Here is a 72,089-nt window from a genome sequence, read left to right on the forward strand (position 1 = left end):
CAGCAGCAACAGGTTAGAGGTAGATGATGGCTGAATATCAGAGCCATCATCTGCCAGGAAAGATGCTCGGTTTGCGAGCCCACATCAAAGTCAGGCAGCCGGCATATGATGAAACTATACATCATATATTGGTAAGGGGTTAATGTAAATCGGTCCATGTTTTTGTGTACAAAATCACTGATGTCAGAATGAGATCAAACCTGTATAAAACATACAAGGGTCAGTTTTTTGTCGTTGACTCAGCACAGGAGACTATGATGGCTAAGTAGACGGCTACTTACTTTCACCACTACTAACCTGCAGTACGGTGGCTCAGTGGTTAGCACTGTTGCTTTGCAGCGCTGGTAGTCCTGCCTTCAATTCCCACCAAGGGCAACATCTGTAAGGCGTTTGCATGGGTTTCCTCCCACACTGTAAAAAACATACTGATAGGGAATCTAGATTGTGAGCCCCAATGGGGGCAGTGATGATGATATCTGTAAAGCACTGTGGAATTAATGGCGCTATATAAGTGAGTAAATAGGGCTAGTATTGTGCAGGGAGCTCACTATGACATCTATATTTGATGAAAAAGCTTTTTTTTATTCATTGTTTATTGACAAAGTCTAAAATTTGAGAAATATTTAATACTTAAAAAAAAAACACACACAACACAGACCGTAAAATTCATCATTTATTTTTGTAACTATCTTAAAAAAAAAATTCCAGTTGCAGTAACAAACATTATTGCTTTGAACTTGCAATACAGCATTGTACTCATAGTACATTTCCCCTGTTCAGAATTAACTCTTTATGCACACTCACACAATCTTTGCAGGAAGCGACAACCAACAATTTGGAATGCAATGTTTTTATTTCCTGCTTTTAGGAATGTACCAACATTTTAAGTGTTTGGAGACACCTGAAGTAACTACGATTTTACGCTCCTGTAAATATAGCCGGTATAGATAAATATTCGACTCTGCCTGAATTATGTGGCTCAATCAACGTGTGATAGATCGGCAGCGCAATCATTTCTGTGTTTTCTTCTATCCTGCCATCTTGCTAGGTCATACTAATAAGATCCTCAGCAATGATAAGATGTGTGGCACGGAAAGAGTTAATTTGCACCGAGGATAATGCTGGGGGTGCTCAGCGTTCTCCTGCACTGAAAACACCCCAGTTTTTTCCAGTGGACAGAACTCAGTTGTAGTAATAAAAAGTTTATAAAAAAAAAAAAAAAAAAACTGTCAATCCTTCCAGGCTTTGGGAAAATATTGCTAAAGTACGGACCCAAACTGGCAAAGGAGAAACCTGGACCAGAAAAGACCTGGAGGTGGCAGAACGATCAGTCTGCAATATTTACATATTTTACAGAGAAAAAAAAATTCAACCCAGTTTTGAGAAAATTAAAATAATTTCTGTTCTACAAATAGTTTCTCATTTAGCAAAATATACATTATTTCTTGTTCTTGTGCATTGTCCACTCCATGTCATAAAAGCCGAAATTTACATAAAAAATATTTTTTTTTTTTTTGTTAAAAATAAACAAAACACATTCCCAGACAGCCGGACTTAAAATACCTTTCCCTCCCTTCAGCGTATGGTACCAGAATTTCCCTGCATCCCACCAGAACAAAGCTATCTATAGTCATGAGAAATGTTTTCCCGACATCTATCATGAAAACACAAAGCTAACAAAAAGAAGAAAAAACAAGACAGACATAAAATAAGAGAGAGAAAAAAAATAAAATAAATAAAAACGTCCTGGGGAGAAGGGAAAGTTAGGCAGGAGGCACCAGTTACTCTGCTTGAACACAAGGTGGCGTGTGGCCGTCTGACAATCTCAGAAGAGAGGGACAGAGTCACGGACATGAATCGCTTCCAGACTGGAACCTTCAAACACAATGACAATCCATTAGTTATTTGCACAATTATCATTATTTCTCAGGGTCTATATTGTATATAAATCGGCTCTATGAGGACAGTGTAGCCAGACTGGTAGATCCTCTGTGACCAATGAGAACCAGCACTGTAGAAAATTGTACTATATTAATAAAGGGCACGTTACAAACACAAGGTAAGGCCTCATTCAGACGTACAATTTTTGAAAACGAGTTATCCGTGATTTTCACAGATAGCCCTTGTACATGTGTCCCTTGTATATGTGTCTATGAGGCCATTCACATGTCCGTGATTTTTTTGCAGACAGTGCAGTCTTCGGAAAATCAGGGAAACATGTCCAATTTTGACCTGAGGGTCAGATTAAATACAAATCTATGGGTCTGTGAAAAAATCGTACGGAACTTGGATGACGTCTGAGGGCGGTCCGTTTTCACGGACAGTCAGAATGGAGAAACTGGAGAAAGTTTTTTTTTTCTGCACGTATGAAAAAAACTGATGACACTTGGACCACACTCTGATCAAGTGTAATCCCAACAAAAATTGGTCCGTGTTTCTCATACGTGGAAAAATTGGACGTCTGAATGAGCCCTAATAAAGATAATAGACTAAGGCCGGGGCCAGACTAGCGTCTAAAAAATCGTTCCTATTCTCATCCAAGAGAGTGGGACAATTTTTTCTCACTTGTTATCCATGTTCAGTCAGTTTTTTTTTACTCCGCAGCCATTAATCTTTTACAGGACCATTTATAGTTTTCCATCTTACCTTACAGAATTGCAATGTATCCATAAGAATCAGGTATTGTACTGATGGTCTGTGTTGCATCAGATTTTTTTCTCACACCCACCAGATTTTGAAGTCAAATCGATTTTTTACTCACGCAGAGAAATATATGCAGATCTGAATGGCCTCATTGAATAACCTTGGTCCGAGTGCAATACCTTTTTGTATCGGATAGCACTCGTCTGATTTATTCGCTAGTGTGAGCGAGCCCTAAGGCTGTAATTGAGATGGCATGCAATGTTCTAAAACAGACTGCCTTGATTTTGCCTCCGTTCACAAATCACAGGGTTTTCTCAAGGACAACATGCTTCCTTACATTGCACTGCATCCTGAAACAATTATAAGGCCACAGCCCCACTATCAGTATTTAGTCAGTATTTTTTCTCAGGAGTGGGAGCCAAAATCAGGTGAGGAACAATCAGAGAAAAGGTAGAATAGAAACAAGTCACCAATTCTGCATTTATCACCCACTCCTGGTTTTGGGTCCCACTCCTGAAAAAAAATACTGACCAAATACTGATAGTGAGGCCGTGGCCTAAGAGTTCCTGCCCCCATAGACTTTTTTGGGACCTTATTGCACCTCTCCATGTTCCTAACTTTATGAAAATGGTTTCATATGAATCCAGCAAAAAAAAAAAGTTAATTTGTGTTTCAACCGATAGCACATAGTGTTGAGCGAGTATGTTCTATTAACCCTTTCGCCGAGTATGCTCGGGCCGAGCTCCGAGTAGTTACAGCTGCTCGGTGATATGGTTAAATCGCTCCCGTGTGCATGATTTGCAACTGTTTGACAGCTTTATTACATGGGAGGAATGTCTATTTCTTACACATTCCTCACATGTAATAAAACTGTCAAACAGTTGCAAATCATGCACACGGGAGCGATTCAACCATATCACCGAGCAGCTATAAATACTCGGAGCTTGGCCCGAGCATACTCGGACAGAACATACTCGCTCAAACCTAATAGCACATTATTCAGAATTTACTTTATATCTCAATTTTAACATATGATCCGCAAAGCTCTGCACAGAGATGCACAACCATTTATCTTCTCTCTCAACCAATCTTCCCATGCTCTTACATTCTGCCAAAGATTTTATATGAAAGGGATCCTGTCACCCGATTCAACCAGCCTAAGCTACAGGCAGCATAAACCAGAGCCTGGCTGCACGATTGTAGCCAGGTATATTTTTCTCTGAAACTTTCTTGAAATCATAGCTTGAGGACCCGGAGACCATAGGCAGAGATGGACTAGTCTGGCGCAGCTCCTGAACAGCTTCTCTATTCGATTGGCAGGTGCCTCCCTATGTACACTCATGGGAGAAACCTGTAATCACACCAGAACGTTTCAGTGTAAAACATACAGGTGCTTTTCACTAAATTAGAATATCATCAAAAAGTTAATTTATTTCAGTTCTTGAATACAAAAAGTGAAACTCATATATTATATAGAGTCATTACAAACAGAGTGATCTATTTCAAGTGGTTATTTCTGTTAATGTTGATGATTATGGCTTACAGCCAATGAAAACACAAAAGTCATTATCTCAGTAAATTAGAATACTTTATAACAACAGCTTGAAAATTGATTTTTAAATCCGAAATCGGGACTCCTTTTGCATCAATTACTGCATCAATGCGGTGTGGCATGGAGGTGATCAGCCTGTGTCAATGCTGAGGTGTTATGGAAGCCCAGGTTGCTTTGATAGCAGCCTTAAGCTCATCTGCATTGTTGGGTCTGGTGTCTCTCATCTTCCTCTTGACAATAACCCATAGATTCTCTGTGGGGTTAAGGTCAGGCGAGTTTGCTGGCCAATCAAGAACAGTAATACTGTTGTTTTTAAACCAGGTATTTGTACTTTTGGCAGTGTGGACAGGTGCCAAGTCCTGCTGGAGAATGAAATTTCCGTCTCCAAAAAGCTTGTCGGCAGAGGGAAGCATGAAGTGCTCTAAAATGTCCTGGTAGACGGCTGCGCTGACTTTGGTCTTGATAAAACACAGCGGACCTACACCAGCAGATGACATGGCTCCCCAAACCATCACTGATTGTGGAAACTTCACACTAGACCTCAAGCAGCTTGGATTGTGGCCTCTCCACTCTTCCTCCAGACCATATCTGGGACCTTGATTTCCAAATGAAAATTGGAACTCTGGGACCTTGTGGAATGTGTCAATGACTGCCTTCTGGACATCTGTCAAGTCAGCAGTCTTACCCATGATTGTGGAACCTACTGAAACAGACTAAGGGACCTTTTTAAACGCTTAGGAAGCTTTTACAGGTGTTTTTTGTTAATTATTCTAATTTACTGAGATAATGGCTTTTGTGTTTTCATTGGTTGTAAGCCATAATAATCAACATTAACAGAAATAAACACTTGAAATAGATCACTCTGTTTGTAATTACTCTATATAATATATGAGTTTCACTTTATGTATTAAAGAACTGAAATAAATGAACTTTTTGATGATATTCTAATTTAGTGAGATGCACCTTTATCTGGCTGCAGTCATGCAGCCAGGCTGATTCATGCTGTCTGTGGTTTGGGCACCATGAATAGACTGGCAGGTTCCTTTAAATAACCTCCATAATTCACACCTCACACTTCCATCTCCTACAGTTCTTGTGCTGCACCAGTCCTCTGGAATGAGCTACCCTAGACAATCAAATTATTAACCTAACATCCACAATTCCACACATGCTCTAAAAACAGGTCTGTCACATTTTATAAATTAACCTTTGTCCCTTTTATTGCCATTAATTCTGAGGACAATGTCTTTTCACTTAACAGTTTCCCTGACTGCTGGTGACTGGTTCATGCTGCTTTATGTGTACGGACTTCATTTGTATAAAGTGCACTGGTCCATTGGACAAACAGAACACTTTTACTCTTTGAATACCCCTATTTCCTTATAGATTACTAGCTATTGTAGGCAGTGCCTCCATTCCTAATGATGGAATTGGTTCTTAGTTTCTTACTCTGGAATGAATTATTTTGAAGGTACATGAACCCTATGATTTGTAAAGTTTTGGAAATTATGTCGCCACTATGTTTATTGCACTATTTGGCTTATTTTTACTACTACTATTATTATTATTATGCAGTGGAACATAAGGTGCCTACAGAACTCCAGGGCTCAGTGATTCTTATCTCATAAATTGTAAAATGAGAAAAGCTTCATTTACTGCTGTAAGGCTTTATTTATTCCTTTACCTGGACTTATAGGAAGTATTTCCTTATGTATACCTATGGTGGAAGGCCGCAATGTAACACTTGTCATCCAGGCACATTTTTACTTTATACTTCAGTATAGAAACTGCAGTAGACTATGCTTTTCTATATAGTACAAAAAAGGTAAAAAGCCATCATATAGCGGCCCAGTATATCCCAGGAGGGCACATCTGTCATCCATCGAGTGAACAGAGCCCTAGGGATACATTTGGCGCGTGCACCAAGAGCTTTCTTGGCAGATGCTATGCTGATTTGTTCAGTTTGCAGCTTCTAGTAATAGAGAAACTAAGTACTTTGTTCCATTTTGTGTATGGCACTAAATTGGTACAGTTGCCCTCACCAACTATGTCACGTACTAATGTTCTACAGAAGTAACTGAAGTCTGAAATTAAATCTCCCAAACTTTCCTTCTAGGTCAGTCAGCAGTGTGAGTGAATTTCATAGAAGGTGTTTACGACAAGTATATTAAAGTGTTGTCCAGTGAAAAAAAAGTTATTATTTATTGCCACAGCGCCATTTATTCCATGACGCTTTTACGTGTGGAGTTATAAGTGATAACGTGGCTGATGGGTGCGTGACCCTCCGCTTGGACATGCAGATGGGGGAATTCTTATTCCTAATGGAGAACTTTTATCGCCGTTACAAAACAGTCCGGCAGGTTGGACGCCCGACCAACGCTCCATCTATTCTCTATGGTTCTGCTGGAAAAAGCAGAGCGCAGCGCAGGGCTCAGCAGATCCCTTAGGAATAAATGGTGGAGAGGTTGAGAATTGCGCAGTGCCATTCCATTACAATGGGGATAAAAGTTACCTGTTCTGCCAATGGGTGCAGGCCTCTACGGCCGGATCTCCACCACTCAACAGGTCATCACCTATTCTGTGGATAGTTTTCACCGGACAACCACTTTAAGCAGTAGCATAAGAAGAAGTAGTAGTCATCTGATTTTCATATGTAAAGTGGGGAAGAAATTTGTTCCCTAATATGGGGCAATAAGTAGCTGGCGTGGGGTATTTCTTTTCTCTGGATGAACATATAAGTTTATACATTGAACGCGATGTGTCTTCTTACAGCCTTAAAATTCTGGAACTATCAAACTATAAGAACCTGTTTTCATATTATAATCAAGTTCCTCTACTAACCTCCACTGTGACCTGTGAATTCAGTGGTATCCATTAGTGAAAGCCGTGGCAATCAGAGGACCCTGAGGAAAATTAACAAAATATTAAAAAAACAATACAGCCATAGATTTTGGCAGACAAGGACAAGAACCATCCTAAGAAGTCACTCTAAATAAAATGCAACTACTATTTGCTTCCATTTTTATGCAAGTGACTATGAGCCCGACCATGTACACAGACAAATCAAATGGTGACAACTAGTATGAGGTTGTCAGAGCCTCATCAGAGAATAGTAATAACACAGCTTTATATAGATCACTTTAGGCTTCATTTTCACGGGTAGAACACGTACTCATTATAATCTATAGAGCTGTTTATGTGTTGGCGTTTAACGTGAGTCTGTAAAAAAATCACGGAGTTATGTCATATGTCGTGTCACTGACTTTGATGCAGGTTCTGGCGCTGAGCCCGCATCTTTCCCTGCACATGACAGCTGATTAAATCCACCCGCGTCAGTTAACCAATCAAATCTCCCACTGTCAATCTCTGACAGTGAGATTTAACACGCACCAGGTGGAAGAACGTCACAAATCTTCTGCAGATCCCTGTCATGACACCCATCGGCGCCCACGATCATATGACAGGGACGCCGATTGGTTGTCATGACAGCCATGGGATCAGCAGAAGACCTCTGTGCCTGTCATTATGACACTCCTGTGAACACCGGCTCGTGGCCGGCGTTCATAGGTGATCGTAATTTCTCCTATATATAGCAGTGTTGAAGCCCTGCTATGTTTAGCACAGGCGATTGGTCGATCGCAGCTTCAAGTCTCCTAAGGAGACTATTAAATAAAGTAAAAAAAAAAAAGTTTTTAAAAATATGAAAAAAATCAAAACACAAAAGTTTAAATCAACCCCCTTTTGTCCCATTGAAAATAAAAAAAACAAAAAAATGCACATATTTGGTATAGCTGCGTTCCGTTCAGAAATGTCCGATCTATCAAAATATAAAGTAAATTAATCCGATTGATAAACAATGTAACGAGAAGAAGAACAGAAAGGCCAGAATTGCGTTTCTTTGGCACCTGCAACAATGCAATAAAGCGATCAAAACATCATAGATACCCCATAATGGTATCAATAAAAAAGTCAGCTCAGGGTGCAAGAAACAAGCCCTCAAACAGTCCCATATCCCAAAAAAATGGAAATGCTACGGGTCTTGGAAAATGTTGACAAAAGCAAAAACTTTTTTTCATACAAATTTCGGAATTTTTTTTCACTACTTAAATAAAAAATAAACTATACATGTTTGGTATCTGCATACTCGTAAAAACAACTGTGGAATTGTACTTTTTTTGCAATTTCACCGCATTTTCCAGTACAGTATATGGTAAAATCAATGGTGCCATTGAAAATGTCAACGTGTCTCGCAAAAAGCAAGCCCTCATGGGCTATATTGACGGAAATATTAAAAAGTTATGGCACTTGGAAAAAGGGATAGAAAAAAAGAAAACAAAAAATGGCCAAGGCGTGAATGGGTTAAAAACCTTTTCTTTTACTTACCCCAAGGCTGTGTCCAAAGCCAGTGCTTGGTGCTGGACTCGCTGCACTGATGTAGCTGCTGACTGCGGATTCTTGATTGGCTGCTCCGTATAGTTCTGCCATTGGCCCTGGGCTGCTGGTTCCCAGAAAACCCCCTGTGTGAGTTGGAGTGGAGCCTTGTTTACAAAGTAAGAAAGCAGATCTTACAGGCAGCCCCCTATCCTGTCCCCCGCTCTGTCCGCTCCGCCTGGGAATCTATACACCACCCGCAACCAGCTAGACATGTTTTGTTTCCCTCACACTTCACCCCATTTATAAATGCGCTTCTTCCCCACCGGAGACAGTATTTTCAGCCTATATCACTAATAGCACTTCATACAACCTGTCATTTCTATAATGTAACTGTTCTAAATATGTGGATAATAACCTGGTTACCTCTCACCACTGCTGCAGCTGCTGCCGCTACTGGTCCGTATGCAGTCAATGGGATTGCTGAAAAACACAAGACAGCTCCACTTAGCGCCGAGTAGGAGTAGCGCCACCATCAGGACATATGATATAGATTTCTTCTTCACAGCATGCATGAAAGTATGATTACCACCAAACTAATGAGCACAGTACATAGTCATGGAACATGCAGCACAACTCACAACACAGACCTACACTACGCAGATTCCAGCTCCGGGGGCTGACGTACTGGCCATGGGGATGTGTAAAGTGCAAAAGGTACAAGTATGTGGTAACAAATAACATGTTACAAAGAACTTCAAAGGATTATACTAGCTAAAATAAAAGAAATCTGCTTTTTTATGTAGCTTTTGCAGCCTATAGAGGGGGCCACCATTGGATTGTTCTGGTGGGCCATACTTTCCTGTCTTGGCGTCCCATTGGCTTACCCTCTGTACTTGCAGCAGAAATGAGTGTTATGTCTCAGCCCCATTCAAAGGAGCTAGTGCAAACATTGAGACTGAGTAGAGAAAGATAGATAAAGCCGAATTTCTAGTTTCAGGGCATTTTTAACACTATAAGCAATAGAATTTAATCACAATATATAAGTAGTTTTCCCACTAAATACATAGATTTCCTATCCACAGGAATGTATGATCCCTGGGGTCCTGGAAGCTCATCTGATCCTGTAATGAGGGTCCCAAATGTGAATGCAGCAGTAGTGCGCATGTGTGACCTCCACTCTATTCGCCTCTATGGGACTGACTGAGTGATTTTCTATGCCAGTCCCATAGAAGTGAATGGGTGGGTGGTAAAGCACACACACTACTGCTTCATGGGTCAAATCTCCAGCAATCATAGTGGGAAAACTACAGTAAATGTGACCCAGAAACAATAAAGTATACACAGGATTACGTAGGAATTGTAGTATTTGAGATTGTTCTTCACATAACAAGCACAAGAAATGTTTTGCTATATTGTAGCAGGCGACACCTGCAAATATGTGCACACTTCAGCCCCTGCCGGAGGAGAGGTGACCACAGGCTGACACAAGGTCACAATGAGGACTTGCAAAGTCTCCTTGTTCAGAAGGAATTAAGAGGAAAAATCTGCTTCGCATCTCTCCCCACATCTATAGATGGGAAGTGGTACAGTATGTAAATGGTACTGAGCCACAAAACGAATTCACCCAACAACGAGAATACCTATATGTTACATGGAACATCTAATATGAAATGTCCTGGACAAGGTGACACAATGCCTTCAGTGAAGTGCCAGATGCAGTCCACATTACCCACAGAGCAGGGCCACTCTGATTACGCTGTTCTCCTCGTTTGTGAGGTTTAGGAAGTTAATGGGACTGACCTGTTAGTTCTGGGAGGACGGGGGTGCCCGGGAGAGGGGTTCTCTCTACACGAAATTCTAAAACGAAACGTGAAACAGCTTAGGAACGTCTAGAAGCCCAGCCCACAGAGGTGACTGCCATTGAGTATGGAATAGTTCACCAAAGCCAACCAGTGCCAATGAAAAACCAGTAAATGTAAATTATTGATGACACTCGCAATCCTTGAAATATGAACTGACAAAAGAGTGAACACCAATCCGCCACCATTAGTCCACACAAGTCCTTAGCAGGGAAACAACATCAGCAAAGAATAAACTCTATATAATGATGCATTTGACTTACCTGGAAACTGGTAGGTATACCCTGGTGCAATGCCCGTGTAGCTGCGACTGGCATAAGTAGCTGCTTGGAAACCAGGATATCCTAAAAAAACAAGCAAAATAGAAAAATAGTGGAATCTTCTAGAAGTCATGGTGAAGTCACCAGCCTTGTGATTTAGCTTTATTACAGCAGTTTTATAGTAGTTCACTACTTGGACAACTCTTAAATGCCTGATTCCCTCAAGTAAATAAGCTTATACTCACCTCCCGCACAGGCACTGCTCCAGAGAAGTCAACGCCAGGCATGCTGGTGCTAGAGTGACAGTTATGTCATGGGAGCACTGCAGCCAATCATCGGCCATTAACCAGCCACAGGCTTTACTACTTTGTCAGAACGGACGTCCGATCTGATGGAATATTGATGAGCAGCAACCAATCAGCGGCTGATAATTGACTGCAACGATCTCCTTGACATGAAGTCATGCGAGTGCTGAGATACCTGGTGTTGATATCCCTCAGAAGGCGAAGGAGCGATAGGTGACTTATAGCTTTTCTTATTTACTTAATTTTTAAAGTAATAAATTAAGCACAATGAAGTCATATCAGCAGCACGGTGGCTCAGTGGTTAGCACTGCAGCCTTGCAACACTGCGGTCCTGGGTTCAAATCCCACCAAGGACAACATCTGCAAGGAGTTTGTGTGTTCTCCCCGTGTTTGCGTGGGTTTCCTCCGGGTTTTCTGGTTTCCTCCCACACTCCAAAGACATACTGATAGGGAATCTAGATTGTGAGGCCCAATGAGGACAGAGCCAATATTGTCTGTAAAGCACTGTGAAATTAATGGCACTATATAGGTGAGTAAAATAAATAATTTAGTAAAATGTTATTTGTGCAACCAGAATTCTGTCGATACAGACAAGACTGGCGTGGTCACCTGGCTCTAAAGTTGGTGCTTCAGCTTTTCTATTTTTTAAGGATAGAATTTTTGCTGTTTTAAATTGGTTGTTAAACATTTTTTAAAACTTGCCAGAACGCAGGGGATGCATTAAGAAACAAAAAATAACTTGTACCCACCTGATAAATCCTCTGCCACCAAAATGCCACTGTTGGGGTTGTTCCAACGGTCTTTGTAACTTTTACCGCAGTGATGGTGCCAACTACCCTCATCTGACCAGTGCTTCCAATCACTGGCCTTGGCGGTAATAGCTGCATAATCAGCATGTGACTACCGAGTCCAGTGATTGGCTGCAGCGGTCCCATGTGGGTATGTTATCACAAAAGAACAGCAAGCAAAGATTGGTGGGACCATTGGGTGGCCTCTCAGTAGTGGTGGTAATTTATAAAATTAGTTATTTTATTATTTCAATGCATCCCCTGATTTGCGACCAGGTTTAAAAGATTTTGGACAACAACTCCTGTACACAATTCAGCTTTCTGCCTCAATCTAACAAAGTTATATTTACAACTTTGTATGTATTATTTAATCATATCTGAAGAATTATCAGTTTATAACTATTCTTTTAGGTTTGTAGCCCTCATTTTCTGAAGATTTATAATTTTACATATTTAGGGTACATCAGACCATTGACCTTGTGTTTAACAAAATTCAAGTACAGCTTATTGTGACAGGATAACTTTATAGGGATGATATGTTTTTAATTGTTTGCTAATGATGGCATAAGCAGAAACTTAGAAGCTTATTATAAACTATTTCTGAACAAACAACATAAATATGAATATCTTGCAGAACGAGCAGCCAAACTTTTCAGTTCTTGAGGTGTAGTAACCATTTGTGATCAGTAGAGGGAAACTTTGGTCATCAGCTACATAGCTCAATCTCCTCCAGTCTCTACAATTACCTAGCATGCCGATTCCCAGCATGAAGGCGTCCATTCCATATGGCATCACTCGAGATCGTCCCCGTACAGAGCCTGTTGGTGACATCACCTCCTTCGGCTGCGCCTTCTTACATTCAACCTTAAAATGAAATTGGTAATATAGCTTTACAAATTATATAAAACAGAAATACAGGCCATTGAGATTGCCTCTTGAGTGAATTTTCTTTATATATTATTCAGCCATTTTTCAGTTAAAGCGATTTCTGGGCAACCAGAGTGACAATCAAATGGCTATCATTATTAGAGTTGTCACCCAGCTTTTCCAGAACCCTGAATGAAGGGTTTGACTATTGTAACCCACCTTAAAAAAAGGACTAAATAAACGCTAAAAAGAATGAACATATGCATTTCTATATAAAAACAACTTGCTGAGCATAATGTTCAGTCTTTTAAGCTTCTTTGAACCTATGTTTATATGATGCCTCAAATTAAACTTCTTTGAAAATTAATACAAATGTTATTAGTACCTCCACAAGTTATATGTAATTGGATTGGCTATTGTTACTATGTTCAAATATTTGTTCATCTAATTATGCTGGTTTTGCAGAGCCAAGATGAATAAATAACTCATGTTTAATGCTTCTTAAGGTTGGGGGATGGAGAACTGTGTTTCTCCAATGTTTGTCAGGTTGTTGTTGTTTTTTGTTTTTTTACCTTTGTGAAAATCTTTATAAAAATGAATAAAAAACATTTGATTTAAAAAAAAAAAAAAAAAAGCTTCTTTGAACCGCTTCCTAAGATGAGAAGGGGTGAAAATAAGTGACTTGACCATCCTTCAGGCTCCTAAAGACGCCAAGCGGATAAAAGAAGTGACCTGCTCATTCTTCACCAAGTCGCTCACTGGTTTACAAAAAAAAAAAAGTGAAAAAGGATGTCACAAAAAAACAGGAAAAGATGTCAAAAAAATGCACTTCAGGAAAAAGACGCTGGCCTGTCCTAAAGTCTCTTCGTCTCAAAAACTCTCCAAAAAAACTAAAAAGAAGTCGTGTACACATACCCTAAGTGATGAATCCTAATTTCTGCATAATCTGAAAATATAATAATATAATATATAATAATTATAAGGATCTATAATGATATAAGAGAGTTCCACTCACCATTTTATTGTTAATCTCATGAAAGTGAATCTCACAAACTTTCTCAACAATATCTTCCCCTTCAAAGGTCACAAACCCAAATCCTGCAAGCAAAATCACACATCAGACTGTGTAGCCTTCGTTGAAAGAGACAGAAATAAATTAGTAAGAAAAAACACAGTTGATAGTAAAATACAATAGCAAAACAAGTGGAATATAGAAGAAACACATTACAATAGAAAGTGGAGCCCTGCGTTACTGATTCCGTGGCCTCTATTATCCTTCCAAAACTGAGCTTTATTTTCCTGCTTTTGTTGAAGTTGGGGTATTTTTACATTCACAGCTCATGAAGTAGCTTTTACAGCGATTTTCTGCACAATCATTGTAAAACATCAGGGTCTTGTGAAAATGACACTGACACCAGTGTCATCCATAACTCAATATCTCCAGACGTGTGGATACAGAATAGATCCTCCACGTCAGGATAAAGGCCGTCAAGCAATGAACAATGGAGGAATTACACGTGAAAGGAAATCCAAGATGTGATTAAACTACGTTAACTAAGACCTGGAATACGGCAGGTTATAGAATATAGATTTATATACAATGACATATTAGGTCAAAGTGTCACAATGAAAGCAGAATTACACTTTTAGCAACAGTTCACAGGTGAATCTACAAATGCAGACGTCACGTAACTCTGAAAATCTTTGGCCTAGGCTTGGAACTGATATTCAGGGACGGCAAGCTGGGCAATTTCTCATGGACCCCATTTCTTAACTACTTCACTAAGACCACAAGGGTGGAAATAAATTCACGGCATTCTTCAATATGCTGCAACCTTTTTTTTTCCACAGTTAGGGCTCATTCACACATTTGATTTTTCTACGTACGGAAAAAACAGACTGATTATTCTGATCAGAGTGTGGTCTGGGGGTCATCTTCGTAGAGAAATAAAAAAAAAAGTTTCTTCAGAGTCCATAAAAATCGGACCGCACTCCGATCCGCACTTTGATCCAACCTGCGGATCAATATTGGACATGTCGCCGAAATTTTCCGTGGACCAATCAGTCCGAGGAAAAATATCGGACACGTGCACAGCCCACTAAAATATCGTAGGTGCAAAAAAAAACAAAACTATCTGTGAAAACTATTGATAGCACTTGTACGTAAAAAACAGAAGTGTGAATGAGCCCTAATAAAGAACCCAGAATGGGTGAAATCTATCATGATGTTTTGGCCACTGTCTACTCCTGCACATATTTTTTTATATTTGATATTTGTAGAACACGTCCTCTGACCGAGCACTCCTCCCACCAGCCTAAGTCGTTTTTAAATACAGCTTAATCCTATCTGCTCATATAATTGTAGGCTTTTAGCCCAGGAGAGGCATCATGTTAGGTTTAGGGTCCCAACAAAGGGGTACACCTTGTGGCTGGCTATTGGGCTCACATGAATTGCCTAATTTCTGCGCTAAGTACCTTAATTTCTAACCTGTTTTCTACAGCAGTAATGCAATTCTAATTTCATATATTCAATATTTACATATTATAGCGTTTCAGAGTACAGCTTTAATTTGTTACTCCTGCACATATAGCTGACACAACCTGACTCTGAAAAGCTCACATGAACAAAACATATTGGATTACTTGTGTTCGAACTTTGAGGGCAGCAGTGAGGGTTACATTTAGGCCATGTTCACACGTTCAGTATTTGATCTGTATTTTACATCAGTATTTGTAAGCCAAAACCAGGAGTGGGTGATAAATACAGAAGTGGTGACGTGTTTTTATTGTACTTTTCCTGATTGTTCCACTCCTGGTTTTGGCTTACAAATACTGACCAAATACTGAACATGGCCATAAAGTCTCGTCACCATTTAACTAACAATGTGTGCATTCAGCCAGCTGCATTAACTTTGCCCTAATCTATATCCAACACAGGCTGCAGTTTACTAAATGATTAATGAAACACTGAGCACTATATACTCATCACACATTTTTAATGCATAAGTAATAAAGGTTTAATTTTATCTATTTAATTGTGGGCACCATTACCCAGTGAGAAATATATCAGTAGGATCCATTTGTGCCATTGTCTAGTGGCTGAAGGACAATCACAATGTCAGTGGCATAAACAAGCGATGTTGCAGTCCTCCTGGACTCATCACATAACCCATAAAAGGGTTTTCCCAAAATACATTCTTATCTGATCTATGTGACTGATTGCAGGGACCACCACTGAACTAGCTGCTCCACCTCTGGACTGTTGGAGACATCCAAAGGCGTCAGCGCCGGTCAGAGCACATGTCCTACAGCCTCTATATTCATACCTTTTGTTTTCGTTCTACTGATATTTGGAGGGTCCTATAGGTGGGTTCCCCAGAGAGCAGACATTTATCACCTGTCCTTGACAAATGTTCATTTTGGGAAAACCCTTTTGAGGCCATGTACTCAGGTAGCGTAAATACTGCATTTTTTTAATGCAGAAAATCTGCTGTGTTTAACTGTTCAAGCAAAGTTTCATAAAAACTCCTGAGCTGTTAAAACGTGCGGGGAACCTGAAAAAATGCATGTAAAAATGCAGTTGTGATTTTAAGGGCAGAATCACAACTTTACTGCACTAAAAAAGCATTAAAAATGCTGCTTCAAATCTGCACCAAAAATTATCACATTAAAGGCAGAACCCAGAAAAAAAATAGCAAAAATGCAATTATCAGTATTTTTATTGAGAAAAAAAACAGTATTTACGCTACATGTGAACACAGCCTTTCAGCATAGGAAGCAGTGTGTAATAATCCACAGGGAAATTAACCCCCTAACTACACTTGGTCAACAGAGATTTAACTAATATAGCAGTAATATATCCAAACAACATTTAAATCCCTAGTGATCGAAGTAGTGAAAGGGGTTAATTCCGTCATGGATCAGCGTCTTTACTGCACAGCAACTTGTGCTGCATTGCACACTGCTTTCTACTGGGTGCGGTTACAGAGGTTCCCCACAAGGAACATTTATCACCTATGTATGAATGTATTATGTAGACATGGTATGGTGGTATTATTTGGGCACTGAACAGCTGTATTATGTGAGCCGTAGAAAAATATCTTACAGATTTTACTCTACAGAGAGTTCTAACTTAACAGATGTTCAGAATCACACTCAAGATTCCATATTTCACCCTCAATTTTTCCGATACACCTTGACTAATGTCTACAATATGAGCTCCATGGACAATCCAGAAGCACAAGTATCATATATGATCAGTTGTAGCCATGCAGATTGGTCATTGTGACAAGCGCTCAGCATATGGGACAGTGTCAGAACCTTCTGCTGGGGGAAACAATGGCACTATTATACGCTTTAGTGGAGACACAACTCTCACTGAATTCAGAGCAGAGCCCAGTGCTCAGGTCCAGGGCTGAATATTTTATCTTGGAACATTTTATACATTCCTACATCCGAAAGAGGATTTCAAACTTTTCAACTATTTGCTACCTCAACATGAGACATGGCTCACAAACACAATTCACTAGTCAACTCTCGGTACTGGCAGGCTCCCAATCCCAGGCTTTAGCAGTCCTGTTTTATAAACCACTACATCTCTGTGAATGAATGTAGTCCAATCATTGATACATTGCATGCAGCAAACACGTAATGTCAACAGCAAACCATGAAGAAATGGCGGTTTCACATCATTACACCTCTTCATCAGGTTGTGACAGTGTTAAGGCTTCCATACACATTGGGTGGCTGTTGGTTGAACAATGCTTGAGCCCATCGTTTGGCTGACAGCCATCTCGGCCGTCTTTCCCATAAACATGAGCACTTGGTCAGCCGATCGCTCCTGTGTTCATTATGAGAAAGCTGCCACAGACATATCTGCTGGCGACATGACCGATCGACATCTTCTCCGACAATCAGTTGGCCGGTGCCTCATATACATTAGTGTTGGATGAACCCATCAAGATCAGCGGGTGTTGTAGACATGAGTCTAATGTGTATGGGTGACTTTAGTATGACCAGGTCAGCCATAAGATTGACAAGTGAGGCAAATAACAGTAGCGACAAAGGATACATTAGGCAGTAAGATCAGTTCTAACTTGATGTGTAGGAACTAGTAAAAATAGGAAAAATAAGTATCTGAATGACTTTGACAAGACCAATTGAGTTGGCTGGATGACAATGTCAGACATGTTCCGAAGTGGCAAGCCTTGTGGGGGTCTTCTCAGTGTGTAATGGATTGGACCACAATAAGTAGTCAAAGCAAAAACAACTAGTGAACAGGGTCAAAGTCGCCATAGCCTCATGGATGTGCCTAGGAATTTAAGGCTAACCCATCTGGTCCAATCCCACAGAAAAGCTACAGTTGCACAAATTTACAATGCTAATACTGGGCACCGTCAGGGGTCTTGTGAAGTCCATGCCTTGAGGGACCAGAGCCATTTTGGTGGCACAAAGTTGACCTACACAATATTACGCAGGTAGTTTTCATGGAAAGGCTAATAACAATTGTATATACTACAAATTACAATATAATGACCTTGGAAGAACGAGCTACATTTTATAGTTTATATTAGGCCACATTCACACTTTCAGCATTTGGTCAGTTTTTTACCTCAGTATTTGTAAGCCAAAACCATGAGTGGGTGATAAATACAGAAGTGGTGACGTGTTTCTATTATACTTTCCCTCTGATTGTTCCACTCCTGATTTTGGCTTACAAATACTGAGGTAAAAAACTCACCAAACACTCAACATGTGGACGTGGCCTAATTATTCTTATGGCTGTCATTTAACGCTACCCATTGTGATTGATTCTCGTGTTATACAGTATATCGCCACACATTTTTACAAAATGTGAGCTGAATGGAAGTCCTACAGTGGCTAACTTGTTTCACTGGTTAATAACATATACTAGAGTTGGTGCCAATTAATTCCATCGCCACATCGGTGATCTGTGGTGGCTGGACAGGAGCCCCTCCCGGCAGCTGCAGCTCTACTTTCAATTAGCTGGCCTGACACCACGTCATATGAGCGTCACACAGCAACAATAATGTGGCTCCAGGCCAGCTAATCAAAAGAACATTGGCGGATGCTGGGAGGTGGTGCTCAGGGCTCCCATCCAGCCACCACAGATTACTGATGTGACCCATGGATTGGGTCCTATGAATCGATTCGCGCCAATTCAATAATTTTGTAAGTTGTAGTAAAATTGAAGAAATTTGTAGAAAGTACATACAGCCCAGGATGCTTTGATAGCAGCCTTCAGCTGGTCTGCATTGTTGGGTCTGGTGTCTCTCATCTTCCTCTTGACAATACCCCATAGTTCCTCTATGGGGTTAAGGTCAGGCGAGTTTGCTGGCCAATCAAGCACAGTGATACTGTTGTTTTTAAACAAGGTATTGGTACTTTTGGCAGTGTGGACAGGTGCCAAGTCCTGCTGGAGAATGAAATTTCCATCTCCAAAAAGTTTGTAGGCAGCGGGTAGCATGAAGTGCTCTAAAATTTCCTGGTAGATGGCTGCGCTGAGTTTGGTCTTGATAAAACACAGTGGACCTACACCAGCAGATGACATAGCTCCCCAAACCATCACTGATTGTGGCAACTTCACACTAGACCTCAAGCAGCTTGGATTGTGTGCCTCTCCACTTTTCCTCCAGACTCTGGTACCTTGATTTCCAAATGAAAATTGGAACTCTGGGACCTTGTGGGGTGTGTCAATGACTGCCTTCTGGACATCTGTCAAGTCAGCAGTCTCCCCCATGATTGTGGAGCCTACTGAAACAGACTAAGGAACCTTTTTAAATGCTTAGGAAGCCTTTGCAGGTGTTTTTGTTAATTATTTTAATTTACTGAGATAAAGACTTTTGTGTTTTCATTGGCTGTAAGCCATAATCATCAACATTAACAGAAATAAACACTTGAAATAGATCACTCTGTTTGTAATGACTCTATATAATATAGGAGTTTCACTTTTTGAATTGAAGAACTGAAATAAATTAACTTTTTGATGATACTCTAATTTAGTGAGATGCACCTGTATATCCTCATAGTAACAGAGTAGACCTAAAGGTCTATGGATCCATAATGTACGGCACATACTGTGCACACAAACATCTGATTTCTTTTGAGAGTTTTCTTACAAGCTGCTCCGTTTCTTCAGCGTGCTCGCTTAGTAAGTAAAATTGCTTTGATGTCCTTTGTGCTTCATTGCGGTATTTAGTTCAGCTGGGGGGGGATTTTATGCTTCATTGTGGTATGTAGTGCTATTGGGGAGGTATGTCGTGCTACATTGTGATACTCTTTTAGCGCTGCTGGGGAGGTATGCTGTGCTGAACTGAGCTTTTTCTTTGACACTGGTTCCTACCTATCAATTTGCATCTATGTACTGACCATCTAAAGTTTATGAATATAAGGGCACAGGTTAGGTTAACTATTTTACAAAATCTGCTACTAGGTATTTTTTTTTTATATTTTTTCTCGATTTCATATCTGGTCATAAGGATGATGGTCATTTTCACCAGCTCCGATAAGGAACCCTTCTTGCCATCGTCAACAATGTTTATTATAAATGTAAAAACTTGGGCATCTCCATTTACCAATCACCAAGTTTTAACATATCTGTCTTACATCTGATATTACACCTTTCAAATGAAAGAAGACTGAGTCAGTCCAAGAAGAATACGTTAGAAAGCTTTGTTTAAAGTTTTTTTTTAAATTTATCAGTTTAATGAATAGGGAATGATACATTTCTAATATTACAAGTATTTAATATTTTTTTATATCAGTGAAGGTGTCTGTGAAAAAAAATATCATGGTGCTAACTTGTAGTCACTGTATGGTCACAGAAGTACACACCTTCAAAGAAAGGCTCGTACGCTGTGCACTGAGCCGTCCATTGTCTTCCCTGTGGTTTTTATAAGCCATCACTTACAGGCAGGTAGCCATGATGAAAAATCACCTGGAGACTTGCAGCCATGTTATAAATCATCTAGAGACATGTAGTCATATTTCATATGTAAATCCACCATTAGCTGTGTACTGGATATTGCTTACTGAAGGACAGGGGTCACATGAGGCTTTGAAAGTCACCTGACTGTCGCCATGTTTAATCCTAATCAGTTAGGCTAAAGTCGCATTACATAGGACTGTTCTGGGGGATATTACATTCTACTGTGTAGACAGTGGCTACTGCACTAATATAAGAAACGGATGTGAACTAAATGGTTAATACCTGCACAATTTTAAAACTTGTATGATTTCCTATTTTACAAACAAATAAATTAGAAAATAAAAAAAACGGAAAATATCCCTTTGAAGGGGTTTTCCGTCTGATCATTTTTTAAAGGCTTAACGTGGCATAAAAAAGGAAAAGAAGCCACTCACCACCGCTGCTTGTGTTCTAACTCTTACCGAGTCCCCCTTCTCTACTTTTTGGTCCTGTTCTGGCATTGCAGGTGTGTCAAAATAGGATCATGAAGAAGAGACCAGCAGAGACTCGGTAAGCGTCGGTACAAGAATGGCTTCTTTTCTATTCTGTTAGAAGCCTTTTTGAAAAGTAAAAAAAAATGATCGGCCAGAAAACACTTTTAAATTCAAGCAATTCACCAGTAAAAATTCCCCCTTTCAGAGTCTGGCCTCATCTTTCTAGTGGTCTGAAAAAAACTGAATAATGAACCACAATCAACTTAAAACTTGAATTGTAATGAATAAATCACCACTTCATTGCAGGAATTGCAGACAGGCCAGTATATAGTAAATGGGTAAGGACGGGAAAGAAGGGACGAGTAAGGCGACGTTCCCATAATGAGTTTTTGGTGAGTATTTTACGCTGCGTATTTTAGAAAAATGCAAGTAACCAATCTTACTTAATGGGTGCAGAAATGGTGCGGAAAATCTGCAACATCAAAAACTCACCAAAAGCTCATCGTGGGAACGTAACCTAAAAGTCACAGACAACCCTATGCAAGCTGGAACGTTCATGAGCTCTCACAGGATATATATACACTTGTACAGACCAAAAGTCTGGACACACCTTCTCATTTAAAGATTTTTCTGTATTTTCATGACTATGAAAATTGTACATTCACACTGAAGGCATCAAAACTATGAATTAACACATGTGCAATTATATACTTAACAAAAAAGTGTGAAACAACTGAAAATATGTCTTATATTCTAGGTTCTTCAAAGTAGCCACCTTTTGCTTTGATGACTGCTTTGCACACTCTTGGCTTTCTCTTGATGAGCTTCAAGAGGTAGTCACCGGAAATGGTTTTCACTTCACAGGTGTGCCCTGTCAGGTTTAGTAAGTGGGATTTCTTGCCTTATAAATGGGGTTGGGACCATCAGTTGTGTTGTGCAGAAGTCAGGTGGATACACAGCTGATAGTCCTACTGAATAGACTGTTAGAATTTGTATTATGGCAAGAAAAAAGCAGCTAAGTAAAGAAAAACGAGTGGCCATCATTACTTTAAGAAATGAAGGTCAGTCAGTCCGAAAAATTGGGCAAACTTTGAAAGTGTCCCCAAGTGCAGTTGCAAAAACCATCAAGCGCTACAAAGAAACTGGCTTACATGAGGACCGCCCCAGGCAAGGAAGACCAAGAGTCACCTCTGCTTCTGAGGATAAGTTTATCTGAGTCACCAGCCTCAGAAATAGCGGGTTAACAGCAGCTCAGATTAGAGACCGGGTCAATGCCACACAGAGTTCTAGCAGCAGACATCTCTTCAACAACAGTTAAGAGGAGACTTTGTGCAGCAGGCCTTCATGGTAAAATATCTGCTAGGAAACCACTGCTAAGGACAGGCAACAAGCAGAAGAGACTTGTTTGGGCTAAAGAACACAAGGAATGGACATTAGACCAGTGGAAATCTGTGCTTTGGTCTGATGAGTCCAAATTTGAGGTCTTTGGTTCCAACCACCGTGTCTTTGTGCAACGCAGAAAAGGTGAACGGATGGACTCTACATGCCTGGTTCCCACCGTGAAGCATGGAGGAGGAGGGTGACACTGTTGGGGATTTATTCAAAATTGAAGGCATACTGAACCAGCATGGCTACAACAGCATCTTGCAGCGGCATGCTATTCCATCCGGTTTGCGTTTAGTTGGACCATCATTTATTTTTCAACAGGACAATGACCCCAAACACTCCTCCAGGCTGTGTAAGGGCTATTTGACCAAAAAGGAGAGTGATGGGGGGCTACGCCAGATGACCTGGCCTCCACAGTCACCAGACCTGAACCCAATCGAGATGGTTTGGGGTGAGCTGGACCGCAGAGTGAAGGCAAAAGGGCCAACAAGTGCTAAGCATCTCTGGGAACTTCTTCAAGATTGTTGGAAAACCATTTCCGGTGACTACCTCTGGAAGCTCATCAAGAGAATGCCGAGAGTGTGCAAAGCAGTCATCAAAGCAAAAGGTGGCTACTTTGAAGAACCTAGAATATAAGACATATTTTCAGTTGTTTCACACTTTTTTGTTAAGTATATAATTCCACATTTGTTAATTCATAGTTTTGATGCCTTCAGTGTGAATGTACAATTTTCATAGTCATGAAAATACAGAAAAATCTTTAAATGAGAAGGTGTGTCCAAACTTTTGGTCTGTACTAATTATACATACATACACATATATATATATATATATATATATATATATATATATATATATATATATATATATTATATATATATGTATGAAGAGAGGGGCAGTCTTCACCAACCTTTCAAGATGCTTCTAAATGTTACTCTACTGCTCTCAATTCTGCGCATATGGCCAAAATTTTGCCATTTGTGAGCTTGGAAATTGAACTGATTTTTATTAATCAGGCTTGAAAATGTGCAAAATGTGGGGAAATTCATCAAATTATACTGGTTTTCTGATGTTTGAGCAAAATTTTGCCTCTTTCACATGGTGTCACCAACCTTTCTAAAGGAAAAGGTGCGACAGGCCCAGTAGGAAAAAGGAAGCCAACTCCAACCGCAGCCCAACAGGTTAACCATAATTTCATAATTCCATAATCTACACCAGCTCAAAACTGCTGTGAATTTCAGTTTTTGGTGGATAGACAGCCCTAAATTAATTAATTGGCGTGCACCTCTTATTAAATTTGGCACATCTTAGGGGAAAAAGCTTTGGATCAAGACTGGGGCATGAAACAACAGTCTTGATGATGTATTCCCACCATGACACCCAAGAACCTGTACTAACCTATGTGCTGTCATTTTTTCACAATGTAGTGAAGTCGGGGGCTATGTGTTTGACCAAAGTAAACCATGTGACAGGGATGACTGTCAAACTATATACATGTATGTACAGTATACAGCAGTGTGTGTGTGCATACATAGATATGCGTGCACTTATGAGTGCATCTATAATTGTATATATTTGTGTGTTATTTTATTGTTTTTAGTCTTTTCTAAAAAAAAAAACAAAACAGGAATGTATCTCTTCTGGGATCTGTTCGCATTTTTAATGGAAAAAGAAGAATACAATAAAGAGCAGATCCTTAGTGAGTCCTGAGCCCAATGTGTAGCAACCAAAAGATAATCTGATTTTTGAAACATTATGTTCACATGTACAAATTTTTAACTGCAAACTTTCCTTTGTGAATTTTGCTGCGAATCTACAAATTCATATCAGAATCTGCATGTGTCTCATATGTGGATGCAGATTTGCTGTGGATTTCATCCTATGTACTGCAAAAGATTAAATCTGCAGCATAAATTGACAAGAGGGATTAAAATCAACCACAAGACTTAGTCTTCCTTCAACCTTAAAAACTATGTTACTATGTTACAAATCAATTTAATGCTATCTTAACACAGCCATAGTTTTATTCCAAGTGCTGTCTGTGGGAAAAAACTAACAGCACTCGGACCAATGTTATTCAATTGGGCTGTTCAGATGACCATTTTGTGACACTGGCCGAATGTCTGCATGAAAAATATTGCAGCATGCACTAATCTCTTCGGTATTTCAGATGAGACTTGCCTATTCAAGTCTTTGTGTGTGCAAAAAAAACTTAAAAATATCAGATCCCCTACAGATCAACAATATTGTATCCGATTTGAACAGATACATTGACATTCTTAACCTAAGAAACTAATTTGGGTATTGGAAAATGTATTCACTGGTGATGTAAAAAGACAAATGCCATACAGATTGTATACGGATGAAATACGGATTGCAGACCGATAACAATAGAGATGAAAAATCGTCCGTTTTTTTTTATGGGATGAAAATCATATGAACTTAGTACAAATGCCATGCAGATTTTTTTTTCCGCAGCACTTTGCTGCCAATCCAATCAATAAGGATTTTCCACCATTGGAACTTACCTTAAAACCAGTCTTAAGCCTCATTCAGACATTAGTGTTTTTCATATATGCAAAAATGGTACTGGTGTCATCATTGTTTGGTCAGTGTGCCATCAGTGTACAGTCTGTATGTCCATTTATAGCATCAGTGTGCCATCAGTGTACAGTCTGTGTGTCTGTTTTTACCATCAGTGTGTCATGTATGTGTCTGTTTTTACCATCAGTGTGTCATCCGTGTGTCCGTTTTTACCATCAGTGTGTCATCAGTGTTTAGTCCGTGTGTCTGTTTTTACCATCAGAGTGTCATCCGTGTGTCTGTTTTTACCATCAGTGTGTCATCAGTGTTTGGTCCGTGTGTCTGTTTTTACCATCAGTGTGTCATCAGTGTTTAGTCCGTGTGTCTGTTTTTACCATCAGAGTGTCATCAGTGTAAGGTCTGTGTGTAGTTTTTTACCATCAGTGCGTCATCAGTGTTTAGTCCGTGTGTCTGTTTTTACCATCAGTGTATCATCAGTGTTTGGTCCGTGTGTCCGTTTTTACCATCAGTGTGTCATCAGTGTACGGTCTGTGCGCCCGTATTTACCATCAGTGTGTCATCAGTGTTTTGTCCGTGTGTCCCTTTTTACCATCAGTGTGTCATCAGTGTTTGGTCTGTGTATCCGTTTTTACCATCAGTGTGTCATCAGTGTTGGGTCCGGGAGTCTATTTTTACCATCAGTGTGTCATCAGTGACCCTTGTAATGTTAAATACGGACAGCACATGGACTATACATAGATGCCATCCGTGTGCTGGACGTATTTTTCATGGACCCATAGACTTGTATCGCTACTTTTCATCTGTGCTGCCAGTAAAAAAACAAACTTTCTCCGTGAGTTTTGCATGGACACATGCTTCATGGAAAAAAGACGGACATGTAAACAATCCCATAGGTTATAATGGGTATGTGTTGTATCCGTGAAAAACGCGGATAGAACTGATACATGAAACACGGAGGTCTGAATGAGGCCTTACACTGCTATTCGTACCTATAAAAAAAAAAAAATGCTAATAACGTGACTCTAGATTTTAGGTGCACAAATGTTCTATGTTAAGAGTTTAGCTGCATTGTAGAGGAGTTACCTTCTTGTCCTATCTGTATTTTTTTAATGACCTTTATGTGCCGGGGCAGACAATAGCAACATAAGTGCCCCTAATTCATCCTGTGCCCTGAGGGATCCATGGAAATGTGATGGCTGCCTGATGACCTTATCAAATGATCAGATAAAGATCTGTAGAATCTGGCCACAACCAGTGGCTCTGTCCCAGCTTTGTCAGCAGAAGTTACCAGTCCCACCAAATGTAACCGTGTACCCAGAAAATCAGGCATCTGACCCCATGGAGGAGAGGCTCAAAGAGGGCGGACAGGTATTCAGAGTCAGGAAGAGGAAGAACAATGAAGCTGTGTCCAGCTCAGCGCAGACCACATGCTGAACACTCATCCCCGGGAACTTTACCATTTTCCTACACACAGACGCACAAGCCTCTGCAAAGAGGATTATCACATCACAAGAAGCAGATCTGGGGAGACACATTTCTGCTACACGTCTAAAGCACAGCAAGCAGACACTTACCTCTGTGCCTGTTGGTTGTTTTATCAAACATTAACATGGCATCATCGACCTGTATGGGAACAGGCAGAGGGGTTAATCAGTCCCATGTAAGCACGTTACATTTTGGCAGCGGGTATACAGACAATGTGAAAGAAAAGTAAGAATTACAGTTCAGCAGATTGAAAACAACACAGGTGGATCACACAGGGGAAGCATGGAGGAAAGGGGGGCATTGAAACTCTGAAATGTTAAAAGAATAGGGGGTAAGGAGGCCTACAGCAAAGGGCAGGGAGCAGGCACAAGAAAAGGAGAAGGAGGCCACACAGGGACTTCAGAATGAGGTTAGAACAGAGAAAAGAAATGCATGAGGTACGCAAGGAGCTGAGGGGAGAACATGGAAGCTTGGCGGAACATAGGATTCTGTGTGTCCTGCCATTCCAGCCTCTAAGGTCTAGGAGATATTTATTTACTCATCAGGTCAAACAGTTTCTTGCCTTTCAAAGAAAACCGTTTGGTTCCCTGGAGAATCAGCGGCTCTGGGAGCCCTGTCCTGTTACTATGACTGCAGCTTAGTATGTCCTGAGCCGCAGGGGAGAGGGAAAGAGGCGAAAGCTTTTGTGTGCAACTGAAAAGATGGGGGGAGGGGTGAGGGCCCCACCAGATATCAGGGGGAGAGGGAGTAGGAGATGCAAGGAAGGATGGACATGTAGAAAAAGAAACAAAGACAAAAGTGGGCACACAAGAAATAAAAGTAGCAAGAGTGAGAAAAGAAGAATGGAAGGTTTCACTTTCCAGCCTAAGATACAGTGTTTCACTTTATTGTGTAACCAGTGTGTCCGAACAGGTGAACTCTGGATTTGTTGTGGATAGTAGTGTGTGCCCGTCATGTGTGTGCAGTGTACAATCACCACCCCCACTACACCGTGGTAGATAATCTGCAGCCGATGGGAGAGAAATCCGAGGCATCCAGTGATCTCTCCAACCTCCTAATTAAATGGGGATCTAATCGCCTTATAACGAGGCTTGTTCGTCAGTGTCTGTCAGGGGTTTATAATGGGGGAGGGCCATCCTCAGGTGTCATGGACAGAGAAGAGAAGCCATATTCTGTAAAATCTGATTATTGATGCAACTTTTAATGTACTTGTTGCATATAACAATTCATTTAAAAAAAAGGGAAATGTGCATTGCTTTATTCACTTAATCCCCAAATCTACAGGCTTCTTTTGAAATCTCGCCACGTGCTGACCAGAGACTTACTGAGGCGGATGAGAATGCTTCCCCAGCTGTCATAGAGACCACAGGCCTCCATTATCATCATGCTTCATCATATTCGGCTAATTAGCAATAATTTGCACCTGAAACTTTGGAATCTGCATCCCGCTACTTACAATGAGGACTCACCTTTCCAAACTGCTCGAAATATTGTTTTACATCCTCCACAGTCGTGTTCACTGACAATCCGCCCACAAAGATCTTCTTTGTCCTTGTCACCATCTGTAACAATTAAGGGTAGTTAGGTGACGTCAGCAGACAAGAGACTGACCAGGGGACAAGCGGTGGGCATGAACACAGGTGCAGCTTCTGTACATGATGAAAGAGATGATATTTTATTCTTACTCCCTGGAAGGTGACATGGCGCAGGGAAAAGTACTCTAGTTGTTATGAAAAGCTCAGCTTCTGCTATAGGACGAGCAAAGTGACATGAATCACGCTAGGCACTTGCCAGAAACTATATGAAGACATACATCACATAAAACCATCAGACAAAACAATCACAGCATCTAATAAAATGAGCCTTGTTTGAGGGTCTCCCAGCTGCCCCTAATTACCCTGGCGCTAAGCTTCCTGGCTCTGACACCAAGATGCCGTCTGTCAACAAACTACTTAAGGGAATTAACCCAGTTCTGCCGGTGTTTGCAGGACCCAATTCTGATCCACCTGCTAGTTATTGGACATAAGCCGATTTCCTTCCAATAGTTACATCTCCCTCCGAGCCCTCACCCCTGCTGCTGTAACGGATTGTCCCCAACTATCTCTACTCCAGCGCTTCCAGGAATTCTGAAAGAAACTCATTTGCTTGCTTTAATAATTTGTGTCTATCGAAACCCACATTACTGATGATCCTAAACTTACCTTGGGCTGAGCTCTGCGAGGAAAAGCTACTTTTGGGTCAATCTGAAAAGGAGAATATGGAAATGTTATACTTTTGGACAACCACAGGACCTACAAAGAACATACGCTACAACAACATAATATATAAAGGTGACTAATGTCTAGAAAACTGTAGAGCAAGACATAAAGATATTAAAACCTACTGAGTAACATAAAAAGGAATTGTAGCCCTGATTAGAAATACGACAGAGTAAGGGTGGTCATCTCAGACATTAGATGTCACCAGATCCTAATAAAGTGGGTGGGATATTCTGAGAAGCACCTACTTATGACCACCTTACTGTAGACATTGCAGAAAGCAAACCAATCACCCAGCTATACTCTGCAAGCCTACACCAATGACTATGTAAGTAATGCCAGAAAAAGTAGATAAGTGGGTATGTCTAACTAGCCTAAAAAATACTGTGCAACCAGAAATAAAGCACCTAGAAAATGCCACCTGATGCATAGATTTACAAAACGTACCTTTAAGGCCTCATTCAGACGTCTGTTTTTCACGTACGTGTTCTCTCCATATTTTTCACGGATAGGACACATACCTATTATAATCTGTGGTGCTGTTCACATGGGAGTATTTTTTCTGCAGACCGTGTGTTCGTTATTTATCCAAGTGATGGATCAGAATTACCCATTCAAGTCTATGGGTCTGTGAAAAATGACTGACAGCACAAGGGCAGCATATGGCAATGTACGACTTGAATGGGTAATTCTGATCCGTGACTTGGATAAAAAATGGACACGATGTCCACAGAAACACATGGACATGTGAACAACCCCACAGATTTTTAACATTGTAATGGATAGGAGAAATTTTGCAATTTGATTTTTTTCGTATGTGAAAATCACTGATGAAATACTGATGGTAAAAACTGACACTGACCAAAGACTGATGAAAATCTGATCCATATTACTGATTAAAATCATACTGTTTTTTGCATATGAGAAAAATCACTGACGTCTAAATAAAGACTAATATGTAACCTGAATAATTGTAATCATTTTAATATTTTATGTCCACAAATTTACAAGAAACCTCCCGGTATAATTAATATGTAGTCTATAGCTCCTTGAAGACAGCCTTTAGACACTTCAGAAGGAGAGCTCATGCAGACTAGCATATAAATCAGACGTGTGCTATCCGATTTTTCACCAGACAGCACACTGACCCATGTTATTCAATAGGGCTGTTCAGATGAACGATTTTTTTTGTCGGTCCAACTGTCCGTGAGAAACAAAATTACAGCACGACTTTCATCTGAGTCTCAGATGAGACTCAAAGTCCACCGGAGCGAGAAAAGACAGTATGTGATCATGTCCATGCTTTAATATAGTTGTATGAAAAAGGATCGCACATGGATGTCTCATGGATGTAAAAAAGGAGAATCTGATGAAAATTAGAAAAAAGAAAACATCTGAGTTTTCTGGATGAAACTTGGACGATTATTTTGAATACATGACCAGTGTTTGGGCTGGAACATAAAATCATCATTTTAGTTTTTTTTATTTTGTGTGTGGCTCATGTGCCTTCATTTAAATCAAACTGAAAGCCACAAGAAGCCTAATTCATTATTCAAAAGCGTAATTTACAAAATTCCCTACACATTAGAGAATAACACATCACAACCACCAACTAAAACAATAGATATTTTATAAAAAGTCAGAAAACTTAAAAATCACCAACAATTTAGAAGAAGAAAACCTAGCGCAGCTGAGCACAAATACAGCAAGAAGGTGACATATCACAAAATTCTACATCCAAAATACATCATAAAAGTACTTCAGAGCCAAGTACTATGGTTAAAAAGCTATTGTCCTTCAGACGTACATGGCATGTCCTGTGTAAATCCCATCTGAGATGGATGACAGTTCATGCCAATATTTGCATAATTAATTAGTTGAAGTTATTTCTGATAATCCTTCAAGGTATTGGCGTTTCTTACTATTGATCACCAAGCCCATAGCAATTCTTAGATCAGTCCATATTTTTACAGTTAGACAATAACTTAAAGCAAAAGAATCCAAACAACTTACAATGTGCTCATCAGATCATGACACGAGTTTACTCTGCTGTAAAATATAAGTGCCTTGGGAAACATGCTTTGTGCGGATCCTATATCAATGGAGTGACACCCTGGTTGCCATGGCTACTGTAAACAGTTACTCCAGGAGTCCAGGAGCGCTGCTCATTGCATATTACTTTTTCCGAAGAAACAATATTCTCCTAACCTGGAAAATTGGTGAAATAGAGTTTTGATGTCCAGTCATTGTAATTAGTAACATATTGGTCAGCATACACATTCTTCCAAAACTTTACTTAAAAATGGGGAAAGTCTTATGTTTGTAAAGTTGTGTGTACAGCCTCTTCTTGTAAGTGATTATTACTACCGCTACACCAGATCTGGAAGGACAGTGGCGGCATACCAAAGCAGGGTCAGATTTGGCAGAGAGTCTGCAGCCCTCACCGAGTAGTCGTGAACTGGGGAATGTTTGTGCTTCTGGGCATCAGGGGAGAGAAATCAAAACAGGAGATAGAATATCCCAACAATACCCCTTTGTCATGACATTCCTCTGTGCTATGTCAGCAAAGGCCAGGAAGATGCTATTAACCGAGAGAGCGGCAGCTCAGCGCAGGAGGGAATGCACCAATTTCACATCACTAAACACAAGTCACTATTGTTACAGGTAAATGGCACAGACACCTGTAGCATTCAGCAGCAGGAGAAGAGACAGGAAGAGTACAGACAGACAGAGACAGCATTACAGGGCATTCTGTACTTAAAAAAGCCTTCATTCCCACATGGGTCCAGTTACAAGCACATAGAAGGTAATGATCTACATGCAGCTTCAAAACCCGAAAAAGTACAATTTACCAAAGCATCGGCCTCCAGATAACCCTATCTACCAATATCAAATCCAGAGATAATTACGGCACAATTATATACACTGAACACTGAAGCAGTTGTGTACCGAGACGAGCACTCTGTCCGCAAAACAGGTAGACGGTTCTACAAGTGTGCAAGGTGAGACGCGTTTTGTACTGATGGTCCATTGCATTCACTATACTCTACATTTCTTTTGTATACTACAAAGAAAAGAACAATTGGTTAAAATGTTTTAAAAAACGTTGAATGGTGACAAGAAGTTTATTAGTTGTTCCTAATAAAACTGATACATTATTGGAAGCTTCTGAAAAAGAATAGCTAATGTATGATCTGTGGAAGATAAGTTCAGTCAACTTACTAATGACTTTATTATTATTTTATGTTGCTTGTTTATATAGCGCTGACATATTCTACAGCTCTTTTACAGAAATTGTCCCCATCGGGGCTCACAGTCTTAATTCCCTATCAGTATGTCTTTGAAGAATGGCAAGAAACTGGAGAACCCAAGCAAAAAAAGGAGAACATATAAACTCCTTTCAAACGTTGACCTTGGCGGGATTTGAACCCAGGACCCCAATGATGCAAAGCCACCATGCTGTCCATATATAACTTATTATTGAAATTTTCCACATTGGAAACAATCGATATAGAAATAAAAAATTTGCATACTTTAAAAATTCACCATGTAGGACTATCAAGCCTCAACTTAATGAAAACTTTTATATGGCAGTGTCCATGTTACCGCCTAATTTAAAATAGCCATCCTCCCTTAATTTTGTTAACTTAACCCTCCACAGCTCCAACCAAACCCTCTACTCCTCCAACCCCAGCTACATTATAAAGTGTCTACATTTGCATCTCTTCTGTTTCCAACTGTTCTTTGTATGAAACACACACTTGTCCCCTCCCAGGTAACAAAAGAAACTTCCCATCCAAGAAGCTTGGGGACAGCAGCTACTCCCCCTCCCCCTGGGTCTGCAGAGACAGTCCCCAGAGCCTCGCAGTTCTGGTGATAAACAAGAGCCCACCGACTGGGACACACTGCACTACGCTGAATGGAAAGTGCCAGGGAGTTGACGGAATGACTGCACTGGTTACATGTTTCCAAAAAATCATCCATCAATAGCAAGGAGAAAAAAAAAGAATATCACCAGTAAAAAAAAAACGTCAAATAACAACTGTGTAGAATTCAGGTATATAGAACAAATCGGAAGAACGAAAGACCGAGACCAGGGATTTATTTTTCCACCATGACTACAGTGGATATGTCCTTTGTACAGCACTGCAGAATAAGTTGGTGCTATAATAGGAAATTAGTAATATACACTTGATGTAAACAGGCAATGCAGATATTGATGTGAGCAGAAGCTTACTGATCCCTGCGCACAGATTTCTACCTGTTGTAAATCCTCTGGGGAGAAGTGCTAATGATAATGACAACCTGACGAAAGCTCCTCCTGCCACCTGAAATGTTCTGGAAGAATTGCATGGTGAAATTCTCTTCTTGCCTGAAACTTAGAGCTTACTTCGATAGATGACATTTATCAAACTCCACATAAATATTTTTACTGTTAATGAATGCCTTGTAAATATTTGAAGATTTTGGAATTTTTGTTTTTCATCCGTTTTGTTGTTTATTTGCTGCCCTTTGATTATTTACAAATAATTAGATAGTAAATAAAGGAGTCTCTTGCGTTAAATTACATAATTACTTTCTATAAGCCAAAAGGGGTATTATGACAGGTCTGCTGTACCACAGACACAGATGGTGCTTGGAAACATTTCTAGGCATCTTGGGAACGGTAGAATACAAGTAAGCCAGTCCTTTTCTATTGTGAAAAGTAACTAAGCGTACAACCTTTTTCATCAAATACGATGGCAATGAAATCACTGATGTCTACATCTACAGCTCAGAAAACAGGAAAACAACAGTGTAGTAATCTACTACTGATAACTAGAGGTTTTTAACAATTCATTTCATGTCATAAAAAAGGTCAAAGAATCATAAGGCGAAACACACAAACATGTACATCTTAGAAGGAATAAAATGATAGAATAAATAACTAAAAAGCTAAGAGACATTAATGGATATGTGATAGGAAAGCAGTTGTACGAACTGATGACCTTCTAAGATCTGGTCTCCAGTACTGAACACAGCAGTCTAACTAGGTTCTTTTTAGTGATCTAGTATGTGGCATCACTAATGGGAATGACACAACCTATACAACACAGTATCATACCTGCTTTCCCCCACATGCTGTCTAAATTGCTTGCCTGCTAAACAAAAAAGATACTTTACTTTTCACACAAATGACGAGCAAGACCGTATTACCGGCAGCAGTTGACGCCACTGCGCCACTAAAGCTGGAGATCACCTATGAACTTTGCACTGGCGGTAAATCGGGTACAGTCAGTGCAAAGCGGAAACCTTTGCTTGTACCAACTTCACGCTGTGAATATTGGCTAGTGGACTGTAGGCCCCGGTGATTATATACTCCGACAACATCTTATATACAACAAATATACTTGTAATGACAAAAACCACAATAATGTTATGTACACATCTAAGTCCGATCTATCTGTTGCCACAGAACATCTTACAGTCTTAAATGCAGAAATGATTTCCATACCGTCTTTGAGTCCAGTTCATGTCTTGATTGAGCAAGGACTTTGTCCACTCCGGCCTGGTCCATAAAAGTGACGAATCCAAAACCCCTAATGAACAGCAAAGTGTGGGAGAATGAGACCGGTGAGCTACATGAGCTTAGGAAATAGCACACCAAATAAATTGTTCTACCGAACCTCACCTGGATCTCTTGGTTAATGGATCTCTCATGACAAGACACTCCTTCACATCCCCGAATTGACTGAAATACTCCCGCAGGCCCTCTAGAAACACAAGAGCAGCCTATCACAACCAAGCGAGGCAGACGGATCCCAGAATGCAACAGAAAATCCAATCACATCGTGTCCAAGCAAAAGGGAGAGGGAGAGAACGCGATGGAGGGAGGGTGCACATATGAGGGAGAAAGAAAGAAAAGGGTGGAGAACACAGAAGAAAAAAAGGGGTGAAAAAGTACAGGGGTGCTAACAATTCAGATCCCGAACATGCTGCCCACCCCACCCTCCGAATCTGCTACGTGCTATGATTCCGCTCACCTTGTGTAGTCTGCCAGCTCAGTCCCCCGATGAACATTTTGCTGGAAGGACAAAAAGGAACACGAAGAAGCGTCAGGAAAGACGAACAAAAGGCAAATGCTAAGTCAGAACTTATTTGTGTGAACATGGAGATCACACGACAAGGATGGCGGCAGGGACGTCTCTCTGGATGTAGTCTTCAAGAAGGACGTCAGGACACTGCAAAAATACCTGAATAAGGAATAGCGTTAAAAATGTAAACCGGGGGGGGGGGGATAAGGACTGAAGATAAAAAGAGAGGGCCTCAGAGCAGCCGCCGCGCCGCCCGGCTGAGGGACATATCGTCACATATCGTGCCCTACATGATAACAATAGGTCCGACAAGAAGCACGTACAGCTCCATAGGGGAGAAGCAGCTCGGCAAGCACCTGTCCAAAGTTTCTAAATCAGAGATGCCATATAATGGTCCCCAGCGACATCACCCTCCGAAAACATTTCCTAGATTCTGCAATCTCTGCCAAATTCCAGCTCAATCAGAGTGATATATATATATATATATATATATATATATATATATATAAATAAATATGTATATATTTATATGTGTGTGTATATGCATATCTATAAAGTTAATAAGGATGAAAAGTAATAGAATTAGAAGCTGCAGAAACTCCTGTAGTTACAGTTGTGACTTGTGGGACCATTAGGAAACTTTTGGGTGGACATTAACCCCTTGTTCGATCTGATCCCGAGTTCTTTCCCTACAGGGGGGATTACTTGGTGTGGGTGACATGTCTCGCAGTTATCTGGACCATCCGGAGGATCATACATGACATTATGAGCACAGATGTGTGGTGTTGGATCAGGACTGATGACAGTGATGCTCTCACTTATACACAGGATGTTCAGCACCAAGGATTAAAGGGACAGGCCAGTGACCAGTGATGCCGGAATGGCAGTGATAGCAATCCTCCTCTTCACAGGAGAGGACAGGGCACATCTAGCAGAGGGCACATGCCAGTCTGAGGGTACAATCACCAAAGTGCCACTTAAACTTTGGCTGAACAGGAACCACCAGGGAGCTGGCAGCCATAGTCCCCGGCGCTGCACTGTGCATCACTCCTCCTGCATCCATCCCCATAGGTGACACCACAACTCCCCATGCGATCACCGGTGTGGCCTCGCTGCACTCATGTCCCTGCACATTAGGTCCTCATGTACCCAGGTACCTCCCCTCGTAAGATGCCCTCCTGCGGCCACCACAGCGCTCAGCTCAGAGGAAAGGCGACGGCGCCGGGCATGAAGGTGAGCCGAGCTCCTTACCAAGGGTCGTGCGCAGAGTCCGGGGGCGACAGTCCGGGCTGGGGCGCTTCAGTCTCCATTCGGTCTCTGGCGGCTCCTGAGAACGGAGGCAGCTCCCGGGACAAGAGGATGGAAGGGGGCGTGGTTGCCCCGCCCACCAGAACACGGCCACACCCCCTCTGGGACAGAACCTAGCGGTTTAACCAAAAAGGAAGCAGCGCTCCACTATTAGACCCCGCCTCCAGCGTAGCGCTATGCCCCGCCCCCTGACCTGGAGCCCTCCCTGACACCTGCCCCCACCCCCCTACTGAGCCAGCTTGCCACTCACTGTCCCTAAAGCCACTGCAAAAGTGTTGGGGGTGGGGATGACATTCCACCCGGACTACATATAGAGCAGTAAGTAGGAATCATTAGCCCTATAAGCCGAGGCTTCCAGTGACCTGTCATCCTCACTGCCCAGCCTGGCTGCTCCTCACCTAAGCCTGGCATCATCAGAGGTGCCATGTGCAGGAGTGTAAGAAGAAGTCTTCATGTGTGCAGCCTTTACAGCAGGCATGACTCCCATCATCCTCATCAGTCCTACCTGCACTCTGCACTTTATCCTGGCAGAGGCAAAGCCTGGGCATCAGACCCAGGAGCCATCTACCATAGACCACTGGGGATGTGGCTGAGGTCCTGACCTCTTAACACTAGCTGAGCATTAGGCCTCATTCAGACAACAGTGATTGGCAATAAAAACGCACCGACTTTCACAGTGTTTGGTCAGTGTGTCCATTATTACCATCTGTTAACCTCACATGAAAAATAATAATTTCCAGTTAAAAAAAACACTCGGGTGGCACACAGAGCTAAATGATTTTTTCCTAGCACCCATAGACTTATATGAGTGCGTTTGATCCATGACTTGGATCAAAAATGGACATGTCTCTGTTTTTTGGGGGGTTTTTTTGAGGACACTCAGACTGCAAAAAAAAGCAGCGCACATGTGAACAGTCACATAGATTATAATGGGTGCGTGTCCTATCTGAAAAATGGACATCTGAATGAGGCCCTAGAGATCTGCACTGTGCCCTGTCTGTGCTCCCGCTAGGACGTTCAGCTTTCTTATAACTTTCTCAGGGTTTACGTATTAAAACTTCTTAACTCAATACAGGCAAAATCCCGAAGAGTTCTAAAAATCGCCAGGAATCAACTCTGTGCTCATGTGATTTACTATAGTTGGTGCTTTCAGCTGATACTACAGGTGCTTCTAACAAAATTAGAATATCATCAAAAAGTTAATTTATTTCAGTTCTTCAATACAAAAAGTGAAACTCATATATTATATAGAGTCATTACAAACAGAGTGATCTATTTCAAGTGTTTATTTCTGTTAATGTTGATGATTATGGCTTACAGACAATGAAAACACAAAAGTCATTATCTCAGTAAATTAGAATACTTTATAACAATGTTTAAAATGTTTTTTAAAATCCAAAATGTTGTCCTATAGAAATGTATGTTCAGTAAATGCACTCAATACTTGGTCGGGGCTCCTTTTGCATCAATTACTGCATCAATGCGGCATGGCATGGAGGCGATCAGCCTGTGGCACTGCTGAGGTGTTATGGAAGCCCAGGTTGCTTTGATAGCAGCCTTCAGCTCGTCTGCATTGTTGGGTCTGGTGTCTCATCTTCCTCTTGACAATACCCCATAGATTGTCTATGGGGTTAAGGTCAGGCGAGTTTGCTGGCCAGTCAAGCACAGTGATACTGTTGTTTGTAAACCAGGTATTGGTACTTTTGGCAGTGTGGACAGGTGCCAAGTCCCGCTGGAGAATGAAATTTCCATCTCCAAAAGTCTTGTCGGCAGAGGGAAGCATGAAGTGCTCTAAAATTTCCTGGTAGACGGCTGCGCTGACTTTGGTCTTGATAAAACACAGTGGACCTACACCAGCAGATGACATGGCTCCCCAAGCCATCACTGATTTGTGGAAACTCCACACTAGACCTCAAGCAGCTTGGATTGTGGCCTCTCCACTCTTCCTCCAGACTCTGGGACCTTAATTTCCAAATGAAATGCAAAATGTACTTTCATCTGAAAACAACACCGTGGACCACTGAGCAACAGTCCAGGTCTTTTTCTCCTTGGCCCAGGTAAGACGCTTCTGGCGTTGTCTTTTGGTGATGAGTGGCTTGACACAAGGAATGTGACATTTGTAACCCATGTCTTGGATACGTCTGTGTGTGGTGGCTCTTGAAGCAATGACTCCAGCAGCAGTCCACTCCTTGTGAATCTCCCCCAAATGTTTGAATGGCCTTTTCTTAACAATCCTTTCAAGGCTGCGGTTATCCCGGTTTCTTGTGCACCTTTTTCTACCACACGTTTTCCTTCCACTTAACTTTCCATTAATATGCTTGGATACAGCACTCTGTGAATAGCCAGCTTCTTTAGCAATGACCTTTTGTGGTTTACCCTCCTTGTGGAGTGTGTCAATGACTGCCTTCTAGACATCTGTCAAGTCAGAAGTCTTCCCCATGATTGTGGAGCCTAAAGAAACAGACTAAGGGACCTTTATAAATGCATTGGAAGCCTTTGCAGCTGTTTTTTGTTAATTATTCTAATTTACTGAGATAATGACTTTTGTGTTTTCATTGCCTCTAAGCCACAATCATCAACATTAACAGAAATAAACACTTGAAATAGATCTGTAATGACTCTGTATAATATGAGTTTTGTTTTTTGAATTGAAGAACTGAAATAAATTAACTTTTTGATGATATTCTAATTTTGTGAGACGCACCTATACATAATTGAGAAAACAATTAAGTAGTTAAAAGGGTTGTCTGGTCTCAGAAGAACAGTTTGCAGTCCTTGCATTTGACTGTAGACTGCTGAATCGATGCACACACTGCTAGGATTCCCCCGTCTTTTCCGCACAAAGGGATGTTACGTGACCACATGAGTGCAATTTGCATACATCTGGTCATGTCCCGACTATTCTTACTTTGCTCTTCTTAATATAAGTGAGAGAAGTGCAGAGGTCTAGTAGGCAAGTATGCAAATGGCACACGTGGTTGCCCACCTGAGTGGAGAATACAGTGGAATCGCAACAGTGTGCACATCACGCACTCTCACTATTCGGCAATCTGCAGTAACATAGTGTGGCCTCCGACTTTTCTTCTCAGCCTGGACAACCCCTTTAATGCTCTTGTATAGCAAATCCTAAAAGGCACAAAAAAAAATAAAAATGATGTTACAATCATTACATGATTGTACGTGGCAGCTCTTATTGAAGTTCATTCTATAATCATGATATAATAATTTGTCCATATATCATAGGGTCTATTAGGACAATGGTCTGTGCTGTACCATTGCACACTGAAATACATTGCTCAGTATTGAAATGACAACACCCAGAAGGAGAAGTCATAGATGAAAATCACAGTATCCATAGACAAGCTGCTGATAGGAAAATTATGGAAAAATGGAAACAATAGTTTCTAAACATCTCTGCTTATTCATTATAGAGTATGAGCTCCACATGCAGAAATCCCCACACATACACGACTTGGCTGCTATCAATGATGTTATTAATGGTTGCCTGAGGAATGTTCTGCCACGCTAAATCCAATTGGGCACACAAGTGATCAAGAGCACACTTGGGACGTCATTGGTTGTGAATTGCAAAGGGAGCTGCCAGCAGCGGATCTTGATGATTTTCATGCCCATGTGCATTCAGTGTGGCAGAACATTACTTAAACAACCATTAATAATCTCATTCATAGCAGGCAAGGCGTATAAGTACGGGGATTTCTGGGTGTGGCATTACACTGATTCTGGTGTTCGCAATGCAAGTGTATTGTGTGAGGCCAGTCTAGTCAGGTACTAGCTGGGAGTATACATACCGCATACTTGCGGTCACGTGACCGCCATTCCTGGCACTGACACCGGCGAATCCTCACAGAGCGCAGTGCGTACGCTTGGAGGATTCACAAGTCTGCAGTCACATGGAGTGACTGCAGACTTGTCATTTCAGACCAGACAACCCCTTTGAGGTACACACGAAAATGCCAAAAGTAGCAGAATTTTTGCACGTCTCAGTTGCACAAAAATTGTGCAACTTTTTAAGGTGTTTTAAGCCAGAATTTCGTCATAAACATGTTAGTGAATCAGACACTTTATTTCCATTTTTTCATTATTTGCATGTCATTAGCATGTCTATCAATCTTGTGATTTCCATAATTCCACAACTTTTCCTTCTTGGTGCTGCAATTTCAATGCGGAGGAGTATATGTCTTTAGGATGGGAACTAGATTTATAAGAAAGAATTGTTCTCTTTTTTAGCAAAATAAATCCCAAATATTTCCAAGAGTGGAGAATTCTCTAATGTTTTCAGTGCAGCCAATATTAAGGCTATGTTCACACATGATGGGTTTTTCAGCGTTTTTTGCTGCAGATTTTTATGCAAATTTTCAGCTGCGTTTTGCAGTACCAGCAAAGTCTATGGGAAACCAGAATTCTCCGTTCACACATCTTGGTTTTTTTTGCTGCGTAATTTGTGCCTTGGTTGGGTTTTTGGAAAATAGAGCATGTCACTTCTTTCAGCGTTTTTTTCAGCCATAGGAAGTAATGGGTGGTGAAAAAAGCGCTGAAAAAACGCATCAAAAATGCAGCAACGTTTTTTCAGCATTTTTGATGGCAAAATAGAATGGGGTTCTTTTTTTTTCACAGAGCTTTATGTGCATGCCTAAATAGAGACAGAAGGACAGTGAAAAAAACGCTCAAAAACGCATCAAAAAAAACGCAGAAAAACCTGTGTTTTTGACGCAGCTGATTTCCTGTGAGAGATAAGTTTTGCTGCAGATTTGTGACATAAAAAAAAAACAACATGTGTGAACATAGCCTTAGGGAAAAGTCTTTTAATTTTTCCTGTCATTTTTTCGTCATTCTGCCTATTCACACTATCGGCCTCATTCGTTATTCGTTATTTGCACCTATTTTTTTGTTTTATGTTTTGTTATTTCAGGCCGTTTTTTTTTGTGGCAAATTCCTTTTTTAAATTTTCTTGTTAGTCTTTGTGAGCATGGTTTGTGTAATGTAGATGTTTGCGGCTGATTCTATATTTATCACTTTTTAAAAAGTCACAGGTTTTTTTTGTGCTCCATTCAGTGTACGCCATTAATCTTTGCGCAAATGTTACAGATGTGTGTGACATTCTAGCAGATCATGCAAGTTTTTGCTCTAAAAAGGCTTGAAAAAGTAAAAGACAAAAATTTAGAGCATTTTTTAAAAAAGGGGTATAAACATAACTGAAAACCAGATGGTTGGATCGATATACGAAGGAAAAAAAAAGGAGGTGAAACACTGATAATAGGTAGAAAGGTACACAAATAGATAGAGCAATAGACACCGGCAGCATGGTGGCTCAGTGGTTAGCACTGCAGCCTTGCAGCGCTGGGGTCCTGGGTTCAAATCTCACCAAGGATGACATCTGCAAGGAGCTTGTATGTTCTCCCCATGTTTGCATGGGTTTCCTCCAGGTTCTCTGGTTTCCTCCCACATGCTAAATACATACTGATAGGGAATTTAGATTGTGAGCCCCAATGGGGACAGTGATAATGATGTCTGTAAAGCACTGTGGAATTAATGGCACTATATAAGTGAGCAGAATAAAGAGGCCAAATAAATGATAAAAAAGCAGATAAAAGAGGTGAGACATAGATGATTGAAGGATAGTGTGGCATGTTACATTTCTTCAATTTAAAGGTTTATACATGTAATTAACCCATAAAGGGAACCTGTCAAGTTGGATAATGCTGTTAACCTGCAGGTTAGGGAGGTTCCTGGCCAGCATACTGAAAGCACAGCTCATGGGAGGAAATTAACTTTATTTCTCCAAGGAGCCACTGATTTTTGGCCATAGGCCACATTCACATGTTCAGTATTTGGTCAGTATTGTTACATCAGTATTTGTAAGCCAAAACCAGGTGTGGAACAATCAGGAAAAGTATAATAAAAACACGTCACCACTAGTGATGAGCGAGCACGCTCGTTACTCGAGATTTACGAGCATGCTCAGGTGTTTTCCGAGTATCTTCAGTGTGCTCGGGTGTTATGTTTCAGTCACTCCGTGCTCATGATTTGCGACTGTTTGAAAGCTTTAATGCATGTGAGGAATGCCTAAGAAACATGCATTCCTCACATGTATTAAAGTTGTCAAACAGTCACAAATCATGAGCACGGAGTGACTGAAACATAACACCCGAGCACGCTGAAGATACTCGGCGAGCACCCGAGCATGCTCGCCGAAAGGGTTAACAGAGCATACTCGCTCATCACTAGTCACCACTTCTGCATTTTTCGCCAACTCCTACCTAGTTTTGGCTTCTAAATACTGATGTAAAATACTGACCACATACTGAACGTGTGAATGTGGTTATACAGGCGTGTCAGGGTGACTATAGTCACTGATCACAGCATTGTGTGCGGTGGCAGTAAGTATGCCCCGGCCCAGCAGAGCTGGCTGTCAGTCAATGTGCTTACAGCCGCCAATTACAATGCTGTGAGCAGTGACTGTTGGCACGCCTGTATGACTAAAAAAAAGCATCTCTAGGGAGGAATAAAGTTAATTTTCTCCCAGGAGCTGCACAATCAGTACGGTGGCTGGGCACCTTCCTAATGCTGGTACGCTGCAGAGTAACCCTATATCTGCAGGTTATTAGTGTTATCTGAAGTGACAGGCTCCCTAATAGGAGATCCATGAGTAAAATGGTCTTCTGTTATATCAAAAATACATGTAAGGAACAGGCGCAGGATCAGTTCTCTTGAAACCCAAGTCAGGGGTTTTAGAATCCAACTCCATTCATAGTCCATAACACCAAGTAAAGGATTTGTCACCCACAGACCGCCTAAAAAGTCAATGGGGGCCATTAGGCACCATTAGTAGCAGACATATTAGTCACCTCTAGCACTGCAATATGATTTTTGCTATAAATAAGTAGATGCAATACAGATGTGAACAGAGTCTTACATGTACTTTTTACATTTCACCTATACATTTTCCACTTATACCTAGTATTTCTGTGCAGATTATGGGCACTAGTGGTGACAAGGACTGATGTGAATGAATATGTTGTGTATAGAGTTGCAGAATATGTTAGTGTAATATAAATGATACAAAACAAATAATAAGTAGCAAATGCTGGAATCCTAAACATCAAGAACCTGACCTCCATTGTGTCATAATAAAATGCTTAACGCTGTTGTGGCTACTGATAAATGACATTACAGACAATACCATTGCACTCCATCTCTTCTTCGTAGTCCTGCTAAATGAAATTCAGTGTTTGATCACTATCTGAATGAATCATTTCTAAAATGGTGGTGAACTGGATTTTGTAATAACATGTTGCTTTCAATAGAATGTTAAGCCATATCCTTTATTCCATCACCAAGTTAAGCCCCTTGAGGGAATGACTATTTACACCAGTAGTTATGGAAGCTGTAGTTTTCCATACACCTTTTCATAAGTATCAGAAGCCAGCAAACCATTAGGGATTTCCAAGGAAAACTCAAATCTGATGGAAAATACACTTAAGAGTAATCATTCTGTTGGATTTTAACAGGGGTACTCACAACTGCTTTGCGACTAATAGGAAAAAAACAGTCTTTTTTTACACCCCATCCCCCATGAGAAATATATATATATTACTTACATCAATCTCTGCAACTGACTCATCTGTACTAATCCCTCAGGAGTACATCCATCATCCCAATTTGTGTATGTTTATATTGCTATAGGTTCTAAAATAGATTATACCCCCATAAATATAATTCAACTGGTGGGTTAAAGGTGCCGGATGGGTTTCGGAGTGTAAAACGGCAATAAGAATTATGAAATGGATGCAATGAGAAAGGAAGGAGCCCATCTATCTGCTGTATATACTGAAACAGTACAGGCTCGTGCTGTAGAAATCAGTACGCACAATTATACATACATGGCCATGCAGACAGGGTCGGAGCTTTGGGCAATGAGCAGACTAGGCCATTCTCTCAGGGCTGGAATATAAGGCAGCTTGAACGGCCATCCAGTGCCCGGGGAAACGTTACGCCATTTACAAAGCTGCCTAGAGATGACACCCCAGAGACATAACTTAACGGAAATGCAAATCTTAAAGTAATAAAACCTCCAATTGCAAAATAATGAATAGCCATATGATACATAGAGTGATAGAGATATATAGACATGTGTTAGATAGATGATAGATAGAAATAAAGAATAGACAGAGAGATAAATAGACAGATAGATAGGTAGATAGATAGATAAGCTAGACATATGATACATAAATAGAAAGATAGACAGATAGATAGATAGATGGATAGATAGATAGAAATATGATAGAAAGACAGATAAATAGATAGATAGCTAGACATATGATACATAAATAGAAAGATAGAGACAGAGAGAGATAAACATATGTTATATAGATAGATAGACACATAGACAGATAGATAGATAAATAGATAGATAATAGATAGATAGATAGACAGATAGATAGATAAATAGATAGATAGATAATAGATAGATAGATAAATAGATAGATAAATAGATAGATAGATAGATAATAGATAGAGATACAATAACGACCATGAAATAAAGTAATTAATGCACATTACTTTTATTACTGGTATAGCAATTAAGGTTTAACGTGTTTGTAAAATATTATTGTGTGCTATTGCCCACAACATTATTTTGCCCAAATTAAACCTTTTCTGGCTGTTTCCATTTATTGGCTTTAGGCACCTCACAGCAACCAACAATATAAGCATTTACCTCCACTGAACAAACATTGCAGAGTCATTAAAGTATATAGCAGATAATTTTAGTAGGTAAAAAGTAATGAATCTCTAAGGATGAAATAAAACCAGAAATAACCATCAGCAGATTCTCACGTCTTCCTCTTTGAGCATTTCTTTCCTAGTCTCAAGCTATAAGTTGCCAAAGCAAAAGAAGAAAATACGGTGTATGAATAGGCGGAATACTGCTGACTTTATTAGTTATTCAGGCCTAGATGAATATTCTAATTTTTTTCTTACGTTTTCAAGAAAGTTTGTCCATACTTCTTATCTTATAAAGCTTATTTAGTTATAATTCGTGCTTCTTACATAATAAGCATAGTTCTGTATATAACATACATAAAACTGATATTAAATACTGATAATAAAACTAACTTTTAAACAGGTTGAATGTTTGAAGAAACTATAAAGTATGTGCAGTCAATGTTCTACAAGAATCCCAAACTGAATGGCTTAAAAAAAAGGATCTTATAGGTTTTATCTCGAATCTTACCATAATACAGAAAGTACGTTAGGGGTCATACAGAGTTTATGTCACCTGCCATCCGAGGCCACGTTCACATGTTGAGTATTTGGTCAGTATTTTACATCAGTATTTGTAAGCCAAAACCAGGAATGGAACAATCAGAGGAAAAGTATAATAGAAACACATCACCACATCTGTATTTTTCATCCACTCCTGGTTTTGGCTTACAAATACTGATGTGAAATACTGACCAAATACTGAACGTGTGCACATGGCCTTACTTTAAGGCTCATCCACTACTACACCCAGATGTCTATGTGTTGGGACTTTATGGTTGGACAGATGCACACGTTACTATGCGTCCTGCTAAACAGGTCCTTTCCCGGTTCCCTCTTAGCTTAGCAAACTGAAATTAACTCGTGCCTCGCATAAGAATTCCAGAGGGTAAGAAGGACCTGCCGAGATTACAGGGAGGGCCTCAATAGAAGCTTTTATTCCAGACAACAAGAGCAGGGAGGGCTTTGTGAGCTCATGTGGGAAGCAGAGGCGCATTCATAAGAATTCATTGACTCACAGGTGGGGGAGCTGGGTCTAAAGTATCAAGAATTAGGATTTTCTCATGAGCGAACAAAACTTACACTCTCAGAATATTCATTTTTCAAGTGTCGTGGTAGAAATGATAAATAATAGGACATCAGTGTTCAGCATTTTAGTTATAGTCTATGATTATTTTCCCAGATTAAGGATGTGTTTTTGTATATGAACAGCACTAGAGCATGGCTGCAGCTCAAGGACTAAGGAGTTTCTACCTGCAAGATCACCTGGTCAAGCAGTGATGTTCTCCCACTTCCTCCTTCCCTCCCACAATGTCCTCCCTTCTCCCTCTCACACTGTATCTCTGTATCACTATGTACTGTTCTTGGTCCCCTCTGTTACAAGCTGTTTCCATCCATCTCACGGTGACCTATATACTCTGTTTGTGGAGATGCTGCATCGATTTAAGGTCAGTCCCCTCCTCCCAGTTGATGTAATCAGCTAAAGAAGGAGGCTGGAAATTGGATTGAAAAGCCCAGCGTTAGTGCAGGATGAAGAGGATCTGCAGGGATTGTTATGCTAATCAGCTGAGCTCAGCACTTCCAGTGTCCTTCAAGCTCAGGGAACATGCTGGAGCCCCCCAGAAAGCTTCCCCACAAAGACCCCAATCTTAGAACATCACATTACATCTCATTAGGAACTCTAAAAGAAAGACCCACATCAGCGTCGTTGGCAGCATAACTGCCCAGTACAACTTCCATGTATTTTTCCATATACTATCCTTCATCATGCATTATGAGGTGTAAGTCTTCAGCAGACAGTTTATGATCATGAAATACATATGGTTTCCCTTGTAAATATGCTAGTATGTCTGCAACTGGACAGTGGGTAAATGGCACAGGTCGGTGCCCAAAAGGTGGGGGTTGTGGTGAAGTTATTGAGGGCAGCTGCAGCTTGGCAACATGATTCTGACAATGGGAGTACAGGAGGCGGAATGTTTCCACATGCCTGATCAATGGGAGCGGAGAGCAAACAGGAGCTGGGAAAGAGACCCACAGGCATAGCCCAGCGCCTCCCATCTATCACTCACTTGGTACAAACTGCAGAGGCCACTTCCAGGGAACTCTTAAAACCCAGTTTGTCCAAATCTTTCACCCACCCAACCTCCAGAGGCGATACTTAGACTCAAGCACTTACATTCCATGTCTTAACCAGGCAGAGAAGTCTATGGTTGTCATATTGATGATGTCATTTTCTTGACATCTTACATAGTAACGTAGGTTGAATAAAGACCTAGGTCCATCAAGTTCAACCTTCCTTCATCTTGATGTCATATTCTTCCATGAATGCAGATATTTGCATTATTTGTATTCTCTGGATGTCATAATGACGTGCATAAAACGTGTACATATATCTAAAGTATATATATAAGTATATATTTATTTATTTATTTTTGCAGTATTGGTAAATACACTAATGGATCAATCTAATATTAGTTTCCAATGAAGTACAGTAGAGTTCTACCCGGACTATCCTCCTCCTCCTCAGTTTCTGTCCTTTCCCCCCACAGTGTTGCTCCTCCCCATAGGTCTGGCTCTCTCTGAATCTAAACTGGGTCATGAGGTTTGAGTGAATACAGCCCTTTCTAAAAGGTGAAATAAATCTGCTTCTTCCAACAGCAGCTACGTCACTGTAATTCAGGTGTATAAATAACTCACTGTGACGGGAAGGAGGGCCTGTCCTGTCTGACCTGTAATTAGAAACTCTGCCACTCAATGGCACTTTATAGAGACAAAGAGTAGAGGAAGGAGGGACCTGTTCACAGACTCAACTATTTTGTTCCTAATAAATTATTCAGGATTTGGAAAGCTGATCCAGGCGCCCATCTGTTAGGAGCCAGCTCCATGTGAGCCAGGGGATCCCCATGGGCACTGCACCCAGATGTGGCTAGCAAGGAGACGGGCTGCCCTATGACAGTCAGAACATGCACCCATTTCTCTCTGTACATAAAAGTTTGGAATAAAAATAAATAAATAATAAAGTTTTTGACAAAACAGCGACTGAAGAAACTAGTTACATCTAATAATTATAGCACAGGATGCATATAAGACAATAAGGGGCAGGTCATTTGTGGACCAGAACAGTGACAATTGTAGAGACAACAGTAACAGAGCGACATTAGGAGGTAAATAATGAGAGGGTGACGGCAGGCAGGTGCAGATGACAAGGCAGCAGCAGGCAGGTACCTGAAGAACCAGATTGCACAGCAATGAGTGAAAGATGCAGGCAGGTGCAGATAACAGTAAGTGGACACGTACATAAAGGTAAATGTAATATGCCACAGCTACAACTAACAGGCTATAACACCAAAAAATATTGACAGCTAAAAGAAAAAAGAGTGAGAAAACACAAACAAACATGGGGTTAAAGACAGCTGCTCGCAACAACAGATAAGTATATGACTCAGTAAAGACTTGCCTATACGGGTCAATCACGAGAACAATTTGTACATTACATTCGAGTCCCAGAAATAATTCCCCAGTGGGGAAAAGCATAAAACAATCAGTGATAAAACTATATAGGTTCTCATAGGTGAAAAGGATACATACACATGGTAACGACAACCACACTGAAGAATGTGAAAAATTGTCCTGTTGTCATATGTGTGCCTGTAAATGCAGAGGAGAGGACAGAACACTGTGGCAGTTAAAGGGGTGGTCTGAAACACAAATTAATTTTCATTCTAAATCCCTATGTATTTAATGTCATAATCTATTTTCTAATATACTTTAATTAAAAAAATCCCTATCCTTCCCTAACTACACTAACAGCTTTATTATTTTTTTTTTACTACTTCCTTTTTTATGACGTTTCGTTTGGGAATCCCAGTGCATGCTGGCATACTCAAACGTAACGTCATCGGGGTAGAGGCTGTGGTCACTGCTGCAGCCTATGCCCCCTCCCTGAAATGAAGCGTCATCAGTGACCTCCGTTTCAGTGGCTGGGCTAGTCCAGCAAGGGCGGCGCTGGTCTCTGCAAGCTGAGTATTTGTCCTACAATGTGCACTGAAAGTGCGCTCTGTTGCCGGCTCTTTACTTCTAATCAGAGCTGGCTCAATAGCTCACTGTCATTGTGCACATCGTACAGTGTCAAGAAGCTACTGAGCATCCATCGGAATTGAGGACAGACTCATGCTCATTAGAGCAAGGATAGCCCAGCCCCTGCAATGAATGTCACTGATGACGCTTTGGTTCAGGGTGGGGTCAGAGGCTGGGGCAATGACTGCAGCCTCTGACCCCTGATGACGCTTTGTTTAAGTATCTCAAAATGCACTGGGATGCTCAAACAAAGTGTCTTTGAAAAAAAAAATAAAGCAGTTAGATAGTGTAGTTAGGGACAGGTAAGGACTTTTTAATTAAAGTATATTAGAAAACAGATTAGATTATGGCATTAAATAGATAGGCATTTAGAATGAAAATTTATTTGTGTTTTGGAACAGCCCTTTAAATAACATCTTTGCAATATGCACATGTATGGCACAAGCAGTAAGTACTTTTTGCATCATGCCACACAAGCCCAGTGGTGGCAAGGGCTCAGTAGCTGTGTGTGCGCTATTACCGGGGAAGGAAGCTTTGCCTCTCAGCCAACTTTCAGCTATAGAGGACTGTTAACCCCTTAGATGCCATAGTCTATTGTTGCTATGCTACCTAATGGTGTAAACAAAGGAGAAGAAGGTCCTTACCAAATGTCCTCTTTCCTGCCATCACCAAGGCCAAAGTTGTCTGCTTCTTAAATACTCACCTTCCCCATTAAATAATGAAGGAACACTTTTTTTTAGAGAACTTTGCTTTGTGCTGTCTCTCTATTATTTATCCAGGAAATGTATGAATAAATTGACTACTGGGCGTTACAGTTAGTTTTGTCAATAAGGTGTGTACTGTTGGCAGTGATAGTGTGCACCTGCATAGGGAGAAACCCTATTGTGCAGGGTGATGGATAACATCCAATTCTCAATTTTTGTCCTAAATTTCCAGAAGGAATAACAGGAATGGCAGAGATCCTCTTTATAGTAGATGTACATTCAAGTCACTACTTTGGAGCATTTCATGTAATGCATTTCATTTAATGTTGGATTCTTGACTCACATTGTAAAAATAAATACTGCAATGTGATTTTTTTTAAGAAACCCCCTGAAGTCAGCTAGACTTTTCTATAAAATGTTATAAAAACAATTCCACAATGCATGCCAAACGAACACTTTAACTCAGGGACCAGTATATTAAATGTTCCTTACACTAAAGGCCCAAATACATATTAGCCTAATGTTGGCCGAACCCACCGATATTGGTGGTCTCGGTCAACAATCTAATGAGTGTGGGGGCTCCTGACTCTTCCCCAACAAATTATGTCACAAGATACAAGAATCTGCCTTTTCCAATTTCAGGAGAGATAGCGGCAGGCCAAATGATCTGCTGAATCATTGTTCGGCTGACATCTCCCTATTGTGTATGGGGTTCCTAATATATTGTTATAATTCTAAATACAGGTAACAGTAGTCTTTTTCTTACCACAGATACACCATAGATAGTCATCATTGTTTGCGGTGGCCATGCATATTAGATTATTGACCTGCCAAGCATCTACCATGTATGGGGAAAGTCCCAACTATCCACTAATAGCTGATGTCAGGGGAAGCAAGGATATAGTTGTTGGATTTCAATAAGTCTGATCCCTTTGTTTTTCAGGGAGATAAGCTGCCAACTAAGGTGCCCGGCGGCAGCGGCACACTGTCTTCTACTCATTTAGAACATATGCACACTCAGCTGAGCCGATCTTATATGTCTATGGGGGGGCAAGAAGAATAGGTGTTTGTCTGACAGTTTTTTTAGAGTTTATGGACAGTTTTACAGTCTGACACAGAATGTTTTAGGGGTTGTTCAATTTACAAAAATCATTATCATGCATAGTACAATAATATAATAGGAGGAGATGGGTTCTCATTTAGGACCCTTATCTCTTGGCTGGAGGAAAGAGAAGTTACAAAACGTGCCTCAAAAAGAGAGTACAATTTGGGTCGGTAGGTGACATAAGCAACTAACATATAAGGCAGGGCCCTACACTTGACTTATACATCTGTACATTTATGGCAACCATCAGCAGTGATGATTATTCATGGTACATCTGTGGTACCAAAAAGGCCAGAGAAAAAAAACAAGGTTTCAACAGACCCTTGCCTGGGCCTTCATAATTGATGACCTAATCTTGGTTGGGGCCCGACTTTCAGCACCCCCACCAATAAGCTTATTGAATGGGTTAAAAATAGGTAATTGATATTTAACATGGCCTAAATGTCTGTTCAAAACTTTTTTTTTAATCCGCTAACCCATTGGGTTGCCAGTAGTTGGATACTGACAATCTGATATTCTAAACATAGAGCTACAAAATTAGTTCCTAAAAATCCTTCTAATCCTGTGTCAGGGTCATCAATACAGTATATACCTTATTAATAGATCTAAAGCAAGCTACGCAGGGAAAGCTACTGGGGAACTTCTTGCACAAAGCACAAATATGAAAACTCTTCCCTAGTGTGTCTATGTTACAGTGGGGAAAAAAAGTATTTAGTCAGGTACCAATTGTGCAAGCTCTCCCACTTAAAAAGATGAGCGAGGCCTGTAATTGATATCACAGGTAGACCTCAACTATGAGAGACAAAATGAGAAAACAAATCCTGAAAGTCACATTGTCTGATTTGGAAAGACATTTTTTTCAAATTTTGGTGGAAAATAAGTATTTGGTCAATTACAAACAAGCAAGATTTTTGGCTCTCACAGACCTGTAACGTCTTCTTTAAGAGGCTCCTCTGTCCTCCACTCATTACCTGTAGTACTGGCACCTGTTTGAACTTGTTATCAGTATAGCAGACACCTGTCCACAACCTCAAACAGTCACGCTCCAAACTCCACTTTGGTGAAGACCAAAGAGCTGTCGAAGGACACCAGAAACAAAATTGTAGCCCTGGAAAAAAAAATTCTTTCCAAATCAGACAATGTGATTTTCAGGATTTGTTTTCTCATTTTGTATCTCATAGTTGAGGTCTACCTATGATGTGAATTACAGACTTCTCTCATCTTTTTAAGTGGGAGAACTTGCAGAATTGGTGGCTGACTAAATACTTTTTTTCCCCACTGTATGTATGGAGAGGGTTATCTAAAATATATTACTTTCTCATAAAATATGTAGCAATCTAGAGTCTTCCAGATCTATTCTTCAAGATTCGTGTTATGATTTCCTGAAATAAAACCAAGAATACCCAAGATCACTAGAGGATACTTACAACTAACTGATCAAAGATCTGTCCTTATGCTGAGATATAAAGAACGTGTACATTGATTCTGGAGACCTCCAGGTTAAGAACTTTTTGATCTGTTCCAGACCACTTTGGGGAATATGCATTTCCAAATTGCTAATCACAGATGCCTGCTGATTTCAATGGAGACATGGCCTTGCATGCATGGACCTTCATTACGTCTGAAAGCAAAACAAAAAAACTATATGCAATATTATGCAAAAATACAAAAATTATACAATTAACATGATTAAAGGAATATTCACATTTCAGTCATTCTTAGTTGAGAGAGAAATATCTGTCTCTATGCAGTGGTCACGGAAGCAGCATAGTGCAGCCGAGCTCATCTATTTCTATAGCCTGACCAGTTTTTGCTGCCACGTAGTCACAGATATTCATATCGCAACCATGAATGGCTAATATGGAGATACACCTTTGGTAGCAATGTAGTTATGATCCCATCTGATGTTCTGCTCACATCATGTTTATGGCCTCGGTTTAATGTAGACATCACTACATATATATTCAACACAAAGAATATCAATATATCCACAATAATAAATACAAGAAGGAATCTAGGCCATATAAATATCAAGACCATAGTGTATATTCCAATATAGTGACACTTTATGAATAGAGATGAGCGAACCCGAACTTAAAAGTTCAAGGTTCGTACCTGACATTTAGTGTTCGGTGCTAAACTCCAAACACGAACTTCTCCTAGAAGTCAGTTTTAATGTTCGGAGTTACGGCGGAAGTCCGGGAAGAAAGTTTGGGTCCCCATTGTTTTCATTTGGGTTCAGGTTCTGGTTCAAGTTCAGGTACAGTTCTGGTACCTGAACCGAACTTTGGACTAAAGTTCGGGTCGGGTACAAGAACTCGAACTTCCACAGGTCCACTCATCCCTATTTATAAAATATACTGATTATGGAAGGTCTATTAACATTTATGTGATTACTGGGTGGTTGGGATATGCTTTATGTGTTTGCAGTATTCAGGCGATAAGATCTACATGCTCCTGTATTTATTGTTGTGGATATATTGATATTTTGTGCATATTGTAAAGGGATATACTGTTTTATAATATTGTTTATTCTTATTGTTTATTTGTTTAATGATGATGTAATGATCAGGCAAAGGGCAAATTAACAAATTGGAAATGTTAGACAAATATTTATATTTTCACACATTTCAGTATGTCTTCTTAATACGGACTGCAATGCATGAACAATACAGGATACACAAGTTAGAACATGTTTGATGCGTTGGTCTTCCACGTAATGAACCAGTTAATGTGTTAGATCATTACAACAGAACATAACGCTTTCTAAAACTGAAACAGAATAGGAAATATAAGATATACACAACGGCTAAGCAACTGGTTAAAGGAGTGTGTAGCCAGCCAATGTTGATGAGAATTGCTTACATGAATTGTCTGGCGTTATGTCTATGGGTGCTTGAGTGAGGTTCCAAACCCAATGATAGAAAAAGGATAACACTCTAATGTCTGCGATGCTTGAATGTTGTATTCATTACACAATCAACCAAAAAATTGTGACCGTTTGGTCCCAAATATATAGACCCTTCTCAAACATGATTGCGGCAGCAAATGAGAAAATATATGTTGTTGCTATGTAATATGTGCACACTTGGAGTATTATGTTATCTTTTAGTTCTCTTTCCTATACAGTGATCTCTCAATTGCAAATTTAAAGAGCTTCTCTCAGGTAATCCATGCTGCCCAAATTGCCGACTGTATGATTGCAACCTGGCTGCACGATTGCAGCCAGGTTTATTGTTCTCTGAACACTTCAACCTTTCAGAGAAGATATACTTAGAAGATCCAGACGGGGACTATAACCGGAGACAAGACTATTCCAGCTCTGCCCATGGCTGGCTTCTCCCAGGTCTGCTGCAGGTGATTGGCAGGTCTCTTCCTAGATTGTACATAGACAGAAATCTGTCAATCACCTGCACCAGTGCTAGGAAGATCCTGGCAAGGTTTAGCTGGACTAGTCTGGTCTCCAACTTTGGTCCACATCCGGATCTTCAAAGTATATTTTCTCTGAAATGCTCACGCGTTCAGAGAATGGTACACTTGACTGCAATTGTGCAGCCATGCTGTGATTCATGCTGCCCGCAATTTGGGCAGCATGGATCGCCTGACAGATTCTTTTTTATTGGTTCTGGGATGACCATTGTAAGTTCCAAATATTGTAACTTAAAACCAAACCCCTATGAAATACTAGTAATTGGTTTACTGGACCTCACAATATCAATACAGTAGAATAAGAAAAGACTACATGAAATTAAGCAGATGACGAATACTCATAAAGCAGGTCATTACATATAACAGTCAGAAAAAGCCACTGGAAGTTGTAAATAATTTCTTATATTGCGTACAGGAGCTTCTTCAGTGTGATAGAAAAATAAAATGGAGTCATCATCATCTGGTATCCAAAAATGCAGCTCATCTTGGCATAGGTAAAGAGTAGAGATGAGCGAACCTGAACTTAAATGTTTGGGGTTCGTACTGCACAGTTGGTGTCCGGTGCTAAATGCCGAACACAGACTTCTTCCGTGAGTCCATTGCAATGTTCAGAATTCCGGAATAAGTCCATTGCAGAGACAGAGAGAGAGAGAATTTTTCAGTTCCAAAGTTCGGGTCCCCATTTTTTTCAATGGGGTTCGGGTTCTGGTTAAAGTTTGGGTACAGTTCTGGTACTTGAACCGAACTTTGGATTAAAGTTTGGGTCAGGGTTTAGAACTCATCCCTAGTAAAGAGCAGTACAAAACATGTAGTATCACACTGTACTGTAAAGAAGCACTACTGACAGACAATCAAAGCATGCACAGTATCCATTGTGGTAAAGCGACTTGCTCGGTTCTCACAGAGGCAGACACAGGAAATACATCTCGAGTTAACTTCCTGCAGGTTTATTGATGCATGGCATAAACCACAGCAGAGTTCCACAAAATAAACACGTCCTCTCCAGGATAACGAAAAACAAAAAGATAAAGTATAGTACAGTCCATAGGGGTTTCGCCCACTCTGGGTAGCACATTAAGGTTTCACCACAAAGTCCTTCTGTGGAGCTCTCTGGCTTCCACACACACAGTCTGGAGATTTCAATCTCCAGACTACACCAGAGAAAAAAAATAGTGACTGAGCATTTAACTTACCCAGCCACACCATTGAGGTGGAGATATGGTGAATGACCTCCCATCCTTCACAATGTCATTCACAAAAAAACACTCCCTTTTAAAATAGTGATTTAATCCTCAACATATAACATGCTGGAGAAAACGTGTAGTTTTATTTCACTGAAGCTAGTTTCTGCAGTGAAACATATCTCCCCTCACATATATCACCAGTGACTCTGTCGCACCATGCACACAGTAATGCAAGGATTTTATCAGTTATCTGCATATACTGATTGACTAGATCTGATGCATCATGCAGGACTGGGACTAAAATTCAGTTTCAGCACTTGAAAGTACACAGGCCCATGCTACCATCAACACCAACTTCCCTAGTTGGGTGTCTCTATGACATGGTCATGCCTGACGTTGGATAAAATAAAAATGTACTGTACTTTAAATGTAATTCCAAAATGAATGTTAGACCTTTTCTCTCCTGATTATTAGACTAACCAGGGAGCCCTGCCACAAAGATAAAATGATGAATGGCATAACCAGTCCAGTGCATGGGAAAAGTATCAGGACTGAGCAGGTAAATTTGGAAGCTGCGCATCTGAGATGGAATGTCAGGGGAGTAACCACAGTCCTCGGGACCACCACCACTAACATGAGGCTTAGATGCGTCTGTACCATGGGTGTTGCTAGGGTTTATAAAGTTATTTGTTCTTCCTCTTAAAAAAAATAATATACACAGTACTGATCAAAAGTTTTGACAGTCTTTTTCATACAATGGTTTTCTTTTCTTATTGGAATGTGCACATTGTAGATTCAGGTTGAAGGCAACAAAACCAGAAAGTGACACAGATGGAAAGAATGAGTAAATACACACATATGAAACAAACTAGAATATATGTTAAATCTTACATTAATCAAAGTGCCCCTATTTATTCTAATGGCAGTTTTACATCCTGTTAGCATTCTCTCAAACAAATTCATCAGGTATTCACCTGGAAAGGCTTCCAACAGTCTTGATGGCATGCCCACAGGTGCTGTGTACTTCTTGACTGCTTTGTCTTTACTCTACAGTCTAACTTATCCTAAACTATCTCAATTGGGTTGAGGTTGGGTGATTGTGCAGGCCATGTCATTTGACGTAGCACTCCATCCCAATCACATAGCCCTTACATAGCCTAGGGGTGTGTTTTGGGTCATTGTCCAGTTGCAACACAATTGAGGGTCCCACTAAGTGTAAAAGAGATGGTATGGCATGTCGTTGCAGAAACTTGTCGTAGTTATGCTGGTTCAGTATGTCTTTAATTTTGAATAAACCATCAACAGTGTCACCAGCAAAGCACACCCACACCATCACACCTTCCCATACATGCTTCACGTTGGGCACCACACATGTAGAAACCATTCACTCACTCTCTTTCTGCATCTCACAAAGACATGGTGGTTTGTACCAAAAATCTAAAATTCTGTCACATCAGACCACAGTACAGATTCAACTGATCTGTACTGTGTTGCTTGGGTCAAACAAGTTTCTTCTTTTTTTGCGGCACTCAGCAGTGACTTCTTTGCAGCAATTCGACTAAAAAGGCCTCTTTCTTGCACAGTCTCCCCTGGACAGTTGATGTCTTTGCATAATTTATGAGTAATATTATCTGAGGTGCGGTTTTCTGATTACTGTAACTTATCCTCTGCATCAGAGATAATTCTTTGCCTTTTTTCCCTGGGGTTGTCCTTAACCCCTTTACAGCCTGTGCCGTATTTGTACGCACAGGCTGTAACCCCACGGTTCAGTGAGGGCTCCGGCGCTGAGCCCGCACTGAAGCGGGCACATGTCAGCTGATTATTACAGCTGACATGTGCCCGCAACAGCCGCGGGTGGAATCGCGATCGACCCGCGTCTGTTAACATGTTAAATGCCGCTGTCAATCTCTGACAGCGGCATTTAACATCGCCACGCCGGAAGAGCGTCACTTACCCCGCCCATCGGTGACCTCATCACGTGATCACGGGTCACCGATGGGTGGGCATGACAACCCTGGGTCTGCAGCAGACTCCAGTGGTTGTCATGAGCTGGTCGCTATGAGCGCCACATAGTGGTCGGCGCTCATAGCACAGGACCATTTCTGCTACATACAGGTGATCTGCTGATCACCTATATGTAGCAGAGGCGATCAGACAAGTGCTGCTTCTAGTCTCCTATGGAGACTATAGAAGCAAGCAAAAAGTGAAAAAAAAAAATGTTTTTAAAAATATTAAAAAAATGTAAAAAATATAAAAGTTTAAATCACCCCCCTTTCGCCCCATTCAAAAATAAAATAATAAAAAAAAACCACATACACATATTTGGTATCGCCGCGTTCAGAATCGCCCGATCTATCAACATAACAAAAGAATTAATCCGATCGGTTTAAACGCCAGAATTACGTTTTTTTGTCGCTGCAAAATTGCAATAAAATGCAATAACGGGCGATCAAAACATCAGATCTACCCCAAAATAGTATCAATAAAAACGTCAGTTCGGTGCGCAAAAAATAAGCCCTCACCCGGCCCCAGATCCCAAAAAATGGAAACGCTACGGGTCTTGGAAAATGGCGCCATTTTTTTTTTACCAAACTTTGGAATTTTTTTTCACCACTTAAATAAAAAAGAACCTTTACATGTTTGTTATCTACGAACTTGTAATGACCTGGAGAATAATAATGGCAGGTCAGTTTTAGCATTCAGTGAATGTGGTAAAAAAAAATTTAAAAACACATCTGTGGTATTGCACTTTTTTTGCAATTTCACCGCACTTGGAATTTTTTCCCATTTTTCCCGTACACGATATGGTAAAACTAGTAATGGTGTTGAAAAGTACAACTCGTCCCACAAAAAAAAAGCCCTCACACGGCCATATTGACCAAAAAATAAAAACGCTATGGCCCTGGGAACAATGGGCGCAAAAAACGAAAATGCAAAAATGGAAAATCCCAGGGTTGTGAAGGGGTTAAGAGAGCAAATTTAATTATAGTGATTGATAATTTTCATGGCTGCCCTTGAGGATACCTTCAAGGTTCTAGAAGTTTCCCGGATTGACTTACATCTAAGTCTTAAAATAATAATGGACTGTCATTTTTCTTTGCTTTGCCTAGCAGCAGGGCCGGAACAAGGGTTAGGCAGGGTAGGCATCTGTCTAAAGCGCTACCTCTTGCCTACTCGAGGGGGGCACACAGGGGAGCAGAGTTAGTCACTGACACTGCTCACCCCTCTCTCGTCCTGCAGGGGGGTATGAAATGAGAGGCAGTGCAGGAGGCCATGAAATGAGGGGCTGTGCTGTAGTGGAGCTGTGGTGATCATACTGTATATGGGGCTGTGGAGGACATTATACTGGGGGCTGTGGTGACCATACTGAATAGGGGGCTGTGGTAAATATCATACTGTTTGAGGTGCTGTTTGTGGGCCATAATACTGTATGAGGTGCTGTGGAGGCCATCATGGTATATATGGGGGCTGTTTTGGACATTATACTATTTATGGGGGTCTGCGGTGGACATCATACTAATTATAGGGGTCTGTGGTGGAGATCATACTATATATGGGACAACATCTGCAAGGAGTTTGTATGTTCTCCCCGTATTTGTGTGGGTTTCCTCCGGATTCTCCAGTTTCCTCCTTCACTCCAAAGACATACTGATAGGGAATGTAGATTGTGAGCCCCAATGGGGACAGTGACAATAATGTTTGTAAAGCACTGTGGAATTAATGGCGCTATATAAGTGAGTAAAATAAATAAATATGGGGGCTGTGGTGGTGACCATACTAAATATTGGTGGCTTGTTGTGGATATCATACCATGGCAGCTGTGGTGACTATCATACTGTGTAGGGGGACAGTGTGAGGAGTAGTTACAGTTTGAAATGGGCAGCGTGGTGGGCAATATGAGGGCATGGTGTGAAGAGGGGGCACAGAATGAATATGGAGAGGGGACAGTGTGAAATGGAGGCATAATATGGAGAGGGGTAAGCATGGCGGCACCCCTGTTACCTTAGTCTTTGACCCATTTCTTTGCTTTAGGGTGGGGAGGCGCCATTGGCTTCATCTACCTAGTGCACCAAAATACTTTATCTTGGCCCTGCCTGGTAGCATGGGTGCTATTTGAATCACTCCATCTGCTAATGCCATACCACTTTGACACTGGTCAGCACACCTTTAAGATAAGGGATACACTGGGAGGTTTGCAGTGACGTGGCAGTGGGCTTTATTCAGTCTGATCAGGATGTTATCTAAGAACCCCATGTTAAGTTTTGTAAATTTTTGCTTAATCACAATAGATCAATGTATGACTTTTGGTTCTGCGGTCCATGTCTTTTTTTTCTACAGTGATACAATTTCTTTTTACTTAGTTGAGTGGTTTTTGCCATATTCTGGAAAATATGGAATATTGGAAAAGGACCCTGCACTGTATTAAACCATGTACAAACACAGCCTCTGCAAAACACACATGATGATCGCAACACTTTCTGAAGGCTAGAAACTCCACAAATGAACTCTTAATGAAGCATACTTGCTCATTGGAAGCCAATCCAGGTCACAACCTGATGAAGGTACTTGAGAGAATGCCAAGGGTGTGTTAAACTGTCATCAGTAAAAGGGGTTATTTTGAGAAATAAACACATAACCTGATTTGTTTCATACGTGTTTCTTTACTCCTTGTTTTTTCATGGTTTTACTGCCTTTAGTCTGAATCTACATTCTGCGCATCTGACTCGCCCGCTGGGCCGTGGGGCACTCGGAGCCGGGCAATCGGGAAACGATGAGGGTAGTAGTGGCAACCCGGTTCCGTGGCTCAGGGTGGTCAGACCATTGGTAGTCTGCCATGCGCTGTTGGTAATGTCCGACTACGCCACCCGTGGATTGCGGTCAGTGCGAACCGCCGCTGCAAGGCAGACCGCTGGGGCTGATGGTGTATGCAGCTGGGGTAGTGTGACTCCCCACGGGAAGAGTGCGACCCCAGGGCAGAATAGTAGAAGATGGGGGTGGTGGTGTAGGGCGTCCCAGCGCCGTTAGTGCTGGAGGAGCAAGGAGCACACAGACAACAGGTTGCAGTCCAGGGTCTTTACTAGAACAGGTGAACTGACCCACAAACAGGCCCGGCTAGGAGGGGGGGGGCCTGGACGTCTGAGAGCAAACGGGAAATTGGCCCTGGTCAGGGTGAGGGTGTAGGCCTACCGTGCTCTCTGCGCTCCTTCTGGCTATTTCCTCCTTTTAGGGTAACAGCCCACGTTCCCGAGCTCACCGTGTCTTCTCGCCCGTATGGCCTGCAACTTGGGTCCCTTTCTATTCCCGGCCTGGTACGGCTTTGCTGGTCCCTTCTGCTGTGGCGGAGCCTCCGGGCTTCTTAGGCCAAGGAACATACAGTCCCCTGCGGACTGGTTATCTGCTGTAGGACGTGGAATCCTCACAGCCTCAGACGCCAAAGTCTGGTAAATTGGGTTCTTTGTCTGCCAGGACAGGCGCACTTCACCTCTTGTCCCTGGCTTGTGGCTCTCCTACCGCCACATGTCCTCTTAGGGTGCAATACAACTGTCTCTCCCTGCTCTGGGACACCTCTCAATCCAGAGACAGGTCGTCCAGTTCTCCCTAACCCTGCCCCCAGTTCCAGCTTTTATAGGGGCAGCCTGCTCCCCCTACTGGCCTGAGACAGGAGGTATTGCATGCTAATGTTCCCCTGACCAGAGAACCTCCCCCTTGCTCTCAGACACAGCTTTATTATATTTGTGGCATCCAGGCCAGGGTGACACATTCCCCCCTAGTAGAATTTAGTACTCCGGTACTAAACAGTAAACAAAGATAATATACATGACTATAAAACATTAGTAGACAAACGACGCACAGGTTGAGTTCTTAAGGTCACAGTGTGGTCTGTGACCGGGTGTCCATCTCACCAACACAACGGGGAGCCTTAACCAGGAGGGGGTCTGTCCTAGCCCCAAGTCCTTTACAGTCTTAGTTCATTCCTTGGTCAGGCTCCGAACGCAGTCCATACAAAGTCCCGGTTATTAAAAGTCCATAACCTTTGAGTCCGTAGGGTAACTGTAAGAAACTGAAACACAGAATTACTAACCATGCATGTAACTTTGCAAACATTTCAACACTTGGCAACAGGGTTATTTACAATTTTAGTGCACCCTATATTCTCCAGCGAGCGAGTATCTGCCCCTTTGTGCTCCTGGTTGACCTGCGTAACCCACTGTCTGGTGGTGGACCGACCTGGCTTTCCCCACTAGAGTTAGGGGTACAGCTACCAGCTGGACTTACAGGCAGGGCAGGCAGCTGTCTGCGGGTCCTTTGGCTTACCGCAGGCATGACAGGCTCACTGTCAGCAGAGGGTTGACTCTCCTGGGCTGCTGGTACCGGCTCTTCCGCCTCTGGAACTGCTTGCTCTTCTTCACCTTCCGGCTCTGGTGTAGGTTGTTGCTGAACCGGTTGTAGGAAATGCAGGATGGGTACCACTATGGCATTGTTTATTCGAGTCCAGGACTGAGGGAACTCTCCGAGAACGGTGCTGATCATTTCTTCCTTGTCCTCTGCGGGTTCAAGGTCACTTTGATCCTTTTCTGCACTACGGAGTTGTTCGGGGCTCCTTTTTAGGTGGTCTCTGGAGACGGTATCAGTGGTTTCTCCTCCTTCCTTGGTGATCACGCACACCTTCGAGTTGTCGTGATCAGACTGCAGTACGGTGTAGGGTTCCCTTTCCCACTGGTCGTCTAACTTATGTAGCCTTCTCTTTCGCTTCAGGACCTGCTCACCAGGTTCTAGGGGACCAGCAGGGGCGTGTTGGTTGAAGAGTCTTTCTTGCCTTTCTCTCACCTGGGCCAGGCTCTTCTCCACACTCTCCTGTACCTTCTTGTACTGCAGTCGCCTCTCCGTATCCCAGTCCGCATCCGGGGAGGTGTCCTCAGGTGTTAGGACTCCCATCTCCAGGTCTATGGGCAGCTTACCTGGTCTGGCTCGAATCAGGTAAGCCGGGGTGCAGTTTGTAGCATTCACCGGGATATGGTTGTATAAGTCTATTAGATCCGGCAGTTTTTCTGGCCACAGGCTGCGTTCCTCCAGGGGCAACGTCTTCAGGAGATCAATGACTATATTATTCATTTTCTCACACATCCCGTTGGTTTGTGGGTGGTAAGGCATTGTCCGAATCTTCTTACAGCCATAGAGGTTGCAGAACTCTTGGAAGATTTCAGCCTCGAACGCTGGACCCTGGTCTGTCAGGACCTGTTCCGGATACCCGTGTGGACGGCAGAAGTATTGCTGGAAGGCTCTGGCCGCTGTTTGGGCTGTCAAGTCTTTTACCGGGACCACCACTAGAAAACGGGAATAGTGGTCCACGATTGTCAGGGCATAGATGTATCCTGACCGGCTTGGAGCCAATTTGACGTGGTCCAGAGCTACCAGCTCAAGAGGCTGCTGGGTGACGATGGGCTGGTGCGGTCTTTTCTCCTTAAGTTACAAGGGCCACAGTCCCTGCACCACTTCTCTACAGTCCGTCTCATGCCGACCCAAAAGAACCGTCCTCTTAGCAGGAACTCCAGCTTCTTCCAACCGAAGTGCCCCGCTCTGTCATGGTAAGCCCCCAGGACCATAGCTGCATCCCGCCTTGGGACCACGACTTGCCAGGTCAGCTCGTGTGTCCGGTGGTTGACAAGTCTTCTGCACAGCTTGCCTTCATAGAGGAACAGCTTGCTCTTCTCTTTCCATAGCTGCTTGGCTTCCTCTGGAGCATCCGGATCTAAGCAGGCGTCTTCCTGGGTCAGTAGATCTTTCACCAGGAGGATTGCAGGGTCGCTATCTTGGGTCTCGGCCCAGCTGTGGTGAGGTAGGGGATTGATCATAATGGTTGTTAAATCTTCCTCCTTCACGCGGTGGGAGTATTGAGCGGCCCCATACCGGTGAAACGCGGGGAGTTCTACCTCCTCCAGCTCTTCTGGGTCTTCGTCACCTTCAGGTAAGTGAGGCATTCTCGATAGGGCATCAGCGTTGGCATTGGTTTTGCCTGCCTGGTACTTGATCACGAAGTCATAATTGGAGAGACGGGCCATCCACCGCTGTTCCAGGGCACCAAGTCTTGCACTGTCTAGGTGTGTTAACGGGTTGTTGTCCGTGTACACAGTGAACTTTGTGGAGGCCAGGTAATGCTTGAAGCGTTCGGTTACGGCCCACACCACCACCAAGAATTCTAGCTTTAAGGAGCTGTAATTCTCCGGGTTCCTCTCGGTGGGCCTCAGCTTCCGGCTGGCGTACGCGATCACCCTTTCTCTGCCCTGTTGGTTTTGTGACAGTACGGCTCCCAGTCCCACATTACTGGCGTCTGTGTGGAGAATAAAAGGCTGGCCATAATCAGAGTAGGCCAGGATCTCATCCCCTGTGAGGGCCATCTTCAACTGGCGGAAGGACTCCTCTTCCGGTTTATCCCACTTGAAGGGTGGCTTTTGGCTTCTAAACTTAGACTGTCCTATCAGGAGGTCCTGCATAGGAGCTGCCATCTTAGTGAACCCGGGGATGAACCTTCGGTAGTAGCCTACCAACCCGAGGAATTGCCTCACTTCCTTGATGTTCGAAGGGCTTGGCCAGCTCTTGATTGCCGTGACCTTGTCAGGGTCGGGGGCTACTCCTTCCGCACTTACCACGTGCCCTAGGTACTGGACCTTCGGTTTCAACAGGTGACACTTTGATGGTTTCACCTTCAGGCCATAGCCTGCCAGGGCTTCGAACACCTCGGCCAGGTGCTTTAGATGGTCCTCGTAAGTCTTCGAATAGACGATCACGTCGTCCAGGTAAAGGAGGACCGTCTCGAAGTTTCGGTGCCCTAGACTGCATTCCATCAGCCTCTGGAAGGTCCGTGGTGCGTTGCAGAGCCCGAAGGGCATACAGTTGAACTCGCTCAGTCCCATCAGGGTGGTGAAGGCGGTCTTCTCCTTGTCAGCCTCTGCCACAGGAACCTGCCAGTACCCACTAGTAAGGTCCAAAGTAGAAAAGAAGTTAGCTGATTTTAGTGCGGCTAAAGACTCCTCTATTCTAGGCAGCGGGTATGCGTCTTTATGGGTGATACGGTTGATTTGTCTATAGTCCACTCACATTCTCATGGTGCCGTCTTTCTTGTTTACGAGAACCAAGGGGGCTGCCCAAGGGCTACAGCTATCTCTAATGACCCCAGCTTCTTTAATTTCTCTTAGCATGCCCTTTGCATTCTGATAATGTGCAGGGGGTACAGGTCTGTGTCTCTCTTTTATTGGTGGGTGGCTCCCTGTGGGGATGTGGTGTTCTATCCCTTTTACTCTGCCGAAGTCTAGCGGGTGCTTACTAAAGACTCTCTCGTACTCCTGTACCACCCGGTAGACTCCTTGTTTTTGGTGCAGGGGAGTGGAGTCAGCACCCACATGGAGTTTCTGGCACCAGTCCTCCTTTTGTTTCTGGGAGCCATTACCCTCCGCCTGTGGAGATGGAGGCAAGAGTTCCACAGCCCTGATAGCTTTGTGCTCAACCGCAGACAGTTTGGCAAGTGTAGCGTACCTGGGTAAATGTACCTCCCTCTCCCCAATGTTGAGGATGCGGACGGGCGCCCTCCCATGACGGACATCAACCACCCCCCGGGCTGTCAAAATGGTGGGCCTGCTGTCCGAGTACACAGGTTCTACCATGGCTTGGTAGTCTCTACCTCTCAACCCGATTGCAGTCCGACACCAGATCATCATTTCACTTTTGGGAGGCATGGAAATGGGGAATGGGTCACTCATTCTTACGCTACCGATCTCACCACCAGACAGTTCTACCTGCTGCCGTCTCATCAGGGCTTTTATCTCTTTGTTGAGGACTCTCTGTTGGCTGGAACTAGCATTCACCGCCACCTGTTGTAGAATTACAATTACCTCTGAAAGACAATTTTCAATCACGTTAGTACCCACAGTTATTTTAGGGTGACTTTCACGACGGTCAATGTCCACAATAATCACTCCCTGTGCTGGTAGTTCAACTTTACCAATCTTAACGGTCATCTCTTTGAACCCCATCTGCGGCACGGGCAAGCCATTACTGGCGATGATGCTCAAGTCACTGTCTGGATACCGTGTTATATCAGCATCAGTCCAATACTACTTAAAAAGTACATAAGGGATAGTGGTTACTTGCGACCCGGTATCCAGCAAGGCGCTAATGGGGATACCGTCCAGCACCACGGGTAAAACCGGGCGCCCCCCAACGTACTTATTACGCCAATTGTAAGGGCCTGGTGATCTTATGCCTGGGGGTTGGCCCTCTGCCCCAGGTTGGACCCGTTTAAATTACAGTACCTGGAAATGTGTCCGGTCTGGTTGCATCTATGGCAAATGGGCTGTCCATCCTCTGCGTAGCGGTCTGTGGGCCTCCCTCGGAACGACGGGATCCTCCTCTGTCGACGCCACGGGACATCCTCCGAACTTGAAGCCAGCTCGATAGGTCTTGACGGGTCCACTTGTCAACGCCGCGACGCTCCTGGTCAGCTCCTGGACTTGGTGATGCAGATCTTTCGACGGGGCTTGGTTCAGGGCCTGTGCATCGGCCCCCACAGAGTCCATAGAGGAGGGCGCCGCCTCCTGGTGGTAGGTGAGAGCAGGGCGCCGGGGGTTTATAGCGCCACTTGTTGCGGGTTCACGGAGCACCCTTATGGCCCTGTCCTTAAATTGGTCAAAGGTCAGATCAGGGTTCTGAAAGAACATGAGGCGCAGCTGGGTCCTGTGGGCGCTAGACAGCAGACCTTCTATGAACTGTTCTGTTAGTAGCTTATCTGTATCCTGCACGCTGCCAGGGTCAGCTTGTTGGATGGCCCTCAAGGCTTCCTGCAAATTTAGGGCATAGTCTCTGATGCTGTCCTGTGTCCGCTGCTTACATCCATAGAACCTCATTTTAATTTCAGCGGAGGTACGTGTGTCAAAGGTACCCCGCAGCCGGGCCAGAATACCCTTCACAGTTCTTTTCTCCTCAGCTGGCCATGACTTTACCTCCCGCTGGGCTGCGCCAGTTAACTGCCCTGTCAGTATGCTAACCTTCTGTTCCTCTGTCAGGGGGTAAACTTGGAATAAACTGTACAGCCTTTCCTTAAAGTCAGTTAGGGCATGGGGCTCCCCTGAATACTTAGGCAGCCAGGCCGCTCCAGGGATGTAAGGCAGGGAAAATGGCATCACCGCTGCTGCAGCTGCGCTGGTGGTAGTGGACGCCTCCGTGTCCGACATCTTCCTCCCCCCTAGTTAAGCGTGGCCTACCTTCCGACGATCCTCTTCTGTAGGCCGCGGCTCCGCTGGTGCTGCTCTGGACGAGGACCTTGCGTCGCGTCCTGGTGACGTCAGCGTCGCTCTCTCTCCCTTCCAGGACCCTGCGCAGCGTCGGTGCGTGGGGCGGAGCTTCGGGTCTCGCGCGGTTTGGACGTCCACGCCCCTCTTCTTCCCGCGCGGCGTCCTGAAGATGGCGTCCGATGGCGGGAAAACTGCTGGAGATGGCGGGAACCGACAGAAGATGGCGGGAGACGGCTGAAAATGGCGGGAAACGGCTCCGGATGGCGGGAAACCTCTTCTTCAGGTACGTGTACAGTCTTTTTCAGGCACACAATACCCGTTTGTGGCGGGTTGGTTACTATCCTGCCGACTACGCCAAAGCTGACTCGCCCCCTGGGCCGTGGGGCACTCGGAGCCGGGCAATCGGGAAACGATGAGGGTAGTAGTGGCAACCCGGTTCCGTGGCTCAGGGTGGTCAGACCATTGGTAGTCTGCCATGCGCTGTTGGTAATGTCCGACTATGCCACCCGTGGATTGCGGTCAGTGCGAACCGCCGCTGCAAGGCAGACCGCTGGGGCTGATGGTGTATGCAGCTGGGGTAGTGTGACTCCCCACGGGAAGAGTGCGGCCCCAGGGCAGAATAGTAGAAGATGGGGGTGGTGGTGTAGGGCGTCCCAGCGCCGTTAGTGCTGGAGGAGCAAGGAGCACACAGACAAAAGGTTGCAGTCCAGGGTCTTTACTAGAACAGGTGAACTGACCCACAAACAGGCCCGGCTAGGAGGGGGGGGCCTGGACGTCTGAGAGCAAACGGGAAATTGGCCCTGGTCAGGGTGAGGGTGTAGGCCTACCGTGCTCTCTGCGCTCCTTCTGGCGATTTCCTACTTATAGGGTAACAGCCCACGTTCCCGAGCTCACCGTGTCTTCTCGCCCGTATGGCCTGCAACTTGGGTCCCTTTCTATTCCCGGCCTGGTACGGCTTTGCTGGTCCCTTCTGCTGTGGCGGAGCCTCCGGGCTTCTTAGGCCAAGGAACATACAGTCCCCTGCGGACTGGTTATCTGCTGTAGGACGTGGAATCCTCACAGCCTCAGACGCCAAAGTCTGGTAAATTGGGTTCTTTGTCTGCCAGGACAGGCGCACTTCACCTCTTGTCCCTGGCTTGTGGCTCTCCTACCGCCACACGTCCTCTTAGGGTGCAATACAACTGTCTCTCTCTGCTCTGGGACACCTCTCAATCTAGAGACAGGTCATCCAGTTCTCCCTAACCCTGCCCCCAGTTCCAGCTTTTATAGGGGCAGCCTGCTCCCCCTACTGGCCTGAGACAGGAGGTATTGCATGCTAATGTTCCCCTGACCAGAGAACCTCCCCCTTGCTCTCAGACACAGCTTTATTATATTTGTGGCATCCAAGCCAGGGTGACACACATCCCTATAAGAAAAAGGAAAACTAATGCATGAGCAAGTGTGTCCAAATTTTTGAATGGTATTCTATATACATTACTCAGCAAAGAGGACAACCTCTTTCAAAAGTAAGATTTGAATCAATGTCTCACTGAACACAAGAACAATTTCTAACATTTTGACAAGAGTTTCATAGAAATCTTTTAACCCATAACATGACAGTAAGGTTAATAATATAACTTTTATTACAAAATCTTCAGTTTTTAACTCAAATTAGTTTCTGCAAAAATGAATACACCTCATGTCAAAAAACAAATCTAGTATTTTCTATGACCTTCATAATTTTTAAGGACAGCACCAAGTCTTCTAGGCGTGGAATATGGCAACATATTCCAACATATATCTTCCATATATTCCAACATTCTTCAAGAACAACCTCTTTTAGAGCCTGGATGCTGGATGGAGAATGATGCTCAACTTGTCTCTTCAGAATTCCCCATAGGTGTTTCAGTTGGATTCAGATCAGGAGACATACTTGGCCACTGAATCATTTTCACCCTGTTCTCCAGAAATGCAACAGTGGCCCTAGATGTGTGTTTTGGATCATTGTCATGTTTGAAATGTGCACGTCTAACAAGGGCACGGAATGATGGTAGCATCTTCTCTCTCAATATAGAGCAGTATACAGTGGAATACATAGAGTCTGAAATTTGTACCTGGGCCCCAACCTGTACGTTGGTCAGATGTATGGGCCCTTGTAGCGTTCTAGATTTTATAAAGACATACATGTTCACCCGCCATGTAATAATGTCCCCACCCTGACCCCTTTCTGTAATAATGTCCCCCATCCTGGGCTCCTTCCTGGCATAATGTCTCCCTTCCTGGTATAATGTCCGCCATCTTAGGCCCCTTTTTGATATAATATCCCCCATTCTTGGTTTAATGACCCCCATTCTGGGCCCCATCCTGGTATAATGACCCCAATCCTGGTATAAGGATCCGCATCCTGGGCTCCGTCCTTGTATAATGACCTCCATCCTGGTATAATATCCCCCATCTTGGGCCCCTTAATGGTATAATGTCAGTTTTGCCGCTCTTTTCCAACACATTAAAACAAAAACAAGCAATTCTTCATACCTTCCTTCTTGTCACATCATGCACTTGACGGGCACGCCGACATAAGCTGCCGGCCTCTCATTGGCTGATTGCTTGTACTGCAGTGCAGGGAGTTGGCGGGTCTCTTCGCCACAATACACTTCAGTTGAAAGTGCATCCTCAGATGCATATTCAGCTGAAATAGGTGCTGACGTCAGTGGGTCCCCCCCCCCCAGCACCCTATTTGACTGTTATCGTTACGCCCCTGGCAGTACATCTGTGTATTCATGATGCCATCAATGAAATGTAGCTTCCTGACAGGGCCGGCTCCAGGTTTTTCTGGGCCCCGGGCGAAAGAGTCTCATTGGGTCCCTTTAACACATACCACCATTCATGATGCACAGATACCGCAGAGAAATATAGATATAGTACAATGCAAAGATTTCACTTCTTACATTACATGAGTGATATCTATTGTAAATTCTACAATAGCTCAGAAACCGGCGAATCGCTCCACACAGTATACTGGCCCCCATAAAATGCTCCATACAGTAGACTGGCCCCCATAAAATGCTCCATACAGAATACTGGCCCCCATATAACACTCCATACGGAATACTGGCCCCCATATAACGCTCTATACAGAATACTGGCCCCCATATAACGCTCCATACAGGATACTGGTCCCCTTAGAACGCTCCATATAGGATACTGGCCCCCATATAATGCTCCATGCAGGCTGTTCCCCCCACATAATGCCCTGTGCAGGCTGTTCCTTTCCCCCCATATAATGCCCCATGCAGGATGTCCCTCCCCCCCCCCATATAATGCCCCATGCAGGATGTAACCCCCTCTCTTTAAAATGCCCCATGCAGGATGTCACCCCCCTCTTTATAATGCCCCATGCAGGATGTCACCCCCTCTCTTTATAATGCCCCATGCAGGATGTCACCCCCTCTCTTTATAATGCCCCATGCAGGATGTCACCCCCTCTCTTTATAATGCCCCATGTAGGATATCACCCCCCTCTCTTTATAATGCCCCATGCAGGATGTCACCCCCCCTCTTTATAATGCCCCAGGCAGGATGTCACCCCCCATATTATGCCCCATTCCTCCATACATAAAAAAAATCAAATACTCACCTCACTCCTCCTCACCTGCTGCCGCTGCTCAGGTCCGGACTCCAGCGTTGCCGGCGTTTTCCTGCTCTGCGCTGCCTGTGATGGCTCAGGGGAGGGCGCGGTGGAAAGAAGTCACCGCACCCTCTGACCTGAGACGTCACAGGGAGCGCACAGCAGGAAGACAGCGGATCTGCAGAGGCACGGGGAGCCGGTAAGTATCCGGCTGCAGGGCCGGCTTCAGCGCCCGGCGCACCCAGGCAAGTGCCGGGGCCCTGAGCAAGCGGGGGAGAAGGGCGGGCGCTGGCACCGCTCTCCTCCACCCATAACCCGGCAGGGTGCCCGACTGCAAGTGGGCCTCCCCGCCCAGGGCCGGCTCAAGGTTTTTCTGGGCCCCGGGCGAAAGAGTCTCAGTGGGCCCCTATAACACATACCACGATTCATGATGCACAGATACCGCAGAGAAATATATATATATATATATATATGTATATATATATATATATATATATATATATATATAGTACAATGCAAAGATTTCACTTCTTACATTACATGAGCGATATCTATTGTAAATTCCACAATAGCTCAGAAACCGGCGAATCGCTCCACACAGAATACTGGCACCCATATAAGGCCCCATACGGAATACTGGCCCCCATATAAGGCTCCAAACGGAATACTGGCCCCGATATAAGGCACCATACGGAATACTTGTCCCCATATAAGGCTCCATACGGAATACTGGCCCCCATATAAGGCTCCATACGGAATACTGGCCCCCATATAAGGCTCCATACGGAATACTGGCCCCCATATAACGCTCCATACAGGATACTGGTCCCCTTATAAAGCTCCATACAGGATGCTGGCCCCCATATAACGCTCCATACAGGATACTGGTCCCCTTATAACGCTCCATACAGGATACTGGCCCCCCCATATAATGCTACATGCAGGCTGTTACCCCCCACATAATGCCCCATACAGGCTGTCCCCCCCCCTTATAATGCTCCATGCAGGCTGTTACCCCCCACATAATGCCCCATACAGGCTGTCCCCCCCCCCTTATAATGCTCCATGCAGGCTGTTCCCCCCACATAAAGCACTATGCAGGCTGTCCCCACCCCCTTATAATGCCCCATGCAGGCTGTTCCCCCCCTTATAATGCCCCATGCAGGCTGTCACCCCTCCTCTTTGTAATGCCCCATGCAGGCTGTCACCCCCTCTTTATAAGGCCCCATGCAGGATGTCACCCCCCTCTTTATAATGCCCCATGCAGGATGTCACTCCCCTCTCTTTATAATGCCCCATGCAAGAAGTCACATCCCACTATAGTGCCCCATGCAGGATGTCACTCCCCTCTCTTTATAATGCCCCATGCAGGATGTCACCCCCCTCTCTTTATAATGCCCATGCAGGATGTCACCCCCTCTCTTTATAATGCCCCATGCAGGATGTCACCCCCTCTCTTTATAATGCCCCATGCAGGATGTCACCCCCCTCTCTCTATAATGCCCCATGCAGGATGTCACCCCCTCTCTCTATAATGCCCCATGCAGGATGTACCCCCCTCTTTATAATGCCCCATGCAGGCTGTCACCCCCCTCTCTCTATAATGCCCCATGCAGTATGTCACCCCCTCTCTCTATAATGCCCCATGCAGGATGTCACCCCCCCATATTATGCCCCATGCCTCCATACATTAAAAAAAAAAATCAAATACTCACCTTCCTCCTTCTCACCTGCTGCAGCTGCTCGGGTCCGGACTCCAGCGTCGTCGGTATCTTCCCGCTCTGCGCTCCCTG

The 72,089-nt window shown here is 42.6% G+C and overlaps 1 protein-coding gene across 6 annotated transcripts; it reads right to left on the bottom strand.

The window, feature by feature from the left end:
• Positions 1-660: 660 nt before the first annotated feature.
• MSI1 (musashi RNA binding protein 1) lies at positions 661-36,220 on the bottom strand. 6 transcript variants are annotated; one of them, XR_012318325.1, is made up of 15 exons: positions 36,068-36,220; positions 34,766-34,806; positions 34,414-34,495; positions 34,237-34,321; positions 28,686-28,727; positions 27,954-28,046; positions 26,574-26,622; positions 13,664-13,746; positions 12,528-12,645; positions 10,692-10,772; positions 10,370-10,426; positions 8,985-9,049; positions 8,579-8,712; positions 7,037-7,098; positions 661-1,875 (listed from the first exon to the last, which is right to left on the bottom strand). XR_012318325.1 is itself a non-coding variant. In XM_073673451.1 (15 exons), the coding sequence occupies exons 1-14, from the start codon at positions 36,124-36,126 to the stop codon at positions 7,057-7,059; spliced, it is 1,023 nt and encodes a 340-aa protein (XP_073529552.1). In that variant the 5' UTR covers positions 36,127-36,220; the 3' UTR covers positions 661-1,875; positions 7,037-7,056. The 6 variants fall into 6 exon arrangements, 4 of the variants coding, with proteins under 4 accessions (XP_073529552.1, XP_073529560.1, XP_073529568.1 ...); XM_073673451.1 differs by having other exon boundaries at positions 8,993-9,049; XR_012318326.1 differs by lacking the exon at positions 10,370-10,426.
• Positions 36,221-72,089: the final 35,869 nt, after the last annotated feature.

Source organism: Phyllobates terribilis, unplaced genomic scaffold (genome assembly GCF_046119375.1).
Source record: "Phyllobates terribilis strain yellow unplaced genomic scaffold, ASM4611937v1 Scaffold_1__5_contigs__length_1240528914, whole genome shotgun sequence".
Taxonomy (NCBI): Eukaryota; Metazoa; Chordata; class Amphibia; order Anura; family Dendrobatidae; genus Phyllobates; species Phyllobates terribilis.

Coding starts and splice junctions, on each gene's coding strand:
- MSI1 (XM_073673451.1), bottom strand. CDS start 36,126: ATGGAGACTGAAGCGCCCCAGCCCGGACTGTCGCCCCCGGACTCTGCG. Junction 8,713..8,992: donor AGCTGCAGCAGTGGTGAGAG/GTAACCAGGTTA, acceptor CAACTCACACAG/GGGGTTTTCTGGGAACCAGC. Junction 7,099..8,578: donor GCTTTGGACACAGCCTTGGG/GTAAGTAAAAGA, acceptor AATTTTCCTCAG/GGTCCTCTGATTGCCACGGC.